This window comes from Pseudophryne corroboree, chromosome 10, assembly GCF_028390025.1.
Source record: "Pseudophryne corroboree isolate aPseCor3 chromosome 10, aPseCor3.hap2, whole genome shotgun sequence".
NCBI classification, from domain to species: Eukaryota; Metazoa; Chordata; class Amphibia; order Anura; family Myobatrachidae; genus Pseudophryne; species Pseudophryne corroboree.
In genome coordinates this window covers 302,756,903-302,828,991 of record NC_086453.1, presented here as the reverse complement: position 1 = coordinate 302,828,991, position 72,089 = coordinate 302,756,903, and the positions used below count along the sequence as shown (strand labels likewise).

Here is a 72,089-nt window from a genome sequence, read left to right as displayed (position 1 = left end):
GAAGGAATTTATATATACTGTATGTCAGTTTACCAGAGTCCAGTGTTCTGCATATAATGCATTTTATCTATAACTAAAAATAAGTGTATAACTAAAAACCATTGAATGGAGGGACAGAAAAGCATTCTGCATCTAGCAGCACATGACATACAGTATATTTGTGCAACAAATGCATCCATAAACTAGCATTTATAGTACAATCATTATCTGGCAATGGCCCTGATTCAGGGATGTATTCTATTGCCAATATTTATCCAGCAATTACCAGCCAACAGCCTGTCTCTTACCGTAGTCACCCACAGTAAGGATTCATCCGTAAGTGATTGACAGAGAGTGGCCATTTTGTGGGTGGTAACTGGGAGTGGCTGCAAAAACGTAGGCACATCATAAATGATTTTGGGACATGTCTCAGACTGACACTGCCATCCCGTATGATGATAAAATGGCGCATCAGATCTTTGCCTATTCTGAGTGACAATAGACTCAATGTTTTCATGCTTTGCATCCAATGCTGACTATGTGTACGCAGTTGCGGACAGCTGCGATGGGTCCGGTGGCCATCTCACTACCTTCCCAGGTGGCAGCATTGTCATATTATCGCACATCCACTGCGCATGGGATCACAGCGATGCATTAGCGTCCATCTCTGAATCATGAGTAGTGTCCAAAATGATGTTTCTATATGCAACTAGATAAATATATAAAAATCTGAAATAAAATAAACTTAGATTTTTTTTTTAATTAAGTGGAAACAAGTTTTGTTTGAAGAAAGTGCATTTGTGTAACTGTCCCTGGAAATTAGCGACACTTGGTAAATACTGTGTGAAAGTTGGAATTTGCAGGTTCCCTAACTCCCTAAGGTTTGTACTGTATTTCAGTAACCCTTTGCACCAGGATGTAGTTATGTGACCGGCGATCAGGAGACCGCCGGTCACAATAATGGTACCTACATCCCACCCCCTCACAATCCCTACAGTCGGCATGCTGACTAACAGGGACTATTTCCACGACACCCATAGAGCTTCCCACCACATGCTGTAGAGCCCAACTACTGCATACTTGCCTACTCTCCCGGATTCTGCGGGAGACACCCGGTTTCTCAGGTAGTCCCCCGCAGCCCCGGAAGAGTGGGTACTCCTCCCGCATTCTGCCCACTTCCTACACCCGGCAGAGGGGATGGGGCTTAATGACGCGATTATATGCTAATCGCATCATCGAAGCTCCGCACATATGCAAATACCGTCCACTAGAGGTATTTGCTTGTGTAGTGGGTGGGGCCTAATGACGTCATTGGCTCCCCCCCCCCCGCCTCCATCACCGCCCACCTGCTTCTCCTCTCCGAGTATCTCCAGGAGAGGAGAAAAGAAATGTAGGTAAGTATGCTGCATACTGTATATTGAATCTGCAACTATTCATTCTTATCTCAAGGGTTCCCAACAGCATACTGTGGAGAGGATGTGTTTGTTCTAAGCACTACACTCTGAAAGGTTGCCAGAGCACAGCAATTACCCTCATACAATAGATGCATTAATGTGTCAGAAAGGTACAAGTGTGTTTTTGTATCTTCAAGTAATGATGTGTATACAAAACAGTTTGAACGGTTATGTCCTCAGCTGCACAGTACAGGTAGCTTTTTGCACAATTAACCAATACCCGTATATATGAATTCAGCTTATACATTCACTAGGAACCATTGACATCGGGGAAATACTGTGCTAAACACGCAGAAAAGCACTGGTCGTGTCCATTGCACAGTAAGTGCTGAATACATTTTATTCTCGTATTTATTTATATTTAATAAGTCATAAAGCATTCTATGCCCTGGCAGATGGTTCATTTCTCATCTGATTCAAGTGACTTCAAGACGCTATTTTCAAGTGTGCTGAAAAATAACTCATTTGTATCCACCCTCTGCAATGTCCTCGCTATATACTGTCTTCATGATAAATAAATAAAGCTGATTTTATTGTGTAGACAGTGGGGAAGTGACTGGTCTTATATCTGCATAGTACTCCCTCAAGCAATGCATAGGTTATACAATAGAAGCAAAGTAGCTGAAAACTCACTAGAATGTAATATATGTAAAATAAAATAGCATTAGAGTTAGACTAAACTGAAGCCACAAAGCCATACATTTACAGAAAGCTGCTTCACAATACTCAAATCCTAATGGGAATCATGTGTTACCTGGTGATTTCTGTGGGTCCTGAATCCCTGGTTTCACCATCTCCTGGACCTGTGTATGAGAAGAATGAGAAGAATATACAGGGTTGGGCGTGAGACTCAATCTCTGATGTACAAACATGTGCTGATGATAATTGCCCTATATTTAATGTGACAGCAGCATTCCCCTACTAGTAACAGCACTGTATAATGAAGGACATAGCATAATTAATTTATATTTTGAAAGAAATGTATAATATAGTACGCATATATTATCAGTGATGGACTGACCCTATAACATGTGATAACCAACCACATGACATAAGTAAGAGAAAGATAAATATACAGGGCCATTCCTAGAGTGTGCGGGGCATGTTTCCTTGCTGATGGAGGATGTGGGGACAGCGAAGGAGCAATGGTTGAAATGATGGATCATTATCAATCAGCACTCTTCATGGTGCTACAGCTGTCTCCAGGATAATGTGAAGCCTCAGTGTGTCACACTGTGGAGGAGTGTGAAGGCACAATGGGCTTGTGGAGGACTTTAATGGCATATAAAAGGCATATGGAGGAGTTTGATGGCATATAAGGGGCATGTGGAGGAGTCAGATGGCATATAAGGGGTATGTGGAGGACTCTGATGGCATATAAAAGGCTTATGGAGTAGTCTGATGGCATACAAGGGGCATGTGGAGAAGTCTGATGGCAAGTAAGGGGCATATGTAGGAGTCTGATGGCATATAATGGGCATGTGGTTTGTGACAAAAAAAGACATGTAGAGTGGTCTGATGATCTATAAGGGCCATATGGAGAAGTCTGATAACATACGGGTAATGTGGAGGAGTCTAATGGCATATAAGTGGCATATGGAGGAGACTAATGGCATATAATTGCCATTTTGAATGGTCTGACGGTAGTAAAGGGTTTAGTTTTTTTCTGAAGGTTTGGTGATTAATCCTTTCATTATCAGCAACATTATTATTATTATTATTATTATTATTATTTTAAATATTGTAAGCTGAGATAGACAGATAGATAGACAGACAGACAGACAGACAGACAGACAGACAGACAGATAGATAGATAGACAGACAGACAGACAGACAGACAGACAGACAGACAGACAGACAGACAGACAGACAGATAGATAGATAGATAGATAGATAGATAGATAGATAGATAGATAGATAGATAGATAGATAGATAGAAACAGTAAGAAAGCTATTTATTCTCCCATATTCCTCCAGGACTGTGAGAGGATTGTGTTGTCTAAGGATTACTTTCAGAAAAGCTGTGTGACGATTATCCGGTGTGGTCTCTGTCTGCAATGGTCACCACATACAGAGGGAGAGCAATAAGTAAATATGTGTGTGGAGCTCATGGAGTTTGTGTTAGCATTTAGCAGAGGTTTCTGAGGAATGGAACATGCGGGAGCAATGTAAAGACGGAGTGTTTATCAGATTTAAAAGTAATTGCAGCCTAAACGGAGTAATTCTCATGGAGTTTAGAGGTTCCTGTGTAATTGAGGGTCTGGGGCAGGCCCAGTGTAATCACATATAAGCAGAGGTAATGAAATCCCACAGATACAATGTCAGGAAGACACCCAATATTTGGCTACCGAGAGACAAGATTTAATGTTAACAAAGTATTGATGTGACTTTGTTCTGGTCTGCTGTTTATATGTAAACTGCATAAACCACTGACACAGTGGCGTAACTACTGCCCCCGCAGTCCTCGCGGTGGCTTGGGGGCGAGGGGCTGCGGGGGCGCCACTGACTTAGAACAGATTGACATGCGGACGAGCGTCCGCATGTCAATCTGCGGTCTCCTCTCCCTCCCTGCTGTGTTGGAGGGACACGGAACGCACATCGCGCGTCTCTCCTGTGTCCCTCCCTGGCTCTCCCCCGGCCGGTCTAAGGAAGTGCCGTTCGTGAGCTCTGATTGGCTCACGAACCGGCACTTCCTTTATTAGACCAGCCGGGGGAGAGCCAGGAGGGTCACAGGAGAGACGCGCAATGCGCTCCGTGTCCCTCCAACACGGGGGGGGGGAGCAGGCACTTGGGGCATATACCTGGCACTGTGGGGGGCAGATCTGGCACTGGGGTCATATACCTGGCACTGTGGGGGGCAGATCTGGCACTGGGGTCATGTACCTGGCACTGTGGGGGGCAGATCTGGCACTGGGGTCATGTACCTGGCACTGTGGGGGGCAGATCTGGCACTGGGGGAATATACCTGGCACTGTGGGGGGAAGATCTGGCACTGGGGGCATATACCTGGCACTGTGGGGGGAATATCTGGCACTGGGGGCATATACCTGGCACTGTGGGGGGAAGATCTGGCACTGGGGGCATATACCTGGCACTGTGGGGGCAGATCTGGCACTGGGGGCATATACCTGGCACTGTGGGGGGAAGATCTGGCACTGGGGGCATATACCTGGCACTGTGGGGGGAAGATCTGGCACTGGGGGCATATACCTGGCACTGTGGGGGGAAGATCTGGCACTGGGGGCATATACCTGGCACTGTGGGGGGAAGATCTGGCACTGGAGGCATATACCTGGCACTGTGGGGGGAAGATCTGGCACTGGAGGCATATACCTGGCACTGTGGGGGAATATCTGGCACTGGGGGCATATACCTGGCACTGTGGGGGAATATTTGGCACTGGGGGGAGCAGGCACTGAGGGGGCATATGTGGCACTGTGGGGGAATATTTGGCACTGGGGGGAGCAGGCACTGAGGGGGCATATGTGGCACTGGGGGGGGGGGTATATGTGGCACTGGGGGCATGTACCTGGCACTTTGGGGGAATATCTGGCACTAGGGGCATATACCTGTCACTGTGGGGGAATATCTGGCACTGGGGGCATATGTGGCACTGGGAGCATGGCCCTAGCAACAAGCACTACCCCCTAGCAATGAGCATGACACCCAGTACATGAAACCCCTGGCAACGAGCATGACACCCTGAGCATGAAAACCCCTGGCACCGTGCATGGAACCAAGAGCATGAAACCCCTGGCAACGAGCAGGTAATTTAAAAGTAATTAGAAGCCTTACTGTAGAACTTAATGTGTAATGGGCATTACGGTGTGTGGCATAATGTATCACGGACATTGCGGTGTGTGTCATAATGTATCAGGCATTACGGTGTGTTGTATACTATATCACGGGCATTGTGGTATGTGGTATAATGTCTCAGGATCATTGTGGTGTGTGTCATACTGTGTCACAGACATTGTATGTGCTATAATGTATCAGGGGCATTGCAGTGTGTAGCATAATGTATAACGGGCATTGCGATTCCTGTCATAATGTGTCACAGGCATTACGGGGTGTGGCATAATGTGTCTGGGGCATTACAGTGTGTGCATATTGTGTCATGTGCATTATTGTGTGTGGAATAATGTCTAAGGGCCATTGCAGTATGTGGCATAATGTATACTGGGCATTACTATAAGGAGGAAAAATGACAAATAATGTAAGGGGCATGAATCAGGATTATTTTTCTTTCCTGTGGTGGCCAACGTCTGGGCGTGCAGGTTGCAAAACTGGGGTATAAGGTAGTCTTTTCCTGCAATGCCACGCCCTCCATGCAAAGCCACGCCCATTTCGACAAAGCCACACACCCTTTTTGCCGGCGCGCGCCTGCGGCGCTCGCATTTTTCTACCTTTGCTAGTGCCAATTATGGGGGGGGGGGGGGCGCCAAAGGATTTTTTGGCTTGGGGGAGAAAAATTTCTAGTTACGCCACTGCACTGACAGGAATATTGTCATCCTCTGCATCAGTATACTGGGCCTAATTCAGCATGGAACACTGCTCTGACAGTGTTTGCAAGTTGAAGCCCTGTGCAATGTGCACACGCAGAAGTCGCACTGCGCGAGTGCACACAGATGCGACAGCATCTCACACATGCAAACACCTCTGCCTGATTGACAGGCAGAGGCATTCACAGGGCGGGAGGGGGTGTTGCGTCTGCTTTTCGGAGGCGGCGTTGCGGAAGATACAACACAGGCGTGTCCAGACCGCTTGCGGGGTGGCCCATGTGCCTGCGGGATGTCACATGCAGCCGCTGTGACCCAAAACATGGTGGGTAGCTGCATGCCTTAGCAGCTAGACCGTCTTGCGATGCGCTCTCATGTTTGCAGGAGGGAGGCAGGACCCGGCATACGGGGATGACTTGACCTGTGCTGGGCGACCCACCAGCATGTCAGAGTAAAGGGTTGTTGGTGTGCAATTTTTTGCATATCTATAACCCTTGCTTAATTAGGCCCACTGTATGATAGGTGCCAAACATAACGTATTAAGGAAGGGTGATGTACTGTACAGTATCTGAACATCAATTAGCGGCTTCCGTGCCCTGTGCTCGCAGGCTTATACCCCTTTTCCACTAGCTAAATGTACCCGTGTTTTTGCACGGGGGCGCGCATCAACACGGGTTTTTACTAAGTGGAAACGGCTCAACACGGGTTGAGTGACCCTGGAATCCTACCCGGGTAGCTACCTGGGTTGAACACGGTAACACGGTAATGACCCGGGTAATTGTGCAGTGGAAACGGTCATTACCCGTGTTTTCAGACCCAAGTAACAAGTGACATCAATAGTTTTTACAGCGCTTACCCGGGTTAAGTGGAAACAGATCCGACCCGGGAATAACCTGTGTCGAAGTGCACTGGAAACGGCGGGGCTGACACGGGTTGTAGCTGGGTTAAACATCATGGATTGGACCTGGTACTCTGGTGGAAAAGGGGTATAACATTACACGTGTTTTGCAGGATATTTTCATGATGCACCGAAGCGCCCAATTCACTTGCAATGCACTGAGAAACAGCAAGTCACAAATGTCAAGCATTAATTATTATTCATTGGGAGGGGTGCCCCAAAGATACTGCACTGTGCCCTGCCATTTTTGCCTTAAAATAAGTATTTTTCCCTACTATTGTGTAGGCACATCGGTATGGGTAGATAACTAAAAAGCTTCTTTAATTAAGCACTGAAGCTGCCGCAAACATACATGGAATGAATTGCTGCGTGTCTTCATTTTATTCCACGTCTCACAGTTATGCCCCTTTGACCCCTCCCTCCCCCCCCCCCCCAAGTCCTTATGCCCTAGGCTGCCACCTAATCAGCCTAATGCAATACAGTATTGGTGAGGTTCCTATCAAGAGCACAATCAAGGTGTCCGTCCCTAAGGTGAGTACCTTTGAGATGGTCCCTACCCCTCCCAAAAATCCAGTCCGGCCCTGCTCAAGAATATATTTAATATCACTGTTTTTTGCTTGACTGGTTACAGCATAAATCCAAATGATTGCATGCAGCTCACACACTATCTTGTATAGTGGTAATAGGGTCATCTGAGGGCCTACAGTACGATGCAATAACTGCTGGTGGCCCCAGGGAACTAGTTTCAATGATTAGGGCTTATCAACAAGATCCTTACAGAAAATGCAATGCTATACAGACTTACATAAAGAGCGCCCCTATTAACTATCTATCGTTAACAGCCAGCATTCTCTCCTATGAGATAAGATTGATCAGATGTTATCTGCACCAGCCGGCTTGTTCTGTGTGTACACGCAGGATGTTATAAACTACCAGACACGCTTAATGGCAAAGGTGCGCTATTAAATATCTCCAAGGTACAAATAGAGTTTGTGTTTGTTGCATTGTATTCTGATTGATGGAGAGACACCAACTGCTGACAACTGTTTTGAAATTAGATTCTTTAGTAGACAGCTTTGAATTTACATGGAACCAGCTGTAAAGAGGGTTATGATATGAATCATATCTTTCCAAAACCAGAGTAAGAGTGATTAGTGCACGCAATGCTAACACTGCTATATCTGCAAGAAATGAGAGTGAGGGTAGCACTACAGTAGAAAATAAACTTTAAATGGAAGCAGAGGCGTAACTAGGGTTTTTGGAGCCCAGGGCAAGATGTAAAACGGCGCCCCCCCACAAAAAAAAAAAAAAAAACATAGCAAAAGAAGTATGTGCGCGCGCCTAAGGTGCGCTTGTCGAAAAATGGGCGTGGCCACGCTCCAGAAGGGGTGTGGCCACGCTCCAGAAGGGGTGCGGCCACTGAAAATGGCCCACAGTGCCAGTTACATTGCCCCACAGTGCCAGATACAATGCCCCACAGTGCCAGTTACATTGCCCCACAGTGCCAGATACAATGCCCCACAGTGCCAGTTACATTGCCCCACAGTGCCAGTTACATTGCCCCACAGTGCCAGTTACATTGCCCCACAGTGCCAGTTACATTGCCCCACAGTGCCAGATACAATGCCCCACAGTGCCGGATACATGCCCCACAGTGCCAGTTACATTGCCCCACAGTGCCAGATACAATGCCCCACAGTGCCAGATACATGCCCCACAGTGCCAGATACAATGCCCCACAGTGCCAGTTACATTGCCCCACAGTGCCAGATACAATGCCCCACAGTGCCAGTTACATTGCCCCACAGTGCCAGATACAATGCCCCACAGTGCCAGTTACATTGCCCCACAGTGCCAGATACAATGCCCCACAGTGCCAGTTACATTGCCCCACAGTGCCAGATACAATGCCCCACAGTGCCGGATACATGCCCCACAGTGCCAGTTACATTGCCCCACAGTGCCAGATACAATGCCCCACAGTGCCAGATACATGCCCCACAGTGCCAGATACAATGCCCCACAGTGCCAGTTACATTGCCCCACAGTGCCAGATACAATGCCCCACAGTGCCAGTTACATTGCCCCCCAGTGCCAGATACAATGCCCCACAGTGCCGGATACATGCCCCACGGTGCCAGTTACATTGCCCCACAGTGCCAGATACAATGCCCCACAGTGCCAGATACATGCCCCACAGTGCCAGATACAATGCCCCACAGTGCCAGATACAATGCCCCACAGTGCCAGTTACATTGCCCCACAGTGCCAGATACAATGCCCCACAGTGCCAGTTACATTGCCCCCCATTGCCAGATACAATGCCCCACAGTGCCGGATACATGCCCCATGGTGCCAGTTACATTGCCCCACAGTGCCGGATACAATGCCCCACAGTGCCAGATACATGCCCCACAGTGCCAGTTACATTGCCCCACAGTGCCAGATACAATGCCCCACAGTGCCAGATACATGCCCCACAGTGCCAGTTACATTGCCCCACAGTGCCAGTTACATTGCCCCATAGTGCCGGATACAATGCCCCACAGTGCCAGATACAAGCCCCACAGTGCCAGTTACATTGCCTCACAGTGCCAGTTACATTGCCCCACAGTGCCAGATACAATGCCCCACAGTGCCAGTTACATGCCCCACAGTGCCAGTTACATGCCCAACAGTGCCGGATACAATGCCCCACAGTGCCGGATACAATGCCCCACAGTGCCAGTTACATTCCCCACAGTGCCAGTTACATGCCCCACAGTGCCGGATACATTGCCCCACAGTGCCGGAAACAATGCCCCACAGTGCCAGATACATGCCCCACAGTGCCAGTTACATTGCCCCACAGTGCCAGTTACATTGCCCCACAGTGCCGGATACATGCCCCACAGTGCCAATTGCATTGCCCCCCAGTGCCAGATACAATGCCCCACAGTGCCGGTTACATTGCCCCCAGTGCCAGATACAATGCCCCACAGTGCCGTATACATGCCCCACAGTGCCAGTTACATTGCCCCACAGTGCAAGATACAATGCCCCACAGTGCCAGTTACATGCCCCACAGTGCCAGTTACATGCCCCACAGTGCCAGTTACATTTCCCCCCAGTGCCAGATACAATGCCACACAGTGCCGGATACATGCCCCACAGTGCCAGTTACATCACCCCACAGTGCCAGTTACATTGCCCCACACTGCCAGTTACATTGCCCCACAGTGCCGGATACAATGCCCCACAGTGCCAGATACATGCCCCACAGTGCCAGTTACATTGCCCCACAGTGCCAGTTACATTGCCCAACAGTGCCAGTTACAATGCCCCACAGTGCCAGTTACACTGCCCCACAGTGCCAGTTACATGCCCCACAGTGCCAATTACATGCCCCACAATGCCAGTTACATTGCCCCACAGTGCCAGTTACATGCCCCACAGTGCCAATTACATGCCCCACAATGCCAATTACATGCCCCACAATGCCAGTTACATTGCCCCACAGTGCCAGTTACATGCCCCACAGTGCCAGTTACATGCCCCACAGTGCCAGGCCCCACTCAGTGCCAGTTACACATGCCCCATTTGGTGCCAGATACATGCCCCACAGTGCCGCCAAGCCCGCCGCCCCCCCCCCCCCCCCCCCGTCACTCACCGCTTGCTCTCTGTGAGGGGAGGAGAGCGCAGCGCAGCGCCTCTCCTTCCCCTCACCGCTCCAGGTCTCCGACGGCTGTCTGGCGCCGGTTCGCTAGCCAATCAGAGCTCGCGGACCGGCAGCCAATCAGGAGCAGGTCCGCAAGCTCTGATTGGCTAGCGCCGGAGACCGGACACTAGTGCTGGCAGCGGCGGTGAGGGGAGGGAGAGACGATGCGCTCTCCTCCCCTCACATTTATTGTTGACGGGGGCGAGTGGGGCATGATGCCCTGGTCACCGGCGGCGCCCCCCCCCCCCCCTCCTGGGCCTGCCAAGGCGCCCAGGGCACGTGCCCCACTCGCCCTACCCTAGATACGCCTCTGAATGGAAGCTTTAAAAATATGTTTTGCTGTGGAGAAAATATGATGTGTAAACCTGATTTCTCATTGTGGATCTGTAAAAAGCAAAGTATTAGTCCCTCTTGTCCCTTACAGATATATTCATATCTTCCCTCACCATTAAGACAGTCTCAGTCTGGAACTGATATCATTAGAGCAGGGCCGTAACTAGGTGTGTGCGGAGGAAGCACCGCACATATCGCTGCAAAGCGGCAGCATACCTCCCAACACTGAATCCTGTTGAAGAGGGACATAAGCGCTGCATAGCCACACCCATTTTTGAACCTGAGGCTTGGCCTGAGAAATGGGATGTGGCTTCGCGGGGTTGCCGCAATCGCGAGCAACGCCCCCCATTTTCGGCACTGAGCTGCTGGCATGCCCCCTCTCCTACTGTCTTCAGTGAATAGACACTGTGCGCATGTAACCAATCAGCTGCTCTGTATATTTTTATAGTATGCAAATTATAAATGTTATGTCAATGCTGAATGGTTGCCATGGGCAACTTCTCCACTGGCTCACTTCCATTTTTATCACTGCTTAGTACATGTCCCCATTAATCCGTCATTACAAAAATACAGGGATAAATGTTGCAAGGGTGGTTGTAAAGCCTTTATTCAGTAATATTCCTGCTAGTGCTGTAACACCAGGGGCGTTTTAAGCGAGGAGAAGTCCCATGTGCAGCCTTCTGCATCAGGGGCCCCCCTCCTCCTCTCTGACCGAGGCACAAGGTTTACCTCTCCGGAGTCCCCCGGCGGTGCCATCCTTCCCTGCAGCAGATGCGCAGACCTCCCGGAACACCGTGCGGCTGCCATTTTCCCATAGATTATCCTAATGCAAATGTGTGAAAATCCAGAAAAATGACCGCTGTGCCACGTTTCTTGAGTTTTCAGCAGGCGCAATAGAGCATACTTGCCTACTCTCCCGGAAGCTGTGGGAGGCTCCCGTTTTTTTGGGTATCCCCCTGGAAGAGTAAGCAGGTCTCCCGCATCCTGCTTGCACCCTAGTGATGCAGGCAGGATGAAGAGATAAACTCCCATATACGCGAGTCCGTTGGGTGGGGAAGGGGTTAAAATTACGCAAAATATGATGTCATATCTGGCCCTGCCCCCCAAAGTCTCCTGCCGTGTCTCCTCTCCGGGCTTCTCCCGGAGAGGAGATATTTAAAGTCAGCAAGCATGCAATAGAGAGCATGCCTAGTGTTCAGACTCTATTGCACTGCTGAAAAGGGATGGCTCCGACGGGGGACTCCAGAGAGGTAAGTATTAAACATATAGGTGCAGTGTGTGCGGGGTGGGTTCCTCTGGACTCCGGGGACCGTGTGCCTCGCACACACTGCACCCATTACAGATACGCCAATGTGCAACACCCATGGTGGTGCTGTCTTGTTTCTGTCTGGACTCTACCTGTTCTTTTCAGGAGTCCCCACACCACAGCAAAGAGACAGGAAACTCCACTAGTTCCCAATACACTGATGACAGAATAGGTTGGGTGCCGATTGGTTTATTTAACTGGATCACTCCGTCATGCTCTGGCTTAAATAAAAGGTAAGCATATCATGACACAACACTATACCACTTACTTTATCACAGCGTAATGTTTCAGCCTATAAACATAGCTCAACACGATATTAAAACTTTACTTATTGCAATTACCAATTAATACATAATGTTACGACTTCAATAACAGTAGTGCAGATTATATCACAATGACAGAGTAAGGGGCCCATTTATCATTGATTGCATCTGCGATATTTGCGCCCAGGATCGCATTGCAGAATGCGATCACATTTGCCAGATGTATAATCCTGCACAGGCAGGGACAGGGGGTTTGTAAAGAGCCCGTCCATGTGATGTACACAACGGCCACTTCCAGAGAGGACCTCTAGTGTCTGTCTGACTATAGAGCTGGTTGCAGCAGCTCCAGCAGCGGGCGCCCACACTGCCCATGGCGCTTGCTGCAGCCGGAGAGCAGGATGTGGGTGGGCGGCGGGCACCTGCGGGGTGATTGCTACTGCAGCTGCACCTGCGGGCCTCAGCGCCGCGGGCGCCCACCCTGCTTGCCCGAGCCTAGATCCGCTCCTGGATGTGTAGCCCATAGGCTACTGTGGGCTACCACCACCATCTTCAGATGGCGGTAGATGCAGCGGGCCAATATGGGCAAGGTTTCATATTCTGGAAATTGATACATCTGGCAGTATCACCAGAAACCTATGGGGGATGTGGCTGCTAGCGAGAATGGAGGAGTTACATGGCCCGGAGTTTACATTTATGTAAGGCAAAGCAGCAGGATAGTATGGGTAAATGCAAGGTTATAGCCACCAGGGGATTTTTAAATGAAGTAAAGTGCAAATTATTATATTTTTTATATTTCTAGTTGCACTATTTTATACTTATGGTCTGGGGCAGATCTACTCATCGGCCCAGATAGCATTCACCAGGGGCGCTGGCCAACGGGGGAGGGGGTGCTACCCTGTAGTGCCACACACATCCAGGCTGCTGGCTGGCAGTGGTTGGTTTTGAATCTGTTCTGTAGGACACCGGTGTGGGCTGTGGAGCTGGCAGTGATGTAAGAGACCAGGGCAATACATAATGCATAGCTTAGGTTGCGGATGAACATAGGTAATGGGACATTGAACTGTGGGCCCGACACTCAGCACATTCACTATGGGGTGCAGGCCATAGGACTATTGTCCGGTGTCCATACCGAGGGGGGTGACCGTAGCTCCTGGGTACTAACACATAAACGGTCAATGGAAATGGCAGTGCCCATTATTGTCAGTACTCGTGCACTCAGTACTGGGCGATACTAACTGGCTGCAGCTTTATTCCAGGCACACATTGCGGATAATCCAGTTCATACACGTTCTTCCGCCTGCTGGCAGGAAGTGAATGCAGCACCTGTAATCTAACAGTGGTGCTTTGTTGTTTATATGGTAAAGGAAAGCTCTGTCCTTGGGGTATTCTATACATGGTAAAGTTTTGATTGTTTTTTCATATGTGGGGGTCAGTGTATTTTATTTTTGTTTTCTGTGGAGGCCAGTGTTATTTTTATTTTTTTTCTCTGTGGGGCCAGTGCGATTGTTCTTTATGTGGGGGCCAATGTGTGTGGTTTTTTTCCCCCGAGGGGACCAATGTGTGTGTTTTTGGGATTAATGGTGATGATCAGCCACAGAACCTGTGTAATTCATATGTGTCCCTGGGGTTACCTTGTGGATGGTGAACGATGTGGGAGAGAAATAGTATGTGCAGGGTTCCTTGTAAGTAATATAAGTATACAGGAAGTGAGTTATGCAGAATTAGGTAGACTTGTAAGTTAATGGATTGTAACTACTACATCAGCTTTCAACATGATTAAAAGACAAAAGACTAGTTCAAGGAAAGTCAAATATACAGACATACTGTAGGTGACAAAAAATATACCAAAGTGTACATATAGAAGAAAACAGAAAATGGAAAGATACCATTTGTCAGCGGTAGGAACTCTGCCAAAGGGCGTAGCTACCATAGGTGCGGGGAGTGGATCTGCTATGGGGCCCAGAGCTGAGAGGGGCCCACCTTCCCTATCACAGTCACATATGTTGCATACATTTTTCACCATGGGGTGGTCCATAGGAGCTCTGAAGGCCAGTACTGATCTTAACACAGACTGCTCAGCACACATCTCTCCCCCCAGCGCAATGTGTGTTGAGCGAGGGGGGGGGACACAGGGGACCGCTCACTTCACACAGCGCTGAAGTGAGTGACCCGCTAGATTGAGCATGTAGGCTCAATATAGCACCGGCGATAGCGATGCGTGGCCCTATCGCTGGGGGGGGCATACACACAACAGATCCGTGCTTAAAATCTAAGTAATCTAGTCAGATTGCTTAGATCATAAACATGGTTCTCTCCATGTGTACCCCCCTTTACAAACTTTTGCCATAGGACCTACAATTTATCTAGTTATGACCCTAGACCTGCTCATTGTAATGTGGTATAAAATGAACTGAAGGGATTTATAATGTTACATACTGTCACAACTGAGGGCTGGTGCTGACCAGGGGGAAGCCTCAGTTGTAGGGGCTGAGGTATATGTGTACCTGGGAGGCAGTACAGGGTTCTTAGACATGCAGGGAACCTTTAGAACAAATGCCCGAAGGCGTGACCAAGACAACGAAGGAAAGTTCAAAGGTTTATTAAACACAGTTCAGAGGAATACTGATGACTTGGTACAGGTAACAGGAATCACAGTTCAGATAAATACTTGGGATCGATGACGGAACACCGATGGTGACTTGGGATCGATGGCGGAACACCGATGGTGACTTGGGATCGATGGCGGAACACCGATGGTGACTTGGGATCGATGGCGGAACACCGATGGAGACTTGGGATCGATGGCGGAACACCGATGGAGACTTGGGATCGATGGCGGAACACCGATGGAGACTTGGGATCGATGGCGGAACACCGATGGTTACTGGGGATCGATGGCGGAACACCGATGGTTACTGGGGATCGATGGCGGAACACCGATGGTTACTGGGGATCGATGGCGGAACACCGATGGTTACTGGGGATCGATGGCGGAACACCGATGGTTACTGTGGATCGATGGCGGAACACCGATGGAGACTTGGGATCGATGGCGGAACACCGATGGAGACTTGGGATCGATGGCGGAACACCGATGGTTATTGGCAGGGCAGAGCACCGCTGGAAGCTAGAAGCTGGAAGCCGGTCTCAGGTAACTGCCAGTCACAGGGAGCAATGTAGACACTGCAGAGTCAGGCTGTACTGCAGAGAAAGTCCATGGAAGAACTGCACACTGGAATCACTGTAGACAATTGAAGCACTGACCTCTTTCCACCCCAGGAACAAGATATTTATACCAGCTGGGAAACAGGGATTGGCTGGCTGATTAACCAGAGACCAGAGTGCAGCTGCTGGGTAATCAGGCTGAGAGCAGAGTGCAGCCGATAGGCTGAAAGGTAACATGTGATTAGGAAAACATGGCTGCGCCCATGTTAGCTTTTGGAGGGAAAGATTGTTTGTAACTTGCATGTGAAACTTAACCCTGATGCTGCCAGAATCACAGTAAAGAGATTAGAGACAGAGATGCAGCGTGCTGCACACAGACAGTGCAGATGGAATCCAGGCTTGGAACACTGGGACAGTCTCAGGAGGCAATTGGAAGGTAAATACTGATAAGGAATTACCTGGATCGTGACAGCACCCCCTCCTTTAGGAGTGGCCCCAGGACACTTCTTATAAATTCTTTACCTGAACAAATGGAAGAATCTAGATTGAATCCTGATGAACTTGAACTGGCTGGAACCAGAGGAGACTGTACTGGACCTATGGACGAGACCAGATTGAGTCCAGACAAACTTGAACCGGCTGAGACCGGCGGAGACTTTGGGCCGACGGATAGGACAGGATTGAGTTTGGAGACCGTTGAATCAGCTGGAACTGAAAGAGTCAGAATCCGGTTAGAACCGGAATGAGTGGTATCAGAGTGTTCAGTTAGACCATCCTGGACCTGGTCCATGCTGGATGCCAACAGGGTGGTGTTCTCTGAAGACGGCAAACAGGAGTTCATAACTGCATCTGTAGCACAAAAATTTCCATCTGGGAACTTGGCTCTGGATACTTCCCTTGGGGCTGAAACTTTGGTGACCCCTCCTGGGGTTGACGAATCAGACACCTCTCTCAGGGTTGTTTTCTCCAGCACCCCTCCTGGGGCTGACAGATCAGAAACTCCTTTTCTCTATCGTCCTAAGTGGATGCTGGGGTTCCTGAAAGGACCATGGGGAATAGCGGCTCCGCAGGAGACAGGGCACAAAAGTAAAGCTTTTACAGGTCAGGTGGTGTGTACTGGCTCCTCCCCCTATGACCCTCCTCCAGACTCCAGTTAGATTTTTGTGCCCGGCCGAGAAGGGTGCAATTCTAGGTGGCTCTCATAAAGAGCTGCTTAGAGAGTTTAGCTTAGGTTTTTTGTTTTACAGTGATTCCTGCTGGCAACAGGATCACTGCAACGAGGGACAGAGGGGAGAAGAAGTGAACTCACCTGCGTGCAGGATGGATTGGCTTCTTGGCTACTGGACATGAAGCTCCAGAGGGACGATCACAGGTACAGCCTGGATGGTCACCGGAGCCACGCCGCCGGCCCCCTCACAGATGCTGAAGCAAGAAGAGGTCCAGAATCGGCGGCTGAAGACTCCTGCAGTCTTCTTAAGGTAGCGCACAGCACTGCAGCTGTGCGCCATTTTCCTCTCAGCACACTTCACACGGCAGTCACTGAGGGTGCAGGGCGCTGGGGGGGGGGGCGCCCTGGGAGGCAAATGAAAACCTTTAAAAAGGCTAAAAATACCTCACATATAGCCCCAGAGGCTATATGGAGATATTTACCCCTGCCTAAATGTACTAAATAGCGGGAGACGAGCCCGCCGGAAAAGGGGCGGGGCCTATCTCCTCAGCACACGGCGCCATTTTCTGTCACAGCTCCGCTGGTCAGGAAGGCTCCCAGGTCTCTCCCTGCACTGCACTACAGAAACAGGGTATAACAGAGAGGGGGGGCAAAATAAATGGCAATATATTAATATAAAAGCAGCTATAAGGGAGCACTTAATCATAAGGCTATCCCTGTCATATATAGCGCTTTTTGGTGTGTGCTGGCAGACTCTCCCTCTGTCTCCCCAAAGGGCTAGTGGGTCCTGTCTTCGTATAGAGCATTCCCTGTGTGTCTGCTGTGTGTCGGTACGTGTGTGTCGACATGTATGAGGACGTTATTGGTGTGGAGGCGGAGCAATTGCCAAATATGAGGATGTCACCTTCTAGGGGGTCGACACCAGAATGGATGCCTTTATTTGTGGAATTACGGGATAGCGTCAACTCGCTTAAGCAGTCGTTTGCCGACATGAGGCGGCCGGACACTCAATTAGTGCCTGTCCAGGCGCCTCAAACACCGTCAGGGGCTGTAAAACGCCCCTTGCCTCAGTCGGTCGACACAGACCCAGACACAGGCACTGATTCCGGTGGTGAAGGTGACGAATCTACCGTATTTTCCAGTAGGGCCACACGTTATATGATTTTGGCAATAAAGGAGATGTTACATTTAGCTGATACTACAGGTACCACTAAACAGGGTATTATGTGGGGTGTGAAAAAACTACCAGTAGTTTTTACCGAATCAGAAGAATTAAATGACGTGTGTGATGAAGCGTGGGGTGCCCCGATAAAAAACTGCTAATTTCAAAGAAGTTATTGGCTTTATACCCTTTCCCGCCAGAGGTTAGGGAGCGCTGGGAAACACCTCCTAGGGTGGACAAAGCGCTAACACGCTCATCAAAACAAGTGGCGTTACCCTCTCCTGAGACGGCCGCACTTAAAGATCCATCAGATAGGAGGATGGAAAATATCCAAAAAGGTATATACACACATGCAGGTGTTATACTACGACCAGCTATTGCGACTGCCTGGATGTGCAGTGCTGGGGTAGTTTGGTCAGAGTCCCTGATCGAAAATATTGATACCCTGGACAGGGACAATATTTTACTGTCGTTAGAACAAATAAAGGATGCATTTCTTTATATGCGTGATGCACAGAGAGATATCTGCACACTGGCATCACGGGTAAGTGCTATGTCCATTTCGGCCAGAAGAGCTTTATGGACACGACAGTGGACAGGCGATGCGTAGAGGAGTTATTTGGGGTCGGTCTATCGGATTTGGTGGCCACGGCTACGGCCGGGAAATCCACCTTTCTACCTCAAGTCACTCCCCAACTGAAAAAGGCACCGACCTTTCAACGCAGCCCTTTCGTTCCTTTAAAAATAAGAGAGCAAAGGGCTATTCATATCTGCCACGAGGCAGAGGACGAGGGAAGAGACAGCAACAGGCAGCTCCTTCCCAGGAACAGAAGCCCTCCCCGGCTTCTACAAAAGCCTCAGCATGACGCTGGGGCTTCGCAAGCGGACTCGGGGGCGGTAGGCGGTCGTCTCAAGAATTACAGCGCGCAGTGGGCTCACTCGCAGGTAAATCCCTGGATCCTGCAGATAATATCTCAGGGGTACAGGTTGAAATTAGAGACAGAGCCACCTCGCCGTTTCCTGAAGTCTGCTTTACCAACGTCCCCCTCAGAAAGGGAGACGGTTTTGGAAGCCATTCACAAGCTGTATTCTCAGCAGGTGATAGTCAAGGTACCTCTTCTACAACAAGGGAAGGGGTATTATTCCATTTTTTTTGTGGTACCGAAGCCGGATGGCTCGGTAAGGCCTATTCTAAATCTGAAGTCCTTGAACCTGTACATAAAGAAGTCCAAGTTCAAGATGGAGTCACTCAGAGCAGTGATAGCGAACCTGGAAGAAGGGGACTTTATGGTATCCTTGGACATCAAGGATGCGTATCTCCACGTTCCAATTACCCCTCACACCAGGGGTACCTCAGGTTCGTTGTACAAAACTGTCACTATCAGTTTCAGACGCTGCTGTTTGGTTTGTCCACGGCACCTCGGGTCTTTACAAAGGTAATGGCCGAGATAATATTTCTTCTTCGAAGAAAAGGCGTATTAATTATCCCATACTTGGACGATCTCCTAATAAGGGCAAGGTCCAGAGAACAGCTAGAGATGGGTTTAGCACTATCTCAAGAGGTGCTAAAGCAGCACGGATGGATTCTGAATATTCCAAAATCCCAATTAATGCCGACAACTCGTCTGCTGTTCCTGGGGATGATTCTGGACACAGTTCAGAAAAAGGTTTTTCTTCCCGAAGAAAAAGCCAAGGAGTTATCTGACCTGGTCAGGAACCTCCTAAAACCAGGAAAGGTGTCTGTACATCAATGCACAAGAGTCCTGGGAAAAAATGGTAGCTTCTTACGAAGCAATCCCTTTCGGCAGATTCCATGCAAAGGGATCTGTTGGACAAATGGTCAGGGTCGCATCTTCAGATGCACCTGCGGATAACCCTGTCGCCGAGGACAAGGGTATCCCTTCTGTGGTGGTTGCAGGAGGCTCATCTATTGGAGGGCCGCAGATTCGGCATGCAGGATTGGATCCTGGTGACCACGGAGGCCAGCCTGAGAGGCTGGGGAGCAGTCACACAGGGAAGAAATTTCCAGGGAGTGTGGTCGAGCCTGAAAAAGTCTCTTCACATAAGCATTCTGGAACTAAGAGCAATCTACAATGCTCTAAGCCAGGCGGAACCTCTGCTTCAAGGAAGACCGGTGTTGATCCAGTCGGACAACATCACGGCAGTCGCCCATGTAAACAGACAGGGCGGCACAAGAAGCAGGAGGGCAATGGCAGAAGCTGCCAGGATCCTTCGCTGGGCGGAGAATCACGTGATAGCACTGTCAGCAGTATTCATCCCGGGCGTGGACAACTGGGAAGCAGACTTCCTCAGCAGACACGACCTTCACCCGGGAGAGTGGGGACTTCATCCAGAAGTTTTCCACATGCTATTAAACCGTTGGGTAAAACCAATGGTGGACATGATGGCGTCTCGCCTCAACAAAACACTGGACAGGTATTGCGCCAGGTCAAGAGATCCGCAGGCAATAGCTGTGGACGCGCTGGTAACACCTTGGGTGTACCAGTCGGTATATGTGTTTCCTCCTCTGCCTCTCATACCAAAGGTATTGAGGATTATACGGCAAAGAGGAGTAAGACTAGTGGCTCCGGATTGGCCAAGAAGGACTTGGTACCCGGAACTTCAAGAGATGGTCACGGACGATCCGTGGCCTCTACTTCTGAGAAGGGACCTGCTTCAGCAGGGTACTTGTCTTTTTCAAGAATTACCGCGGCTGCGTTTGACGGCATGGCGTTTGAATGCCAGATCCTAAAAGGAAAAGGCATTCCAGAAGAAGTCATTCCTACCTTGATAAAGGCAAGGAAGGAAGTCACCGCGAAGCATTATCGCCGTATTTGGCGAAAATATGTTGCGTGGTGCGAGCAGCGGAGTGCTCCGATGGAGGAATTTCAACTGGGTCGTTTTCCTACATTTCCTGCAATCAGGATTGTCTATGGGTCTCAAATTGGGATCTATTAAGGTTCAAATTTCGGCCCTATCAATATTCTTCCAAAAAGAATTGGCCTCAGTCCCTGAGGTCCAGATTTTTATCAAAGGAGTACTGCATATACAGCCTCCTGTGGTGCCTAAGGTGGCACCGTGGGATCTAAATGTAGTTTTAGATTTCCTCAAATCCAATTGGTTTGAACCACTAAAGAATGTGGATTTGAAATATCTCACATGGAAAGTGACTATGTTACTGGCCCTGGCTTCGGCCGGGAGAGTATCTGTACTGGCGGCTTTGTTTTATAAAAGCCCTTATTTAATTTTCCATTCGACATAGGGCAGAGCTGCGGACGCGTCCGCATTTTCTCCCTAAGGTGGTATCAGCGTTTCACCTGAACCAGCCTATTGTAGTGCCTGCGGCTACAGACGACTTGAAGGACTCCAAGTTGTTGGACGTTGTCAGAGCCTTAAAAATATACATTTAAAGGACGGCTGGAGTCAGAAAATCTGACTCGCTGTTTATACTGTATGCACCCAACAAGTTGGGTGCACCTGCTTCTAAGCAGTCGATTGCTCGTTGGATTTGTAACAAAATTCAACTTGTACATTCTGTGGCAGGCCTGCCACAGCCTAAATCTGTTAAGGCCCATTCCGCAAGGAAGGTGGGCTCATCTTGGGCGGCTGCCCGAGGGGTCTCGGCATTACAACTCTGCCGAGCAGCTACGTGGTCAGGGGAGAACACGTTTGTAAATTTTTACAAATTTGATACCCTGGCAAAGGAGGACCTGGAGTTCTCTCATTCGGTGCTGCAGAGTCATCCGCACTCTCCTGCCCGTTTGGGAGCTTTGGTATAATCCCCATGGTCCTTTCAGGAACCCCAGCATCCACTTAGGACGATAGAGAAAATAAGAATTTACTTACCGATAATTCTATTTCTCGGAGTCCGTAGTGGATGCTGGGCGCCCATCCCAAGTGCGGATTATCTGCAATACTTGTACATAGTTATTGTTAACTAATTCGGGTTATTGTTTAGGAAGCCATCTTTCAGAGGCTCCTCTGTTATCATACTGTTAACTGGGTTTAGATCACAAGTTGTACGGTGTGATTGGTGTGGCTGGTATGAGTCTTACCCGGGATTCAAAATCCTCCCTTATTGTGTACGCTCGTCCGGGCACAGTACCTAACTGGAGTCTGGAGGAGGGTCATAGGGGGAGGAGCCAGTACACACCACCTGACCTGTAAAAGCTTTACTTTTGTGCCCTGTCTCCTGCGGAGCCGCTATTCCCCATGGTCCTTTCAGGAACCCCAGCATCCACTACGGACTCCGAGAAATAGAATTATCGGTAAGTAAATTCTTATTTTTCTCCTTTTTGAGAAGACTCATATGCCCCTACTAGAGCTTGAACATTGGATACCCGTCCTGGGGTTGCAGAAACGAACGCCCCAACTTGGGCTGTAGACACAGACGTCCCTTCTTGGTCTGTAGACACAGACGCCCCTTCTTGGGCTGTAGACACAGACGCCCCTTCTTGGGCTGTAGACACAGACGCCCCTTCTTGGGCTGTAGACACAGACACCCCTTCTTGGGCTGTAGACACAGACGCCCTTTCTTGGGCTGAGTAAAGAGCGTCATCATTCCAGAAAAGTTCAGACACTAGGATCTGGAACTGTACCAGACATTGACTGACTGTTTGTGTCCCCTGACGTAGCCGGAGGATATCAGAGGAGGCTGAGGGTTCGTCAAAGATGCGCCTGAAGGTTGCCACGAAATCTGTGTATGAAGAGAGCAGGGCATCAGAATTCTCCCATAGAGGTGATGCCCAATCGAGGGCGGAGCCACTGAGGAGGGAGATGATGTAAGCAACCTTGGTGCGGTCAGTTGGGAAACTGCAAGGCTGTAACTCGAAATATATCTCACACTGATTTAGGAAACCCCGACAGGCTTTTGGGGAACCATCAAACTTGGCAGGTGTCGGTAAATGGAGACAAGGAGCAGAAACAGGAGTGGTGGGTGGGGATACCACCAAAGGTACTGCAGTCAGCACACTGGACGCCCCTGAACCACGGAGGGTTACTTGTATTCCATCCAGCCAAGAGGAGAGGTCCTGGAGACAGAGAATCACATGGCCCCGTGTAGCCGCCTGACGTTCAAGGCAGGCTGCAAGTTCTTGCATCGGCCTAGTCGCTTGGGCCTGGTCTCCGGCCGGATCCATTAGGTCAGTGCTTACTGTCACAACTGAGGGCTGGTGCTGACCAGGGGGAAGCCTCAGTTGTAGGGGCTGAGGTATATGTGTACCTGGGAGGCAGTACAGGGTTCTTAGACATGCAGGGAACCTTTAGAACAAATGCCCGAAGGCGTGACCAAGACAACGAAGGAAAGTTCAAAGGTTTATTAAACACAGTTCAGAGGAATACTGATGACTTGGTACAGGTAACAGGAATCACAGTTCAGATAAATACTTGGGATCGATGACGGAACACCGATGGTGACTTGGGATCGATGGCGGAACACCGATGGTGACTTGGGATCGATGGCGGAACACCGATGGTGACTTGGGATCGATGGCGGAACACCGATGGTGACTTGGGATCGATGGCGGAACACCGATGGAGACTTGGGATCGATGGCGGAACACCGATGGAGACTTGGGATCGATGGCGGAACACCGATGGAGACTTGGGATCGATGGCGGAACACCGGTGGTTACTGGGGATCGATGGCGGAACACCGATGGTCACTGGGGATCGATGGCGGAACACCGATGGTTACTGGGGATCGATGGCGGAACACCGATGGAAACTTGGGATCGATGGTGGAACACCGATGGAGACTTGGAATCGATGGCGGAACACAGATGGTTATTGGCAGGGCAGAGCACCGCTGGAAGCTAGAAGCTGGAAGCCGGTCTCAGGTAACTGCCAGTCACAGGGAGCAATGTAGACACTGCAGAGTCAGGCTGTACTGCAGAGAAAGTCCATGGAAGAACTGCACACTGGAATCACTGTAGACAATTGAAGCACTGACCTCTTTCCACCCCAGGAACAAGATATTTATACCAGCTGGGAAACAGGGATTGGCTGGCTGATTAACCAGAGACCAGAGTGCAGCTGCTGGGTAATCAGGCTGAGAGCAGAGTGCAGCTGATAGGCTGAAAGGTAACATGTGATTAGGAAAACATGGCTGCGCCCATGTTAGCTTTTGGAGGGAAAGATTGTTTGTAACTTGCATGTGAAACTTAACCCTGATGCTGCCAGAATCACAGTAAAGAGATTAGAGACAGAGATGCAGCGTGCTGCACACAGACAGTGCAGATGGAATCCAGGCTTGGAACACTGGGACAGTCTCAGGAGGCAATTGGAAGGTAAATACTGATAAGGAATTACCTGGATCGTGACACATACATACTGGAGCGCTGTAATGCGGCACAATATGAAGTGGGGACACTATGGGGGATATTCAATTGTTTGAAAAGTCAGTAGGGTGTCTGTTTTTTCCTATCTAATAGACAGGAAAAAACAGACACTCAACCGACTTTTCAAACATTTGAATTCCCCCCTATATGTCATGATGTGAATTGGAGGTACTGTGTGGTAGAATGTGTACTTGAAGCCCTACAATGTAACATAATGTGACCTAGGACACTACTATGGTTCTTAAAATAAACTAGGGAACTACAGTACTATGGGGTGTAACATTAACAAAGGCTATACTATGGTTCAGAAAATGAACTCAGGATATATTCTAGGGCATAACATTAACAACTGCTGCGGAGAGGTGTCCCTCTAGAAGCATTGTGACAGGGGCCCACAAAGTTCTGGCTCTGCCTCTGACTCTGCATATACCATTTCTACCACCTCTCCTGTTCCTGCACCCCTCACCACCAAATGTGCCATGATAAAAAACACACCAGTCCTTACACATCAAGAGAAGACAGTTTTGCCTAAACACCAAATAAACCACTTTACCAGCCAGACATCACCACCTAATGCCTGTGGCTTCCACAACTGAACCTGCTGCAATGGCAAATCCCGTTAGTAGCATGCATATATGAGTCCTGGCTTGAATCGGTGTAAGCACGGTACATACCCCTACAATGGTGGTATTCTATAATCATGTACAGGCAATGCTGATATCGAGATATGGGGGGCACCTTTTATACTCATTTATAATTAATGTGTCATCATTGCTTGCATAGTCGGAGGGTAGGGCTCACCACTGATACAGGGGTCTATTCATGAAGCAGTGAAAAGTGTGGAGAAGTGAGCCAGTGGAGAAGTTGCCCATGGCAACCAATCAGCATTGAAGTAACATTTATAATCTGCACACTATTCAATTGTACGGAGCAGCTGATTGGTTGCCATGGGCAAATTCTCCACTGGCTCACTCAGCTGCGTTTCTAGAGAGGAGGAGGCCCGTGTGCAGGCTCCGGCTGGGCCCCCTTCTCTCTAGCCGGCAGAGCTGTGTAGGCTCTGGGCACTAGGGTCCCTAGGGGACCCTAGCGATGTCCCAGAGTCTACAGTGCATGCACAGATTTTCGGAAAAATGGCACGGCAGCTATTTTCCCAGTGATTTTCCTACTGCACATCTGCAAATCACCGGGAAAATGGCGCCATTTTCCCAGTGATTTTGTCAGCGCTGCTGCTGCGCCGTGGGACTCCGGTGGGTGAGTATTTCAATTAATGGGTGCAGGGTGTGCGGTGTGGGCCCCCCGGGGGGCCCGTGTGCACCGCACACACTGCAACCATTATAAATACGGCAGTGGGCTCACTTCTTCACTCTTTTCACTGCTTCATGAATAGACCCCACAGTGTGTTGTGGCATTGTGTAACTTAAAGAAGTGGACCCCAAAACATTTACCCTACCGCGGGCTATCGGGATGCCACCTACATTCCCATTTTAGCCATGATGCTGTGTCAGCTGGACCTGGCGCTCATTGGGTCTGACAGAGAAGAAATATTCTATCCCACATTGGTTTCTAATAGAACTGCAGCAGAAAATAAGAAATCTGAGCAATGCATTCTACCGTCATGCTCCATATATGATCATTTCAATTTTCAGGTTTATTTCCCCCATAAATACGTGAATTTGTAAACAGTTTTGGGATCATTTAGTTTACTGTATATGTAGCAGACATTGCATGACTATATAGAAATAATAAACGTGTCCTTCATTCGCACGTTTATCCGCACTGAATTTATATTACATTTTTCAGGTGTTAAAACCAGTTTCAATAAAGTGCTAAATTAAACTGACAATGGTGAAAACAAATTGTTACAAAGCATTTTCCAGCAGATCAATCATAGGTTTAGGATGTAGGATTCATCAACAGCGCGTTCAGATCTCTTACAAGGACACGTCTATACAAAACAGGCTACGGAGAGGAAAAGATGTGTTATCAAGCCTGAGAATCTCTGCTGTAATAAAGTCTAGATCTCTCAGACAATGTGAATTTATAACAATAGCAAATAGAACGGCTGGGATGAAAGAATCTATTGGCGCTTATCAGATGGACTTGTAGTTCTGTATCCTGGTCAAAGCGGGGAAAACCTGCATCATTGTGCTGCTACAGTAGGCTGGACATTTTAACAGTATAGAAAATACATTTTAGATTGATGTCATCGAAATTGTGTGTCATTTATTTAAAAAAATGGTATACTCTGCAATTATAATGTATACAATAAAGGAATAATAGAGTTTAGATTTTATTAACATAAATTAAGGCTGGTAGTCAGAACTTGCAAATTCTATTAGTTCCGCTATGATTTTCTGCTATAGTAGAAAACTGTGGGGCATATTTATTATCAGGTTTTAGACCCCAGAATTATAATTTGTTATAGCCGCTTATCGCGGCAATATGAAATGAAAGATCGCCCAAATGCCCATCCCTGCGGTGTGTTAGAAGTGAAGTGATCTCTAATGCGATGACTTCACTACTCCTACAGGAGCCAAGTGCTCTACTGCACATGTGGTGAGTGCCCGCTGCGGTACCTTCTGCAATCTGTAGCCCTAGGCTACATTGACTAACAACATCTAAACATGGTGTAAGCTACAGAAGACAAGCTCCATAAATATTTCATATTCCAGAGCTTGGTAACTGTAAAAAATAAGCAGTCCCCATAAGTTTCTGTTTTTGCAATCAAAAATGGGGGCTCGTAGCAGTCTCTAAAAGATACAATCAGAGGGTGCACCACAAATATTAATTAATAAATAGACTCCTATATATTCATTTAACAAAAAAAACTGCAGCCCCATAGAAGAGATATATATTTAGTATTGTCAAATGGTGTTTTAGTGAGGTATGGTATGGCGGTTTACTTGCAGAGTTTTATTGTTCCATGTGCTATACTCTCTTCCAAAGTACCACACAGCTCCGGGTTTTGGCAAGGGTCTATGAGAATAATGAAGTAGGCCGTGAGGGGGGGGGGGGGGGGCAACATCATGGATCAGCGCCACAGCGAGGATGGTGTAGCTGGTGCCATCGCCCAAGGCGCAATGCCCTGTAGGCACCACCACTGTCCCAGCCCATAATGCCACCTGCTGTATTACCCGAGTGCCTGCTAATTAGGTGATATGTGCAGGACTGTCTGGCTGTTTTCATTGCATGACATCCATGATGTTTTGTTCCAGAGTAAATAAAGACCACGAAGAGCCTAGAGCAGAGCTGGCCAAACCAGTCCTCAAGATCTACCAACAGTTCATATTTTCCAGACCACCTAGCTGGTGCACAGGTGTAGTCATTACTAATTAAGATGTGCTGCATTCATTCCTAACTGACAATTCTACAGATCTCCAGGAGGCCTGGAAAACATGAACTGTTGGTAGATCTCGAGGACAGGTTTGGCCAGCCCTGGCCTAGAGCCACAGAGAGGAAGCACAACAGGAGAAAGCAGTACAGCACCATCATTCCAATGTGTTTTAGCTTTGTAAATGGGTTCTGAGTTTCTTGCACAGAGAATAATTAGTTGCTGTAAAAAATAAAAAAAAAGACTGTGGGAGAGATTTATTAAAGTTTGGGGGGAGAGATAAAGTATATACAGATGTAGTACCACCCAATCAGCTCCTGACTGCTTGGTACTTTATCTCTCTCCGCTTTATCTCTCTACAATATTTGATAAATCTCTCCCTAATACATTTTGTAACTCCTTCTCCCAATATTTTTCTCTTTTTGCCAAATCAACACAGGAATTACAGAAATATTCCCGTGGTATAACAGTGACGTTCTTTTTTCAATACATTGTAAAGACTGGGTGCTGCCCAACATGTATTAGAATTATCAAAAGCTGAGGTGCCGAGAGGGGGTACTAATTATTATATTATATTATATTATATATAAAGGTGCTTAGCAGGGGGCATAGGCACTCGCAAATTCTACCCTGCACCCACCTCCAACCCCCTTCACAGCGCCGCACACAGTAAATATTTTGGTTTTGAGGGGTCACAACTCTGTCTCCCCATTTTTCGTCACCCCACCACCACCCCATACCTGGGCCCGTGGCCAGATTCAGGGGGTCTGCGTACGTGTACTGGCCATAGTGTGCATGCGCAAAGTGATTGACAGCGTTGGCCTTGGGGAAGGATGTCGTCGCTGCATTTTTTGGACGCGGTCCAGACCGTTTTCAGGGTGGCTGCGTGATGTCACATGCAGCCGCTCTGAGAAAACAAATGGTGCCAGACCACCTGCTAGTGCAGCCAGGCAGGGGTTAACCTATAATCGATGCGTTCACAATTAAATTGCGAGCACATTGTAGTGCGGCACCACGCACATGCTGGGTGGCCTGGTACTGTGCTGGGCGGCCCCCAGCATGTGAGTAGATGGAGGCAGGTCTTGCTGTCGAAGTAAGATCTGCGTCCATCTCTGAATAACCCCCTAATTTACTCATTTGTGATTTTACTGTTCCATAATTTAGCGCTATACTATGAGACTTACCTTGAAAACAAACTCAAAATGGATCTATAAAGAAACAGAATTTTCCATTTTATGATTCTCCATCTCTTATAATTATGGAATGAATTTTGTTTAATTTAGAGGTATGTCAAATCCTTTTTAAAAAGCAAGCCATGAAAACAACAGTTCTACTATATTACAATGACCATTGTACACTGGCATATCTATAATGGGAGCAGTATGTGCGGTGCATACAAGCCAGGGGTCTAGGGGGGCCACAACACACACCCTGTACCCGTGTTTAATGACATACCTCTTCAGAGCACAAATCACCCGGTTATATGCACCCGGTTATAGTGTCTAACCTACTCTAATCCTTCCCCATTACACTCAAAATGTTAGTTTCCTTTTATGTTTTATATACCAGGGAATAACATACTTCATTTCTGCACCACCTAAAATGACCTACTCCGGGTTTTAGTACCTAAAATTACCTAATTCTGGGGCATATGTATTAACCTGGAGAAGGCATAAAGAAGTGATAGTGATAAGTGCAAGGTGATAAAATCACCAGCCAATCAGCTCCAATATGTAAATTAACAGTTAGAAGCTGATTGGCTGGTGCATTTATCACCTTGCACTTATCACTGGTTTATCACTTCCTTATGCCTTCTCCAGATTAATACATCTGCCCCTCTGTTACTTAAGTTGAAACTATATCATTTTACGGGATGCGGTTAAGATTCTAGCTGTCAGGATCAGAACATCACCGCTAGAATCCCATCACCCGTCAGACACTGGAATCCCAACAGCATCAGGAGACTGATGCCGGAATCCCAACAGTTGGCATCCCAACCGTACGTATAGCGGACGGGTTAGGGCCGGGGAAGGGGGGGTTAGGTTTAGGCGCCACCCAGGGTAGGGGGTTATGGTTAGCATGCAAACCCAATTTTACTGTGGAAATGTGATGAATGAGTAGTTTTCATATGTAATCAATATATACAGATGTGTTATGGTACAGCCTTGCTGCGTAGCGTACACAACGAGACTGACGGCTCCTGAGATTCGTGGGTGCAAGTGTACACATGCACCTGCGATCCATTCGCTTCTATCGGAAAGCTGTGGCTGCAAATGGATCGCAGCCTTCCCCGGAATAGTGCATCGCGGGAACAAAGGCTTTAAGGAAGAAGCAGGACACATCTGTAATAAAGGCACAGTGTTTCAAATATAATGATATGTTGCATGGTTTTGTTTTGTTTTCATACAAAGTATAAATTCCTAAACTGAAATTTTGACACCTATAAAATCCTAAAACATGGATTAAAAAAAACAAATTTTAGTTTTTTAGATCCTAAAAATCAGGGGCCTAATTGTAATTATCAGGGAAAATCATAAGTAGGGATCAATATGCCTCTACTGTAAGTGTGTTGCTATTCATTTTGCAGGGTGAGTTCATGGGATGGGTTAACGGGTTGGTCAGCATACCGCCTGCGGGATCCTGGCAGCAGAATGCCGGCAGGGGATGGGCAAGCGCAACAGAGCACGCCACAGGTTCTATGGACACCCAGGAGTGGGAATAGACCCTGTGTGTCGGCATTCTGGCATGCGGCATTGTGATCGCTTGGGATTCCGGCGTCAGGATGGTGACCGTCGGGATTCCAAGTGCCAGTCACATGACCGCATCCCATTGCAACACTGTGATTTAAATGCATAGTGCATATTAACATGAGAATTACCTTAGAAAAAAAGTTACTGTAAAAGTATAGGCTGTTCCACTAAGAAGGTATTTTAAGAACCACTTTAAAAAAATAAAATTGGGATTGCTTAAAAATAGTGGTAGACCATAAAGTTTAAGTTATAACAACTTAGAAAGACTCTAAATATTTCATCAGTAATTGTCCCCAAGGTTCCAGACTGTTCACTGTTCACATCAAATATAAACGAGCATTGTTTAATGAATCCTTTGATGTACTGCACCAAGGTGGAACAAACGGTATCTCTATGGAACTGGATTATTCATTATTGAATGTAGCACCACATGTGGGAATGATCTAATAAACTGACATTTTGGTTCTTTTTGGCTGATGGAATTCATAGATGGATGAAAAGAAGAAACATAAAATATATCAATGATCACAACATTACACCAAGATTTACACAAAGTAAAACAAAAGATGCTAAAAAAATTACAATTTGATGAGTGTCAATTATTGGCATCCTACTATAAAAGAGACAGCAACATTACCTATAATCCGATTATAATTTTTTTTAAATTAAAGTGTTTTTTTTTTTTGTTCAGAATTCATTTGTTCAGCCATAGAAAAGCTGATTTAGAATTTTTTTATTTCTTTTTTTTTTCTGGGGGGGGGTGATACTGGAAGACTTGCACAGGTATAATAAATAATATACAGGTGAATCATTTACAGTAAACCCTTCTGCCAAGCCTGTTTGTTACCCACTGCTTCTGATCGGCAGCTACCAGTCTTGCCTATCAATGGAGCCGAATAGGAGGAAAGAAAGACATGAAGAGGAAGGGAGTGGAAGGTGAGGATGGTGAAGGAAGTGGACAGTGACTTGTGAGAGCAGATGGGAAAAATATAAGGTACAACAGATGGGATGGGTGGGTAATAAGAGACAGACACAGAGGGGTCATCAAGACAGGTACGATTACAAACAGACTCAGAGAGCTTTATAAATAAGTAAGAGTCAATGGGAGTGTTTCTGAAGATTTAAAAAGTGGGAGTGCCCCTCAAAAAGCATTTAATTCAATCCACACTTCCAAACATTAAAAACCTTTAGAGCCACATTTATCACCATCTGCATCTGATGATGTGGATGACAAGTGATTAAATAGGTCAAACTCGCATTGTGATAATTGAGTACATCTCATTGATTTATCAATTATCACATTCAGGGACAAGCTCTTTCTCTGCAAATGCCCTCTGCAGCATTATCGGGGTATTTTAAACTACCCCACTGAAAGAATGTTTTCATTAATCAAGAACTAGATCAGAGGCCCGACTGGAAATATTGATTAAACAATGTAATCAGAGAATTGAGATGTGAAACAAATTGTTAAAATCCAAGAATCAAAATGTGAGATTTAAAAATTCTAATGCAATTGCAAACTGATGCATGCAGTATATCACAGGCATCAGGAGTCTGGACAATACAATAGATTCAAATGGCCTTGCAAGAGATAGAAGACCATCAACAATGACCCCCCCAAAAAATCAGTATTAAACTATTATTATTATTATTATTATTATTATTATTATTTGTTATATGCTGCCAGTCACGCACACACAAGATAGGATGATAAGAAGCATGAGTGGGTAAAGGATCAACTTTGAGAGACAGAAACCATCAACAATGCAACCAAAAAATACAGCCCAAATTGAAAAAAGCGGAACACAATGTAATTGTCCCTGCCCCCACCCCCCATCCACCCTTATGTTGTATATTAAAAAGGGCATAAGGACATGTACAGTTTAACAAACCAAGCACTTCAGCTGCGGGAATCGCCACTTTTGTGGCTGAAGTGCTTGGTTTGTTTGAGCCTCTGCAAAAGACCACATCTTTGTGATTTGTTAAACCAAGATACCAATGGGCTTAAAGCCATTTGTCAAATTTTGTAACATGTCAGACTCATCATCATCATCCTCTTCACCATCTTCACTGTTGTTAATATCCTCATCTTTACCACAAAATATTAGCTGTTGTGATTGCAGCAAAGGTCTTCCTCATAGAATTTTAATCACTTTTAATGAACATAATTTTTTAGACTTTTTTTGGTAGTAGCTTCCAATGCCAATCACTCCCAAGCATGGTTGCCAAAATGTATTGATCCAATGTTAAGATTTTGCAAACCCTTCTGTCTTTGCGAAGTGAAAAAAGAACCTGATCTGAAAGTACTTAACAGAATAATTTAATGTAATCTTTTTCTTTAGCTTCACTAGCTGCTTTTCCAGTAGTTTAATTAAGGGAATCACCTGACTCAGGCACTGTCTGAACTCACTTCATTGGTTACCATTTAAAATGGATTCAGTAACTTGCAAAAATCTAAAGTTATTCTCTACTGTGCTGGTCTAAGGAAACTTTTCCCTATCTCATGCCCTGATATGTACGCTTGGAAAGCTTGTTGCTGTTCCTCCAGTCACTGAAGCATATAGAGGGTGGGATTCCACTTGGGTACTATCTCTTGCTTCAGTTGGTGGCATGGCAAAAAGAACTTTTCTTGCAGCCACTACATTCTTTTACATGCAGTTGCTGAATGACGAAAATGGGCAGAAATGTTTCAAGCCACAATCAGTATGTCCTTCATGCACAATTCATGTTTTAGGAAACTCTGAACCATCAAGTTTATTGCATGCAAAAAACATGGTACGTTTTGAAATTTGCTCATTTGTAATGCTCATACAATGTTACTTGCATTATCAGAAACGATAAATCCTGATGAGAGTCTTAAGGTCAGTGTCACAACTGAGGGCCTGAGCTGACGGGAGGCAGCCTCAGTTGTAGGGGCTGAGATGTAACGGAACCTGGGAGGTTGTATCAGACCCCTAGACATGTAAGTAACATGTAGAATAACTGCCCGAAGGCGTGACCACGACAACCAGGATAAAAGTCAATGATGTTTATTATGACAAACTCCGTAACACAGCAGCAGTAAAAGGAAACATAAAAGTCAACAGAGGATAAATACAATTCCTGGGTACTACAGGGTGGCAAGGGCCACAGGCACTGGTAGTGTGAGACAGTTCTTATAATCTTCTAGTTGGAAAGTCCTTACCAGGCCTGACTGTAGCAATGGAGAGAACCCAGGATCGTACCAGCTGATGTTCCAGGAAAGGCTGGGCTGCTGAAGGTAAAACGGCTGCTGTGGATACTGGCTGGAACCAGACTGTTGTTGGTACGGAGTGGATACTGGCTGGAACCAGTTAAATAATAAACGAACTTGAGAGCGATGAAATAATAATGAAGTTTGGAGTTTGAGAGCGGTGAAATAATAATTCCGGTGGAGAGTGGTAAACTGCAGAAAAGGACACCGGCCCTTTAAGAGAAGCTATACACTGCTGGAAGCTGGGCTGGAAGCAGGTGATTGTTTGAGAGCGGTGAAATAATAATACCGGTGGAGAGTGGTAAACTGCAGAAAGGACACCGGCCCTTTAAGAGAAGCTGTACACTGCTGGAAGCTGAGCTGGAAGCAGGTGATGTTGTAGCTGGAAACAGGTGAGTCCAGAATGGATCGGAGAGTCAGGCTACACCGCAGATGGAATGCTGGTGCGGGTCTCTATAGCAGAAGTCTGGAGACAGGAGCTGGAACCTGGAAGACAACCACAGGAGAGAGACAAACTGGAACTAGGTTAGACAACCAAAGCACTGACGCCTTCCTTGCTCAGGCACAGCTTACTTATACCTGCAGCAAGGAAGGGGTTGGCTAGGCAATTATGCAAATCAACAATACAGACAGCAGATTGGTGGAAATGCTCAGATGACAAAATCCAAGATGGCTGCGCCCATGCAGACACTTGGAGGGAAGTTTGGTTTGTAATCCATGTGAGAATTGAAACAGTAATGGCGACGCCGGCCACAGGAGACAGGAGACGCCAGACTGACAAGCGCACATTTAACCACGCGGGCACAGCGGAGGCCGCGGCTGATGAAATCACCACTCTGACATTCTGCATGTGGAAACTCAGGAGCAGCGGGATCCGGACCTGGAACGCTGAGCCAGCCTTAGGAGGCATCTGAAGGGTAAGTAATGGCGTCCAGATACCCGGATCGTGACAGCACACCCCCCCCCTTTAGGAGTGGCCCAAGGACACTTCTTAGGCTTTAAAGGAAACTTTGCGTGGAAATTTCGGACCAAGGCAGGAGCATGGACGTCTGAGGCATTGGTCCAAGAGCGTTCTTCAGGACCATAGCCCTTCCAGTCAATGAGGTATTGTAACTGACCGTAACGGAAACGTGAGTCCAAAATCTTGGCCACCTCGTACTCGACTCCCCGTTGAGTCTGAACTTTGGGAGCTGGAGGAAGTGCGGAATGAAACCGATTCAGGATCAGCGGTTTCAACAAAGAAACATGAAATGTCCTGGGTATTTTCAAGAAGGATGGTAACTGTAACCTGTAGGCAACAGGATTGATGACTTGTTCAATCTTGAAGGGTCCGATGTAGCGAGGTGCAAATTTCATGCTGGGAACTCTCAACCTCAAATTCTTCGTGGACTGCAACACACGATCACCCACCTTGAGAGCAGGAACCGCTCTACGCTTTCTATCGGCAAACTTCTTATACCTGAATGAGGCTTTAAGCAGGGCTGCGCGGACGTTCCTCCAGTTATTTGAAAACTGACGCAAGGTGACATCCACTGCTGGAACAGAAGTTGCGGGAAGCGGTTGGAATTCTGGAACTTTAGGGTGGAATCCATAATTAATGAAGAATGGTGTAGAAGAAGATGAGGAATGGTATTGATTGTTGTGGCTGAACTCGGCCCAAGGAAGGAGTTGAACCCAGTCATCTTGAGAGGAAGACACATATATACGGAGGAAGGCCTCCAAGTCCTGATTCACCCTCTCGGTTTGACCATTGGTCTGAGGATGGTAAGCCGTGGAAAACTTTAACTTGACTTGGAGGGCTTGACACAAACTTCGCCAAAATTTGGCTACAAATTGTACTCCCCGATCCGAGATGATCTCTTCAGGAAGACCGTGAAGTCGGAAGATCTCTTGTATAAACACTTGAGCCAACTTGGAAGCTGACGGAAGACCGGTGAGAGGGATGAAATGTGCCATCTTGGTGAACCGGTCAACTACCACCCAGATGGTATTAAACTTGTTGCAGATAGGTAGATCGGAAACAAAGTCCATCGACAAATGGGTCCAAGGTCGACGGGGAACAGATAATGGAACCAGTTGCCCCGCAGGCGACTGGCGGGAGACTTTGTGTTGGGCACACTTTGGGCAGGAGGCAATAAATTCCATAACGCCCTTCAGAGTTGGCCACCAGTAGGACCTAGAAATAAATTCAAGGGTTTTCTGAATGCCTGTATGTCCAGCAAAACGGGAAGCATGGGCCCAATGCATGAGCTTCTTCCTTAGAACTGGCTTAACAAAACTTTTCCCTGGTGGAGGCGTAGAGTCCATCCCTACCGTGGAGAATGCCAACGGATTAATAATAGGATGCTTGTCTGCAGACTCGGACTCATTTTCTTGCTCCCATGAGCGGGAAAGGGCATCGGCCTTACGATTCTGAGAACCCGGACAGAACTGGAGTTTAAAGTCAAACCTAGAGAAGAAAAGTGCCCATCTGGCCTGACGAGGATTCAGACATTGTGCGCCTTTGAGATATAAAAGATTTTTGTGGTCGGTAAGTATGGTGATTGAGTGGGAAGCTCCCTCCAACAGGTATCTCCACTCCTCCATAGCGAGCTTGATGGCTAGCAACTCCTGATCGCCAATGGCATAGTTGCGCTCAGCTGGGGAGAACTTCCGGGAGAAGAAACTGCAAGGATGTAGATGTCCATCTTTGGCCCTCTGGGATAACACTGCTCCTACTCCAACGGAGGAGGCATCTACCTCTAAGATAAAAGGAGAGTCGGTGTCGGGCTGTTTCAGAACTGGTGCAGAGATGAACCGTTGCTTCAGAAGGTGAAAGGCCTGTGTAGCTTCCTCGGACCACTTGGACGGATTAGCACCTTTCTTGGTTAATGCAGTGATAGGCGCCACAATGGTGGAAAAGTCTCGTATAAATTTTCTATAATAATTGGCGAACCCTAAGAACCTCTGGACCCCTTTGAGGCTTAAGGGTATAGGCCAATTCTGGATTGCTTGGAGTTTCTCAGGATCCATCTCTAGTCCGGAACCGGACACAATGTAACCTAGAAACGGAATGGTTTTAACTTCAAACACACACTTCTCCAATTTACAATAGAGGTGATTGACACGGAGACGGGAAAGAACCTCTTTTACCCAGAAACGATGATCTTCGAGATTATTAGCAAAGATGAGGATGTCGTCTAGATAAACCACGACATGGCGGTACAAGATGTCCCTGAAAATCTCATTCACGAAGTGCTGGAAGACTGCTGGAGCGTTGCTCAATCCGAAGGGCATGACGAGGTACTCATAATGTCCGTCACGGGTGTTAAAGGCGGTCTTCCACTCGTCACCCTCACGGATTCGGATGAGATTATAGGCACCCCTCAAGTCCAGCTTTGTGAAAATAGTTGCACCACTAACTCTATCAAAGAGCTCGGTAATCAGGGGTAAAGGGTATCGGTTCTTGACGGTAATGTCGTTCAGACCTCTGTAGTCGATGCACGGACGCAGACCACCGTCTTTCTTCTTAACGAAGAAGAAGCCTGCGCCGGCTGGAGAAGATGATGGTCGGATGAAACCCTTCGCCAGGTTCTCTTTGATGTACTCTTCCATGGAGTGTGTCTCAGGCAGAGACAACGGATAAGTTCGGCCTCGCGGTGGAACCTTCCCTGGAATGAGGTCGATTGGGCAGTCCCATTCTCTATGAGGAGGAAGGATATCAGCAGAGGCTTTACTGAACACGTCCGTGAAGTCTTGATATGGAGGAGGCGGAACATCAGATGACCTGGGGAAGGAAGAACAAACAGGAAGAACTTTGGTTAAACAAGTCTCAGCACAGGAGGAACCCCATGCCAGTATTTGCGTAGTCGTCCAGTCAATTGATGGGTTGTGGAGACGGAGCCATGGAAGGCCTAAAACCACTGGATGTGTGGCTCTTGGAATCACTAAAAAAGAAATATACTCAGAATGAAGAACTCCCACTCTCAGACGAACTGGAAGAGTCCTTAAGGAAATGACTGTGTCAAAAATCTTGCTGCCATCCACGGCAGTCAAAGAGATGGACGAGGACAGTCTCTCGGTGGGTAGGGACCACCGTTTAACATAAGCTTCGGTTATGAAATTCCCAGCTGCTCCGGAATCAAGGAGGGCAATGACGTTCCTGTAACGTTGAGCAATTTGGAGCGACACTGGGAGGTTACAGTCATGAGGAGATGGAGAGGAGATCATTACTCCTAGCCGGCCCTCTCCTTGGCGAGCTAGGATCTGGAGTTTCCCGGACGTTTGGGACAGGCATTGATAGTGTGCGACGGAGCTGCACAGTAGAGACAGAGAGACTCAGAGAGACGTCTTCGGCGCTCAGCGGGAGATAGACGGGAACGACTAATTTGCATAGGCTCATCCTTGGATGGAGATGGTTGATGAGGAGGAGGAGCAGAAGATTTAGGAGTAGATGATCTTCCTCGCTCAGTTGCTCTCTCTCTGAAACGTAGATCAACCTTCGTGCAAAGAGAAATTAGCCCATCCAACTTAGAGGGCAAGTCTCTGGTAGCTAACTCATCCTTGATGCGTTCTGATAAGCCATGCCAGAATGCAGCATACAGGGCCTCGTCGTTCCATGCCAGTTCGGATGCCAGGATTTTAAACTGTATAAGATACTGTCCCACAGTACGTGTTCCCTGGCGTAAACGGAGAATCTCAGATGAAGCAGATGTTATCCGGCCTGGCTCGTCGAAGATGCGCCTGAATGTAGCTACAAAGTCAGTATAGGAGGATAGCAGGGGATCAGACTTCTCCCATAAAGGTGATGCCCAGTCAAGGGCTGAGCCACTGAGAAGGGAGATGATATAGGCAATTTTGGTACGGTCACTGAAGAAATTGCCAGGTAGAAGCTCAAAGTGGATTTCACATTGATTGAGAAATCCCCTGCAGAACCTTGGAGATCCATCAAATTTTGCTGGCGTTGGAAGATGAAGATGTGGACTGGAAATGGGTAAGGTGGGTAGGGTTACAGCTGGTGTCACTGTAGTGGACGCACCGGACGTGCCAGGTCCACGGAGGGTCGTTTGAATCCCATCCAGCCGTGTAGAGAGATCCTGGAGACAGCGGATGATGTGGCCCTGTGCAGCCTCCTGATGTTCAAGTCGGGCTGCCAGTTCTTGCATCGGCCTGGCCGCTTGATCCTGGTCTCCGGCTGGATTCATTAGGTCAGTGCTTACTGTCACAACTGAGGGCCTGAGCTGACGGGAGGCAGCCTCAGTTGTAGGGGCTGAGATGTAACGGAACCTGGGAGGTTGTATCAGACCCCTAGACATGTAAGTAACATGTAGAATAACTGCCCGAAGGCGTGACCACGACAACCAGGATAAAAGTCAATGATGTTTATTATGACAAACTCCGTAACACAGCAGCAGTAAAAGGAAACATAAAAGTCAACAGAGGATAAATACAATTCCTGGGTACTACAGGGTGGCAAGGGCCACAGGCACTGGTAGTGTGAGACAGTTCTTATAATCTTCTAGTTGGAAAGTCCTTACCAGGCCTGACTGTAGCAATGGAGAGAACCCAGGATCGTACCAGCTGATGTTCCAGGAAAGGCTGGGCTGCTGAAGGTAAAACGGCTGCTGTGGATACTGGCTGGAACCAGACTGTTGTTGGTACGGAGTGGATACTGGCTGGAACCAGTTAAATAATAAACGAACTTGAGAGCGATGAAATAATAATGAAGTTTGGAGTTTGAGAGCGGTGAAATAATAATTCCGGTGGAGAGTGGTAAACTGCAGAAAAGAACACCGGCCCTTTAAGAGAAGCTATACACTGCTGGAAGCTGGGCTGGAAGCAGGTGATTGTTTGAGAGCGGTGAAATAATAATACCGGTGGAGAGTGGTAAACTGCAGAAAGGACACCGGCCCTTTAAGAGAAGCTGTACACTGCTGGAAGCTGAGCTGGAAGCAGGTGATGTTGTAGCTGGAAACAGGTGAGTCCAGAATGGATCGGAGAGTCAGGCTACACCGCAGATGGAATGCTGGTGCGGGTCTCTATAGCAGAAGTCTGGAGACAGGAGCTGGAACCTGGAAGACAACCACAGGAGAGAGACAAACTGGAACTAGGTTAGACAACCAAAGCACTGACGCCTTCCTTGCTCAGGCACAGCTTACTTATACCTGCAGCAAGGAAGGGGTTGGCTAGGCAATTATGCAAATCAACAATACAGACAGCAGATTGGTGGAAATGCTCAGATGACAAAATCCAAGATGGCTGCGCCCATGCAGACACTTGGAGGGAAGTTTGGTTTGTAATCCATGTGAGAATTGAAACAGTAATGGCGATGCCGGCCACAGGAGACAGGAGACGCCAGACTGACAAGCGCACATTTAACCACGCGGGCACAGCGGAGGCCGCGGCTGATGAAATCACCACTCTGACATTCTGCATGTGGAAACTCAGGAGCAGCGGGATCCGGACCTGGAACGCTGAGCCAGCCTTAGGAGGCATCTGAAGGGTAAGTAATGGCGTCCAGATACCCGGATCGTGACAGTCAGCCATTTTGCTATGACATCACTAAATTTTTCCAACAGATTTGTAGCAATATGCCTCTTATTAAAGCCAGTGATACAGAGAGTAGCCCGTCTGTAAATAAGTTGGCATTATGTGTTAGATATTGCTGCTGCTCCTAAAGGCGATTCACCCACCCATCGGGCTGTCACAGTCATGTAATCTTTAGTTTGACATGTTTCACTTGTCCACACATCTGTAGTTAAGTGTATAGTTGGTACAATGGGATCGGTATGAAATACCTCCAATCAAAATCCCGACGGTCGAAATCCCGACAGCAATTGAACGACGGACAAAATCCCGACATGGACAAAATACTGACACGGTCAAAATACCGACATGTAAAATGCCGACAGGTCAAAATACCGACATGCGGTTTTCATTGTTTTTGTGTGTATGTCGACATAGGCCGACATGGACACCATATAAGTGTACCGCGTCCCCTCGCATGGCTCGCTACGCTCACCATGCTTTGGGCAGGGTGCCTCGCTGCGCTCGGCACACTATTATATTCCCCCTCCAGGTCCACTGGGATGGTAAAGTATGAACAAATAAGTTTCAATGAAAAAAATCATGAAAAACTCATGTCAGCATTTTGACCTGTCGGTATTTTGACTTTGTCGGTATTTTAAATGTCGGTATTTTGTCCATATTGGGATTTTGACCATCGGTCAATTGCTGTTGGGGTTTCGACCATCGGGATTTTGATTGGAGGTAAATTGACTGCATCCCGGTACAATGGCCTTTTGTACTCAAAGAATAATTGTTATTTAACTTCCCAATACAGATGAGGAATTGCTATTCTGGTAAAGTAGAACAGAGATGCAATTTGGTAGTGGAGACACAAGACCTCAACTAATCGTCTAAAACCAGATGCTTTGATGGCAGAAAATGGACACATCCTAACATAGCTGTCATGGTGTAAGAGGTGCAGCTGCGCGTGTGGTGGTGCCTGCTGCCGTGCAGGTGTAGTCTCGGTACTCACCAGGCGCCACTCTCTCTCACCTTCAGGTATCGGAACCTTCAACGGACCTGGCAATCTTCAATCGGATCCGGACACGGCGATTCCCTCTCGGAGCTGACCGACGACCGAGCTGAGGAGAGAATAGTTTACCTTAAAGTGGGTATCAACCCTTCTTCTACTGGAAAAGGGGATACCCCAGGGGTGACCGCGACCTTCACCGGTTGGGTGAAAGGTCATCACTGGCACAAAGCCTCAGCCACCCAGCAAAGGGACAAACATACACGGATGCTACTCACCGTCACAAGTCTTGCACTCCGATCTTCTCCACTTACAGGTCCCTGTAAGGAGGCAAACAAACAAACAGCCGTGCAGGGCCAAGAACTACCCTAGTGTGCGTCAGCTACACTAGCTACATAAACAGAGCCCTCAAACTAGCTCGTGTGAGTGGTGCAACACAACTATGCACAACTTAAACAAACAGAAACTTTGCCCTGCATGGTAACAACACACATCACAATATCGGAATACAAGAACACACGTTACTGTCCCTTTAAATCCCTACCTGCTGCTGAAAGAGGGTGGGCGCCACACAGCCTGCCCACCTCCTGTACACTTCCCTTATGTGGGCCTCAGGCCTGCCTACCTAAATACCTCAGGGTAGCCTGGGCCTTGCGCCCCGCGCCACCTTTAGTCACCCCGGGGCAATTATCCACTGGGCCTAGCGCCCCCTATTTGCGCATGGACCCGAGGCCCGACTGTACCCACGGGCCTAATGCCCGCCTAACTCGTCCCTCGTGGGGTGACCTGGGCCTGGTGCCCAGGGTCACCTTATATTCCCTAACTGGCCAAAATACCCTAGGGCCTAATGCCCTCTAACGTCTCACAGGCCTATTGCCTGATGTGCCCCCGGGCCTAGTGCCCACCTACTGCGCTGGGAGAGGGTGGCTTGGGCCTAACGCCCGAACCCCCTAATTAATGTGTGGTCAGGTCTGGGTGCTTGGGCCACGGGCCGGGGGGGAACCCCGACTGCGCGTGGCCTTGGACCCAGAGAGCTCGACTCACTTGTGCCCACGGGCCGGGAGGGCCCGACTGTATGCCCACAGGCCGGAAGGGCCTGACTCTGCCCACGGGCCTAACGCCCGAATACCTGGTGGTCGAGGGAGGAAAAGGGGAGGGGGAAGGTTAGCCTCACTGAGGCCTCACCTAATCCGGAGGTCTCCGGCACCCTCTTCTGCCGCTGACCCGTCCTGGCCAGCGGCGCCTCCGTCTCTTCTCCACGTCCAGCCGCCGCTGGACATCTTCTTCAAGGGGCCTGGCGTATTCTGGCCTCTTCCGCGGCCTCAGGACCTCTTCACCGCTCTTCGGCGCGGCCTCCCCTCGTCTCCTCCTCGCGGCGTCTCCTCTCTTCGCGCTCCCGCGCGCGGTCTTAAGTTCAGGCTCCCGCCCGGCGTCTGACGTTAGATGCCGGGGGCGGGGCCTATGATGCGGTGAGCGCCGATTGGCTCGCCGCGCCCCTCTCCGATTGGCTGCCGCTCCGGGAGCCGCGATTGGCTCCCGGAGGGCGCCAACATTCAAATGCCCCCGCAGCCTCTGGTCCGGTGCAGGGAAAAGGGTAATCCCTGCACCGGACACCCGCCGCCGCCACGCACCCAGCGCTGGGGACTGTGCCCACAGGGCACATCTCTACAATGGCATCAGTAATCCGCTGTGCAACAGGATGGTGATGGTGACAAGTGGCATTATAAGGTAGTGAGGAAGGGGGGGGTGCGGCCCCCACGGGGGGGGGGGGGGGTTTGACACCAAAATGCCAGCCCCGCAGCAGTGACAGGAGCCGGGTGCTGCAGTGTGACAGTCTCCTGCAGCACTCGGCTCCTGTTTATATGAAATTTAAGCAATAATAATAATATCTTTTGAATGTGCCATCACTGTGTTCTCTTGCCTTATTCTCCTTTCTTTTATGCAGTTGCTCTGTATTCTCGGTGGAATATCATATAGGATAAAATAAAAACTAATTATATTCTCTCCACTTGTGATCTAAAATTTATGTTTTAATGTAAACTGTTTCTATTATTAAATATAACTTGGAAATGGATGCAATTAGGCTGGTACAGTATATCGGCTACAAACTCATCGACGTACACATGTATGAATAATAGTCATTATATAAATGGGGTTTAGTATGTTATGCCGGCACTTAGGACCCGGCGCCCAGCATCCCCGTGCCGGAGATCCCGACTGCCGCCATGCAGGCAGTGGGGTGAGCGCAAAAGAGCCCCTTGCGGGCACGGTTCTCCCTCCAGGGGTGTCGTATTCACCCCAAGAGGGAGAATAGTTGTCGGTATGCCAGCTGTCGGGATTCCGGCGTCGGTATGGTGAGCGCCGGGATCCCAACAGCAGGCATATCAAATGCCTCCCATATAAATGCGAGAATAGTTGACTCTTATGCACTATGATTCCTAGTATAGTGGATACAAAACTTGCCCTTTCAATTGATACAATAACTGCTTGTTACATACTGTGAGACAAACTTCTAAACCTGATACATTTGTATGTATTACACCACGGTTGTGTCTATGTAACCTTCGTGCTCAGGACCTGGAAGTGACAAAACGAGAGGGCAGGAGAGAACTTCCGCCCTTTCAGCAAATACTGTAAATGCTTTCTTCATTCTCCGTTCGTTTGGGGTAATTTTTATTTCTCTATGCAGCATTGGACGCTCGCCACGCTTCGGGTTCGGTGTTTCGCTCCGCTCGCCACACTTTACTATTCCAAATAGATTGTGACATGGTCCCAGGGGGTTATGGGAAAGGTCCTCTCCACGAAGGTAAACTAGATGCTACCATTACACCACAGGCACTGCTGTACTCTTTAGACAACCACTGGCACAAGACAGTTTAGAATAAACCCGTCTGAATCTGGAATTATTTCCGTATATATTATATTTCCCAGCACACTGCTGACCAGGTTTACAGCTGATATAATAGTGGCCCTCATTCCGAGTTGTTCGCTCGCAAGCTGCTTTTAGCAGCTTTGCACACGCTAAGCCGCCGCCTACTGGGAGTGAATCTTAGCTTATCAAAATTGCGAACGAAAGATTAGCAGAATTGCGTATAGACACTTCTTAGCAGTTTCTGAGTAGCTCCACACTTACTCGGCATCTGCGATCAGTTCAGTCAGTTTCGTTCCTGGTTTGACGTCACAAACACACCCAGCGTTCGGCCAGACACTCCTCCGTTTCTCCAGCCACTCCCGCGTTTTTCCCAGAAACGGTAGCGTTTTTTCGCACACACCCATAAAACGGCCAGTTTCCGCCCAGAAACACCCACTTCCTGTCAATCACATTACGATCACCAGAACGAAGAAAAAACCTCGTAATGCCATGAGTAAAATACCTAACTGCATAGCAAATTTACTTGGCGCAGTCGCACTGCGGACATTGCGCATGCGCTTTAGCGACTAATCGCTCCGTTGCGAGAAAAATATAACGAGCGAGCAACTCGGAATGACCCCCAGTGTCCTTTTAGAATAGTAAGATGGTATTTCTCTTAAGCAGGGTATCAATTGAATGTAATTCTATGCACATTTATATTATATTACTACTGTGCAATTACTGAGGTTGATACATATAGGCCCTCATTCCGAGTTGATCGGTCGCAAGGCGAATTTAGCAGAGTTACACACGCTAAGCCGCCGCCTACTGGGAGTGTATCTTAGCATCTTAAAATTGCGACCGATGTATTCGCAATATTGCGCTCACAAACTACTTAGCAGTTTTAGAGTAGCTCCAGACTTACTCTGCCTGTGCGATCAGTTCAGTGCTTGTCGTTCCTGGTTTGACGTCACAAACACACCCAGCGTTCGCCCAACCACTCCCCCGTTTCTCCGGCCACTCCTGCGTTTTTTCCGGAAACGGTAGCGTTTTCAGCCACACTCCCATAAAACGGCCTGTTTCCGCCCAGTAACACCCATTTCCTGTCAATCACATTACGATCGCCGGAGCGATGAAAAAGCCGTGAGTAAAAATACTATCTTCATAGCAAAGATACTTGGCGCAGTCGCAGTGCGAATATTGCGCATGCGCACTAAGCGGAATTTCACTGCGATGCGATGAAAAATACCGAGCGAACGACTCGGAATGAGGGCCATAATACCAACACTGCTTTATGAATAAAGCAGTGGTTTATTGTATTTTATATATGCCCAGATCATAACTGTTTGCAGGTGTGTAACTAACAATAAACGTTTTGTATATCTCCAGCACGTGTTCTCATATATATCTGATGCCTTTTTGCACTTGGGATACTTTAAAATTTAAATATTGTCTCATTAGGCTGCTACAGTATATCTAGCTAGAAACAATGAAATCCTGATATACACTTTATGATATTCCTCTCTCTATCGCTCCATACTCAGGTGGTAATAATAGAACTATATCAGCATGTCACAAATAACTTCTGACCAAAAGTGCTTGATATACCACTTCCACATCCCCATATATTTATGCAACATACACAGTGTAGGGAACAATCATATCACAATGTTCAGAGCTACAGGATATTAATATTCAATAGTACTGGCGGCACACGGCTACAGCAGAGCATAGGAACACTTGAACTCAATAAAAGAGTATAATAAACGACATATGAGAATACGAGACGGCACACGGCTTGTTTTTAATCTTTCTTTATTTTTGTACATAAACATTTTGTTTTGTTTTTCTATCACTTTTTTCTATTGTTGTTATTAAATTTTATACTTCGCTTAGCATGACCCTAATGTAGGGTCATTATGATACTACATGTGGAATACTAATAAAAGGATTAAGCTCCACGTGGGTATCGGACTCTTAGATATATGGAAAAAAACATTCTCTTAAAAATATAGAAATAAAGTAAACAATTTTAATAAAATATTACACATGTGATAGGGAAAGAGTGCACCCATCAGCAGACTGGTTCCTTTTTTCTTCTTCTTGCACTTTAATTTATTCATTGAACCAGGGGGTAGCCCCGGTGTACCAATTAACATGAAAATACTCATTACATAACAATGGGATATACACATTTTCTATAATTACTAATACTAAAAATATCATCTTAGTGCGGGATTTCCTATTCTTCATAATCATTGGTGAGGAACCGACATTACAGGAAAACTGTCTCCGGGGGCAGCCCAGCATCTCTGGAGATGCTGGGCACACCCCAAGAGTGATGATTGCAAGATCCTTGCAAGGCCGCGACCCCTCTTTATATGGACACGCCCACTTTATGTATGCCCCCTTTTCCCTGCAAGTGCACCTCCAGTGTTCGGGAGATCCAGAGTGCGCACTGGGTGTCACCACACACAGTGACGCCTCTGATGGTCACCACTGTTGTATTTATAATGGGTGCAGTCCATGCAGGACCCCAGGGTCCAGGGAGGCTCACAATGCACATCCTGAACCCATTTTCTTTAAATATTTACCCTCCAGAGTCCCACACTGGCAGCAGCAGCGTGGCAGAAATCACCAAGAAAATGGCATGGCAGACATTTTCCTGGAATTTTGTGCACGCGCAATAAGAAATTGAAAATGGTCAATGCACCATTTTCCCAGAGACCTGTGAATACGCCAGTGCCGTAACTAGGCATTTTAGCGCTGTGTGCAAGAAACGACATTGGCGCCCCCCCCATGCAAGATAGGGGCAGTGCGCGCCGTAGGTGCGCGAAAAATATATAGGGGCGTGGCTTCATGGGGAAGGGGCGTGGCCACAAAATAATAGCAATTCATACTACGGTGCACAGTAGTCTCCATTATTCAAATTACGCTGCACAGTAGCACCACTACACCAGGTAGAGCCCCTTTTATACATTACAGCAGACAGCGTCCCCCTTTTCACACATTACAGCAGACAGTCCCCCTTTTTACACATTGCGGCAGCCAGTCCCCCTTTTTACACATTGCGGCAGCCAGCCCCCCTTTTTACACATTGCGGCAGCCAGTCCCCCTTTTTGTTTTTACACATTGCAGCAGCCAAGCCCCCTTTTTACACATTGCGGCAGCCAGTACCCCTTTTTACACATTGCGGCAGCCAGGACCCCTTTTTACACATTGCGGCAGCCAGGACCCCTTTTTACACATTATGGCAGACAGTGTCCCCCAGAGAGAGAGAGAGAGAGAGATATACTTACCTTCTCCCCGCTGACAGGCTCCTCGTGCTGGCATCTCCCTCTGTGCAGTGTGCAGGCATCGGACAAGGAGGAGGAGGGAGGGGGACTGGAGCCGCAGCAGCGCTATATGTCATTGGTAGTAAGCTGCAGCATCCCCCTCTCCTTCCGTATTGGTTGCCTGGCGCTGCTGTGGATGCTGGGATGGAGGAACCGCATCCCAGCATCCACAGCAGCGCCGGGCAGCCTATACGGAAGGAGAGGGGGATGCTGCAGCGGCGCTTACTACCAATGAAATAGCGCTGCTGCGGCTCCAGTCCCCCTCCCTCCTCCTCCTTCTCAGCTGCCTCCGGCGCTTCTCTCTCCTCCAGCGCGGCTGCGGCGCACGGCGCGGACTTCAGAGGCGGCATGTAATGAGTCAATTTGACTCATTACATGCCGCTGGCCGTGCGCCCTCAGGGCAACTGCGCTGTGTGCCAAGCCCACTTGGCACACACGTAGTTACGGCCCTGGCATACGCACTCGATTCTGGGACAGTGCTAGGTTCCCTTAGTGAACCTAGTGCTTAGAGCAGGCATGTCAAACTCAATGGTCATCCAGCTGTTGTAAAACTACAAGTCCCAGCATACTTTACCAGCTGATCAGTTGAAGGTATTCTGCCAAAGCATGCTGGGACTTGTCGTTTCACAACAGCTGGAGGGCCACGAGTTTGACATGCCTGGCGCGGTCCATCAGTACAGGGGCCCCTCAGGGCTGTGTCCTCTCACCCCTGCTCTTCTCCCTGTACACAAATGACTGTACCTCAGAGGCGCAATCAGTAAGGATCATCAAATTTGCCGATGACACCACCGTCATCGGCCTCAAGGATGGGGACGAATCGGCCTATAGACGGGAAGTAGACCGGCTGGCCCAGTGGTGCATCCACAACAACCTTGACCTCAACCCCCTCAAAACTGTCGAGATGATAGTGGACTTCAGGAAGAAGTCATCTAGTGCACCTCCGCTAACGATTGCTGACAGTGTGGTATCGCTAGTGGACTCCTTCAAGTTTCTAGGGACCACAATCTCCAGGGACCTTAAATGGGGGTCCAACACTGACGCCACTGTTGGGAAAGCGCAGCAGAGGTTGTTCTTCCTCAGGCAACTAAGGAAGTTCAACATCCCACAGAAGCTCCTGCTCCTCTTCTACTCCGCGATTGTGGAGTCGGTACTGTGCTCCTCGATACTCGTATGGTACAGCTCCGCCAGCGCGAGGGACATATGCAGGCTCCAAAAGGTGGTCAGAACCGCAGAGAAGATCATCGGGGCCGACCTTCCCTCAGTCCAGGACCTGTACTTGTCCAGAGCTAAAAAGCGGGCAATGAAGATAGTAAAAGACCAGCTACACCCCGGCCACAGCATGTTTAACTTGCTTCCTTCAGGCAGGCGTTACAGGGCTGTCCCCGCCAGATCCACCAGAAGCCTCAAAAGTTTCTTTCCCCAAGCTGTCCGCCTGCTGAACTCCTGAACATTGACTGACTAGACGTACATGTAACTCACTTGTGTCCCTACGGTATACCTATCTGTGTAACTTTACTTGCCCCCCCCACACACACACACACACACCTGCTTACCTGTTACCTACTTGGCTGTTGTATAGCAAACCGAAGACAAATTCCTAGTATACGTAAGTATACCTGGCCAATAAAGCTGATTCTGATTAGAGTCTACAGCACTGACAGCTAGAGAGGAGGGTCCCACATGGACACTGCACTTGGGCCTCCTCCTCTCTTGAGGCATTCCTGAGGGTGACTGTCATACTTGGTTCCTCTTGCAAATGCTTGTTTCACAGTCATGAGGTGGTTGATGATGAGGGTGTTGGCGGTGGAGATTGCATGTTCTCGTCCAAACTGCTGGTAGCTGATGCTGAACTGCTTGTTATTATTTTACAGGATTTTGCTAAACGTTTTTTTCCTCTTATGATTTTTGCATCCAATAGGGATACCATGCACCCAGTAACACAACCCTTATATAAGCTGTGACTTGCTTAATAATAGCACACTAAGCAAATTAGAAAAGTAAGACAGTCAATTTATTTATTTATTTTTTACACAGTGGGAACAAGAAAAGGTCACCATTGCCGGAATTATTATGTAGCACAGATAGGGTGTAACACGCACCTAGTAACACCTAGTAACACAACACTAATATACTGTAGGCTGCATCTCAACATAACACACACACTTCTTAAATAAACTAATTAAATTAGAAAAACAGGAAAAAAAAGTTTTTCTAATTGTTGTTTTTTTTAATAACTGGAAAGCATTCAAATGCTGGGTTCTTGGGCTGAAGCTTAGACACAGCAGAGTATTGTTTCAACAGATAATCTAAAATCAACACTGTCTCTGCCCAGGCTCAAACACAGTTGACACACAATATTGCAGATTATTTTCCTTTAGGAAAACTAATAAAAGTGCAGGATAACTTTAGCCATCAAATAGCCTTTAGTTGCTTAACTTGTTTTTGCTGAGTGACAATGATGCCTGCAGCCAGTCATCCTTCCCAGGTACCTACTCCTATCTCTCCAGCTATCTATTTAAGAAACCAACTGTAAACACTAATCCCTAATGGCACCCTAATGGCATTTATTTTTATTTTTTTTACACAGTGCTCCAGCCCTGTCTCACAACCCCTCCATCCGCTCTCCAATGTGAAATGGCACCTGATCACAAATTAAGGACTTTTATGCAATCCAAATCACGCAAGTGCCGTCTCCAGGAAAATGATGCGTTAACTCATTCTGGGATCCGAGTTTGGCGGTAAGACCCGAGCCGGCACTTGGAAACACTCATCCCCAATGTTCGTGTTTGTTCGGTTTTTGTTACACCTAAGCCGCTCATCTCTAATTTTGCCTAGGGTAGTGCATGGATGAGTGCATCAAGATGGCTGCATGTGAAAATGTTCATCTTCTGACTCTGACTGGAAGTTCCCGGTGGGTCATGCTGAATGTGGGCTTATACCCAGTGGTGCAATCAAGGTGGTACGGGGTGGTATGGCATACCGTTAATAAATTTGTAACCGGTACGCCGTACCCCCTACCGCCGCCAAGACACAGTATGACCCATTTTCATGTCCAGGAGTGACGGAGACTGCTGCCAGATCCAGCACAAGCAGATCCTTCACACTCACAGCTGCCGGTGGGTGGAACAATAAAGTTTTGTTGAGACCCAGCGGCATGATGTCATTACGTCACGCCGCTGGACACTGTGAAGAGGAGCCGAGGAGCCACCCGCACAGAGCAGGCATGCCGCTGGAGGTAAGTATGGGCTGGGCTGGAGCTGAAAACAAGGAGGGGGCTGATGTTGGACACAGGGAGGCTGATAATACACACAGAGGGAGAGTCTGATGATAGACACAGAGGGGAAGCCTGATGATGGACACAGAGGGGGAGCCTGATGATAGAGGGGGAGCCTGATGATAGACACAGAGGGGAAGCCTGATGATGGACACAGAGGGGGAGCCTGATGATAGAGGGGGAGCCTGATGATAGACACAGAGGGGAAGCCTGATGATAGACACAGAGGTGGAGCCTGATGATGGACACATAGGTGGAGCCTGATGATGGACACAGAGGGGGAGCCTGATGATAGAGGGGGAGCCTGATGATAGACACAGAGGTGGAGCCTGATGATGGACACATAGGTGGAGCCTGATGATGGACACAGAGGGGGAGCCTGATGATGAACACCTGAGGTGGAGCCTGTCAATGCAGTCCATTGAAGCTGCGGTTTGCGCATGCGCAGTAACATAGCCGTTACTGCGCATGTGCCTGTCCCAGCATCTGTAAACTACATTATACAGATGCCGGAACCCCGGCGGGGGCAGGGACTATGGAGAAGGGACCTGGCAGCATGGCCAGCGGTAGCCCCCCTCCTCCACAGAGGTAGGAGCTGCTGCTGGTCCTATCTCTCCCCGCTGCCTACAATGGGGAAGGGGGGGCAGCAGGATCTGGCACACCCCCTGGGTATCAACCAGGCATCGGTAAAGAGATCCCACTTCCCACCCCCTCTCTGTGCCACAGGTATCAGAATCCTGGTGCTTGGAATGCCGGCAGTCAGAATACCGACAGCAGCATCCTGACGCACAGGATCCTGACACCTGGAAGGTAAGTAGACTAACCCTACCCCCCTAACCCTAACCCTCCCTTCCCGCAGCCTGATCCTATCTTCCCGCAGCCTTACCCTAACCACCACCCCCCACAGCCACCTCAACGCAGCCTACCCCTAACCCTCCCAGGTGGTGCCTAACCCTTCCTTCCTGCATACTAAACCTAACACCCCCACCCACCCCCGTGGCCTGACCCTAAGGAGCATGTTTGGGATGCACCTGGGACAGTATACAACATCCATTGCATGAATGCCAGATTTATTGTGAAGACAGATAGATAGATAGATAGATAGATAGATAGATAGATAGATAGATAGATAGATAGATAGATAGATAGATAGATAGATAGATAGATAATATTATATTGGTAGAGCTGTAGCATACTCTGGTGTGAGCTCGACCACATGAAGAGAGACAAATTGATTTTACTGGACTTAAGTATAGCTTTACTCAAACAAATCAATCTGCTTGTAAGGAAAGATGCTGTGGAGAGAACATACTGAATTTGGCAGCAGAAAGAGGATATGGATTCATTTACATTAGGCTGCCCTTTTTGTGACTATTTATATTTTTGGGAGCATATAATTATTTTACATTTAACAACAGGTGATACTTTATGTTTTTCTGATAAATTCTGAAATTCTTTTTCTGTATGAGTCCACACCACAGCTCCAGCGGTTACTGCTCAATGGATCTGGCTTCTTAATGCTCCATCTCAATCTTCCTTCCCCATTATTAGAGAGCATCATTACATGGGAGACAGGATGAATAGTGACCCAGCAAATGATGGGTCCAGATTACCAGCATAGATACATTTTACTGTTCACAAGTATTCTATGAGATGTGCAGGTTCAGATTTGCTCTGTTGTATTCGCCAAACTAGCGCAAGTTCGGATGCATCCAGCTTTATCAGATTGGCTATTCAAAACCCGAGAGAGCTGATAGATAATAAGTGCTTTTTTTTTGATATCTGAGTAAAACCGAGTAAATCCAACCCCGCTCATCTCTTATATTATCACAAGGATCACATTGCAATTACTAGTTTATTTATATAGATGTTGTATGAATCTTACTCTTCTTTCTTCTTACTCTTTCAGACCAGAGATTTCTGCGGACCCCCATGTTTGGGTTTTGCTTCTAATTCATCATTGTGTTTTGGTATTGTCAAAACCACCCTCAAGTGTTTTTGTTCAGTTTTGGATTCCTTTAAAACCGATCAAAATCAATAAATATTATTTTTTTTAAAAATCAATAAAACATCTAAAATCAGCACTAAGGGGTCTATTAATTAAATATTGGTGAGAGACAAAGTGGATGAACATAAAGTACTAACCAAACAGCTCCTGTCATTTTTCAAACATTGGGGCTTATGTACTAAGCCTTGGAGGGAGATCAACTGGATTGAGATAAGTACCAACCAATCAGCTCCTGTCACTTTTCAAACACAGCCTGTAACATGGCAGTTAGGAGCTGATTGGCTAGTACTTTATCTCCATTCACTTTATCTCGCTTTAAGTCTTAGTAAATAGACCCCTAAAGGTTTACTATATAAAACAGGACCCATGATGTAATCACCTGGTTACAAGCACCAGGTCCAGCTTTTAAGGGCACCACTTCACTGGTCAGCAACTTCTCCACTTTATATCTATAGTACTTGATAAACCTCCCCCTTAGAGACATTACTTGTATAAAATCTTCGTAAAGCCATCACTCCTACCAATCGTTGCATGAGCAAAGTCGGAATAAGTTTCTCTACTATAGATTGAAGAGTCTTGTTTGGTTTACCTGTTTACCATCTTTGTTCCCCATGATTCTTAATTCTCAAACATAGTGACTTCGACAAAGTTCCTCATGATTCTTCTTTACCATAAGGGCTGTACCGGCACTTACAAAAGTATAAATATGGTGAAAGTTACAAAATAAAAAGGGGCAATTTTTGTGTGACATTTATCACTCTGTAAGTGGCCCTACACACTTAGCAATTACACTGAAAGATATGAACGCTCTCGTTCATTAATGAATGAGATATCGTTCACATCTTTCAGTGTGTATGCACCAACGATGAATGATGCACAGTACCGCTCTCGTTCATCGTTGGTGCCAGCTCGTTTATACATGCATGCCAATATGGACAACCTCGTCCATATCAGCATGCAGGGCTATGGGGCCGGGTAACAGGGGAGTGAAGAAACTTCACTCTCCCTGTCACATCCCCCCCCCCTCTCCCCTGCCAGGGTGTCCATCGGCCGTAACGGCTGTCGGTCACCGTTCCCGGCAATCCGCAGGTGTGTAGGGCTCATAAGAGTCTATGGTCTATTCGTGAAGTAGTGAAAAGAGTGGAGAACTAAGCCAGTGGAGAAGTTGCCCATGGTGACCAATCAGATGCTCTATATAATTTTATAGTATGCAAATTATAAATGTTATGTGAATGCTGATTGGTTGCCATGGGCGACTTCTCCACTGGCTCACTTCTCCACTCTTTTCACTGCTTCATGAATAGACCCCCAATTTCCTTAATTTAGTTGGTTCAACTGCCAATATAAATATAAAGCATAACAGGTATTAACCTCACTGTACACTGACCCTCAGACCCAATATTCTGTATAATAACAATATAATACACACAGGGTAGCAGTTATAGTTAGGGTTTGTCCAGGTGACATTTTCTCTGATTGCATTAGACATGGAACATGAGGGGAGAAACTGTGCAGATTAGAGGCATCTATTGCTCTATTGATTCCAATGCTGTGTATGTGATTTAACATCTCAGCAGCAATTTATCCTTTTGCTGAACTATTGAATATTACACTGCATAGCTATTTACTGTAAAAAAATAAAAATAAAAAGTACTATTGTGGCACAAAAATCCACAAAAGTACTACTGTATAGTATGAATGTTAGTAACCTTGTATTTTTTTATACTAGTCGGGCTTTCCTGAATCTATATACAGTAAGGTCTATGCCCCAATTCAGGTTCTTGTAGAGAACTGCTCTCACTGTAAAGAATCCTTCGGCAGTTGTTAATGACATTTCTTCTTATGCCTCCGAAGATTGTACCCTGAGTGCATATGTGATACTGACCAAAGGTTTTCTTGTGCATTTATTTATACACAGTGTCCAAATTCCCCTTTCTCATTTTTATGTACGCCCAATTTAATTTGAGTACTAATTTTGCTTAAAAACACTTGTTTATAGAATTTATCCACTTTTTTAGAAGAATGCATATAACAACCATTTGACCCAATTTAAGTACCGCAAAGTTTTTTTTTTCTATGACCACTATAGACTGCTATACTCTTCCTATATTGGCTTTTTTCGAGGTACAGGCAGATTTCCTCATTTTCTCCTACACTTTCTCTGGTTTTAACGGCAAGAATTTTAGCAAGAATCCTGTTTTCACAAATCTGCAATAGGACAGACTGGACTGCTGGAGCGCGCAAACTCGCAATAAGCTGCTTTTCGCTGTCATTTTTTGGTGATGTCTGTGAAAAGTTCAATCACAGTAAATTACTGTGTTATCGCAGCTAATTTAATTCCCCCCTACCTGCTACGATTGTTCTCCCTCTCCTTCGAGAAGGGGGCATCCAGGGGTCAATCACTATAACTTCGGCTCATATCTAATGTCCCCCGTTGAAGTGTAGATTCTCCCATTGTGTGTGTGTATGTATATATATATATATATATATAGTTGAGAGTTAAAGAGCAATGTGGGTGAATCTATTTGTTCAAAATAGCCACTAGGGGGAACTCCAGAACTCCACACAGCAAATTAAATCCACACAGAGAATTTGGGATACTACAGTGGCTGAGCTCCTTTGAAGGGTAATTCTGTTTCTGTAGGCAGTTTATATGGCGTTACCCTCATGTAGAGTAGAGAGGGGGGGGGGGGGGAATTAGGCAACTGCTGGGTGGTATTTGAAAGACAAGATTCAGCCTGCAATAGTGCTCCCCCCACCAGGGTAAGATGGCCGCCATCTGTGGTCTTAGGAGAAGGAACTCACAGCAGGTGGCCTCCTCTGTGCCGCAGATTTATACTGTGTGTCACAGGTTGGTGAGCCAAGGAGGTCACCTGGTCGACACACCAGGGCTGGAGGGAGCCACTTCAGCTGAGGAAGGAGCAGGCGCTGCCCGGGTCTAACTTCTGTCTGTAATCCAGAGAGCTCTCTCAACTCCGGGTGTCCCTGCTGTCACAAGGCGGCGGGTGTGGAGGTTTCAGCAGGCTCCAGGAGAGCTGAGTTGAGGAGTGTAGATCCTGCAGCAGGGTCAGAGGTGGGATCAAGAGCCAGAGCCGGGGGGCAAGATGGTGGGTGTGGCAGCTCCAACCGTCACACCCTGGACAGCGATCCCCGCCGAGTCCGGGCACAGCTCTACCCGGTCCACAAGCGATATAGGAGGCACTCCAGGAGGCGACCGCAGGAACAGGACCACGCAGGATCCGCTCACGGGCACCGGCCAAGATCCCAGTGGCAGACGGGCCGGGCAAGTAAATCGAGGCCACGGCTTCTCAGCCTCACAGGCCCCAAGTCAGATTCTCCTCAGCAGGGACTCCGGGCGGCCAACGACTTGTGCCCACGGGTGCAGGTAGGCAGTGAGAGGGGAACAGGGGTGTAGATGGTGGCACTTCTTCCAGGGAAGGTAGAGTTTTAAGGCAATGCTGCAGGAGCTACAGCACTGCGTGTCCTCACGCTCTGCCAGCCAGACCACGCCCCCCAAAGTATTTCTTATAACTTTTAAAGCAATTGAAGTAAACACTTTCAACACTTGCTATGACTTCCTCATGCTTATCATAGACCAAGGTCTGTATGTCAATTACTTTAAAAGTTATACAAAAAACTTTGGGGCTAATAGTGAGTGAACCACTCTGTATTTACCTTGGTTATCAATTATGCTTTCATTTATAGCCAAATTACATTTCTTTAAAAAAAAATCAGAACTCTATCCTTTGTGTCAAAAGGTTTTGTTATCATTGGTTGAATCCCACCATAGATAGTAAAACAGAAACCTCTAGGGCAGTGATTCACAAACTTTTTTTGAATATGGCTGTATCTGCATACAAAATGCTACGTTACAGTGATTTCCATAAATACACTGTAATATAGTTGTCATATGCAGATACAGACGCTGTCACACACAGAATATAGGCATGCTGCATATCATTTTAATCAGAAGAAGCTGCTTGTGCCCCTAGGCATTTGTCTAGTTTGCCTATGCCTACGGCTGGCTCTGAGTAGAATAGACTGTACAATAGGGGTCATTCCGAGTTGATCGCTCGCAAGCAACTGTTAACTGCACTGCAATCAGATAGTCGCCACCTATGGGGGAGTGTATTTTCGCTTTGCAAGTGTGCAACGCTTTTGCAGCCGACGGCACAAAAAGTTTGTTGCAGTTTCTGAGTAGCTCTGGACTTACTCAGCCGCTGCGATCACTTCAGTCTTTTTGGTCCCGGAATTGACGTCAGACACCCGCCCTGCAAATGCTTGGACACGCCTGCGTTTTTCCAAACACTACCTGAAAATGGTCAGTTGACACCCATAAATGCCCTCTTTCTATCAGTCACCTTGCGATCGGCTGTGAGAATGGATTCTTCATTAAATCCATCGCCCAGCACTAATCCTCTGTGCACCCATACGACGCGCCTGCGCATTGCGGTACATACGCATGCGTAGTTTTGCCGAGTTATAACCTGATCGCAACGCTGCAAAAAGTTGCTAACAAGTGATCAACTCGGAATGACCCCCATTATACCATCCTCTATAACTGAGTAGAAGCAGTACAAAAAAAGATATTTCATTGTCTCTGCAATCTATCTCTGTAGCTAATACGCTATAAAATGAGATATTGTCACACAATTAATTCTTGCATATTTCTTTAAAATAATTCAGATACTGTAGTCATTTAATTTCAGCAGATAAGGTAAATCACACTTGTTAGTTTATAATGTATTTTATTTGTCTCTAGTCCAGGGGGTCCCAAACGTGATCCTCAAGGCACCCTAGTGGTCCAGGTGTTAAGGATAACCTTGTTTGGGCACATGTGGGTTAATTAGTACCACAGTAAAATTTGATTTAATCATCTGTGCTCAATCATGGCTGTCCCTAAAAACCCGGTCTATTAGGGTGCCTTGAGAACCCTCTGCTGTAGTCATTTCTTCATTCACTATGACAGTATCTAGAGATGTGCACCAGAAATTTTTCGGGTTTTGTGTTTTGGTTTTGGATTCGGTTCCGCGGCCGTGTTTTGGATTCGGACGCGTTTTGCCAAAACCTCCCTGAAATTTTTTTGTCGGATTCGGGTGTGTTTTGGATTCGGGTGTTTTTTTTACAAAAAACCCTCAAAAACAGCTTAAATCATAGAATTTGGGGGTCATTTTGATCCCATAGTATTATTAACCTCAATAACCATAAATTACACTCATTCTAAGTCTATTCTAAACACCTCACACCTCACAATATTATTTTTAGTCCTAAAATTTGCACCAAGGTCGCTGGATGGCTAAGCTAACCGACACAAGTGGCCGACACAAACACCTGGCCCATCTAGGAGTGGCACTGCAGTGTCAGACAGGATGGCACTTCAAAATAATTGTCCCCAAACAGCACATGATGCAAAGAAAAAAAGAGGCGCACCAAGGTCGCTGTGTGGGAACTGGACTGCGGGTGCTCCTTCCAGCACTTGCAGGGGGCGTGCAAATGGTGGAAGGCGCAAGCTCTTCCCGTCCAGTGTTGGGAAGGTCAGGCATCGCAACCGACACAATTGAACTCTCCTTGGGGATTTGTGATTTAGAAGAACGCACAGTTCTTTGCTGTGCTTTTGCCAGCTTAAGTGTTTTCATTTTTCTAGCGAGAGGATGAGTGCTTCCATCCTCATGTGAATCTGAACCACTAGCCATGAACATAGGCCAGGGCCTCAGCCGTTCCTTACCACTCCGTGTCGTAAATGGCATATTGGCAAGTTTACGCTTCTCTTCAGACGCTTTCAATTTAGATTTTTGGGTCATTTTACTGAACTTTTGTTTTTTGGATTTTACATGCTCTCTACTATGACATTGGGCATCGGCCTTGGCAGACGACGTTGATGGCATTTCATCGTCTCGGCCATGACTAGTGGCAGCAGCTTCAGCACGAGGTGGAAGTGGATCTTGATCTTTCCCTATTTTAACCTCCACATTTTTGTTCTCCATTTTTTAATGTGTGGAATTATATGCCAGTATCAATAGCAATGGCCTACTACTATATATACTGCGCACAACTGAAATGCACCACAGGTATGGATGGATAGTATACTTGACGACACAGAGGTAGGTAGAGCAGTGGCCTTCCGTACCGTACTGCTATATATACTGGTGGTCACTGTCAGCAAACTGCAAAACTAAAATGCACCACAGGTATAAAATCTAGATAGATAGTATACTTGACGACACAGAGGTAGGTAGAGCAGTGGCCTTCCGTACCGTACTGCTATATATACTGGTGGTCACTGTCAGCAAACTACAAAACTAAAATGCACCACAGGTATAGAATATAGATGGATAGTATACTTGACGACACAGAGGTAGGTAGAGCAGTGGCCTTCCGTACCATACTGCTATATATACTGGTGGTCACTGTCAGCAAACTGCAAAACTAAAATGCACCACAGGTATAGAATCTAGATGGATAGTATACTTGACGACACAGAGGTAGGTAGAGCAGTGGCCTTCCGTACCGTACTGCTATATATACTGGTGGTCACTGTCAGCAAACTGCAAAACTAAAATGCACCACAGGTATAGAATCTAGATGTATAGTATACTTGACGACACAGAGGTAGGTAGAGCAGTGGCCTTCCGTACCGTACTGCTATATATACTGGTGGTCACTGTCAGCAAACTGCAAAACTAAAATGCACCACAGGTATAGAATCTAGATGGATAGTATACTTGACGACACAGAGGTAGGTAGAGCAGTGGCCTTCCGTACCGTACTGCTATATATACTGGTGGTCACTGTCAGCAAACTGCAAAACTAAAATGCACCACAGGTATAGAATCTAGAAGGATAGTATACTTGACGACACAGAGTTAGGTAGAGCAGTGGCCTTCCGTACCGTACTGCTATATATACTGGTGGTCACTGTCAGCAAACTGCAAAACTAAAATGCACCACAGGTATAGAATCTAGATGGATAGTATACTTGACGACACAGAGGTAGGTAGAGCAGTGGCCTTCCGTACCGTACTGCTATATATACTGGTGGTCACTGTCAGCAAACTGCAAAACTAAAATGCACCACAGGTATAGAATCTAGATGGATAGTATACTTGAAGACACAGAGGTAGGTAGAGCAGTGGCCTTCCGTACCGTACTGCTATATATACTGGTGGTCACTGTCAGCAAACTGCAAAACTAAAATGCACCACAGATATAGAATCTAGATGGATAGTATACTTGACGACACAGAGGTAGGTAGAGCAGTGGCCTTCCGTACCGTACTGCTATATATACTGGCGGTCACTGTCAGCAAACTGCAAAACTAAAATGCACCACAGGTATAGAATCTAGATGGATAGTATACTTGACGACACAGAGGTAGGTAGAGCAGTGGCCTTCCGTACCGTACTGCTATATATACTGGTGGTCACTGTCAGCAAACTGCAAAACTAAAATGCACCACAGGTATAGAATCTAGATGGATAGTATACTTGACGACACAGAGGTAGGTAGAGCAGTGGCCTTCCGTACCGTACTGCTATATATACTGGTGGTCACTGTCAGCAAACTGCAAAACTAAAATGCACCACAGGTATAGAATCTAGATGGATAGTATACTTGACGACACAGAGGTAGGTAGAGCAGTGGCCTTCCGTACCGTACTGCTATATATACTGGTGGTCACTGTCAGCAAAACTCTGCACTGTACTCCTCCTATATAATACTGCTGGTCCCCAGTCCCCACAATAAAGCAGTGTGAGCACAGATATATGCAGCACACTGAGCACAGATATGGAGCGTTTTGCAGGCAGAGAACGTATAATACTGGTGGTCACTGGTCAGCAAAACTCTGCACTGTACTCCTCCTATATAATACTGCTGGTCCCCAGTCCCCACAATAAAGCCGTGTGAGCACAGATATATGCAGCACACTGAGCACAGATATGGAGCGTTTTTCAGGCAGAGAACGGATAAAACTGGTGGTCACTGATCAGCAAAACTCTGCACTGTACTCCTCCTATATAATACAGCTGCTCCCCAGTCCCCACAATTAGGCAATAAGCACAAATATTTGCAGCAACATTAATAAACGGAGAGGATGCCAGCCACGTCCTCTCCCTAACATTACCAATGCACGAGTGAAAATGGCGGCGACGCGCGGCTCCTTATATAGAATCCGAATCTCGCGAGAATCCGACAGCGGGATTATGACGTTCGGGCGCGCTCGGATTAACCGAGCAATACGGGAGAATCCGAGTATGCCTCGGACCCGTGTAAAATGGGTGAAGTTCGGGGGGGTTCAGTTTCCGAGGAACCGAACCCGCTCATCACTAACAGTATCCAAACATGATATTCTTCCTGAATCAGATATATAACACATAATGAAATAAATAGGTGCTTTGCATCTCCCGAGTAGAAATTAGGCAGAATTAGTAAGTGCCCAATCAGTGCCGTTTCCAGACCTCGTGGCACCCAGTGCAAACATTTCCTTTGCCACCCCCACAGCGAGCACAGAATGACAGAGGGGAAATACCTTCTGATGCTGTTAGGGCCACCTCTCTAACTTTTTATTTGCGTAAATAGTGTCATTTAATCTATATATATAAAATTGTATGTATGTATGTGTGTATGTTCCAGCATAACTCTGGAATGCCTGGAGCAATTTACACCAAACTTGGTATACATATGACTTACAATCTGGAAAAAAAATACTGTGGGGGTAAAACACCCCTAGCACCCCTAGAAGTGGGGGTGGGAAGGGGTGACATGTAAAAATCCATAGTGTTCAGGGTCACAGAGATGAATAGTGACACTCCCGATGCCATTTTCCCTGTGCACCTACTGGGTGACCTGGAATATGTGACCTGCTGGGCTGTCTGGAAACTGTGACAGTTATACCCCTTTTACACTCGCAGAAAAATCCCGGGATATTGCACGTGAACGCGCATCATCCCGGGATTCTTCTCAGTGTAAATGGGTACAGGGACAATTTCCCGGGACGAGCATCCCGGGATTTCATCCCAGGTCAAAAGCAGGGTTGAACCCGGGACCGTCCCGGGAAGCTGGGTAGTGTGAAAGGGCCCGTCCCGGGATTCACTACCCGGGACTGTTAAAAGGCCTCCGATTGGAGCTTTCATGGGCTCAGAAAAGATGATGTCATCATTCAGAGCCCTGGGGAGCGTCCTTGATGCGTGTGAGGAAGGCAGCATGGCGACCTGGACAGACCAGGAGGTGAGAGAGTTGCTGAGCATTAGGGGAGAGGAGGAAATTATGAGGCAGATCACAGGCACAGTCAAAGATGCAGTCATTTATAAAAACATCTCCAAGATGCTGCAAGCCAGGGGAATCATCCGCACACAGCAGCAAGTGTTAAACAAAATGAAAACTCTTAAAAAGCATTTCCTTAAGGTGCATGACAACAACAGGAAAAAGAGCGGTGTTGGCCGTATCGACTGGCAGTACTATGACATGTGCGCCAATATCTTTGGAAACACAGCTATATGCAGTCCGGTGAGTCTGTCTTCCAGTTCACAGTACACTGCTACAGAAGGCACTCCAGAAGAGACACAGACAAGCAGTGACGTCTGTCCATCATCACCGTTGTTAATTGACGACACACCTGAGGACAGCGACACATCATCCCAGCCGTCCATAAACACATCCAGAAACGACGACAGCATAACTGCAACCATTGAAGACGTCGTGGATGCTCAGACCAGTGACAGTGGGACTGTACAAAGTGCCGTCACCCCAACTTTACAGAAAAACAGTAAGTACATGTTTAGAAATTAACACTCATAGCACAAATCCACAATTGTTAATCATCCGGTTATGTGCGTAGTATGAGTGGCCAGTGTGGCGGCAGCGTGGCGAGCGCTAATGAGCCCCTTGCAGGATCACTGCGCTCAACACGCTGCTGGCACGGTGGCACACTTTGCATTTTCTGCCCCCACGCAGGGGGGCTTTGCATTTTAAAAAAAAGTTCAATGTTGCAGAGTAGCTAGTGTATAGGTGGATTAATGCCACAAACACATGTTTGCTAACGCTGCTATTTTTATATACGCTCATTTTGTATTTCTTCTCTTCACAGTTTACACCGTACCGCCTAGAAGGAAGAAATTGAACAGAGCGGAGCAAGTGGCTAAAGCCATGTCAAATGTCCTTGTCGACCAACTCCGAGAGATGGACGCTACAATGTCCGCACAGGAGGATGCAAGGCTCGACAGGTTTCTAGAGGCAGAACGCCAAATGCATGATGCATTCCTTTCCCAAGTCATGACAATGCAGGAACGCATGAGTAGAGAGCAGTATGACCGCCACAGGGAATTGCACCAAATGAACATGGCGTTCTATGAGCGTATGACCAATACCTCAAGAGCACCAAACCAACACCACAACTCACAATACCCCCCTGAGCAGGGTTTTTCATCATTTAATCCTGGTCCATACTATGCCCCAAATACTGCACCATCTAGTGCGCCAAGCCCAGAGTTTACTGTATTGCGCAATTTGCCGTGAAACACAGTGAATTGCTTTTTTTGGTTGTTATTTGTTGTTAAATAACCACAGTGTGGTCATTGTTTATGCACAACTGTTTGTGCCTTCCTTCATTTTTTTCTATGTTCTGTTTTGTATAGTGTCTACATTAAAGCACTTTTTATTTATTTTTTACACAGTGATAATATACTGCAGGGACACTGTGGTTTATGGTGTTGTATCTACAAACCTACCAGTGTTTTTTTTTTTTTTTATGCCAATAAAAACTTGTTTGCAAATCTAGGCATAACATTCCCATTTGTGCGTAAAGTAGACCATGTTTACAGTGTTTTCTACATTGTTTATGCATATATACACAGTTGCTGGCAATGTGTTTTTTTTTGGAAAAACATAAATAATGAACCCAAAGATCAAAGGTGGAATACAAAATAAAAACATTTTCATTCACCAAACATGTTGTGCTGATTCTTAAACACTATTGTACCAGTGCTGCAAGGTTGGACGTAATAGTGTGGCGTATTTGTTCTGCAGCGGAGTTTGAGGCAGTCCCAAACAAAGCACCTTCCACATGTGGGTTTATAACCTCAGGGTCCTGCACAGTCCACTCAGGAAGGAATAGCTCATTTTGCAGTTCACAGATGTTGTGCAGTATACAGCACGCAGCTACTACATTAGGCATATTCATAAGGTCCACATCATTGCGCTTCATCAAACAACGCCATCTTCCTTTTAACCTGCCAAAGGCGTTCTCAACCACCATCCTTGCTGAACTCAGGGTGTGAGTATAGGTTTGTTGCTCGGGGGTTAACTGGACCTGTTGGGTGTAGCCTTTCATAATCCAGGGGCGTAAAGGGTATGCAGCATCCCCGATGATGTGGACAGGGATCTCCACCCCATTCACAATCTTTGCACACTCTTTGGGGTACAGCCAGCCTCCCTGCTTCTCCTCTACGATGTTGTACAGGTCAGAATTGGCAAGAACTCGGGAGTCATGAGATCGGCCTGGCCAGCCAATAAACACATCTAGGAAACTAAAGAACAGTAAAATTGAAAACAATTAGAATGTAAAACTCACACATGCAACTCATCCCACCACCCCAAAAATAAACACTTACCAATATTTGTGGTCCACAACAGCCTGTAATATGATGGAGTGCCAGCCCTTCCTATTAAAATAGTCAGCATGGTTGTCACGTGGGGCAATAATGGGGATGTGTGTCCCATCAATCGCTCCTCCACACTGCGGATAGCCTCGCTTCACAAATCCAATGATGGTATCCTGTAAGCGCTGTCCTTGTGGTAGAGATATGAAGCGCTTGTATAAGGTAGATACAATTGCTTTAGTCACCTGGTGGACTATGACACAGCAGGTGGAGATTGCAACACCGAACAAGCATGAGACTGAGCGGTACTCTCCTGGGGTAGCATACCACCACAATGCAATAGCTAATCTCCTGCGTGCCTCGATGGGTCTCCTAAGCCTGGTGGTCTGCATGTCAAGTGCTGGGGTAAGTAATTCCAGGATGTAGTTAAAGGTTGCACGAGACACACGGAAGTTAGCCATCCACTCCTCATCCTGGTAAGCTTCCACGGTCCTCATAAAGGCTTCTCCGTGCCGGCGATCTCTGGACCAAAATGAGCGGTTAGGGCCCATACTCACGCTCAGTATGATACTCATCCTGGATGATATGAAGGCTCTCCTCCTGCGCAAATATTGGCGGCGACTAGCAGCCCTATCCAGCATAAATTGCGCCCTCCTCCTCCTCATAAAATATATGTGCAGTATACTGCACAGTGTGATAAGCTGCATCATGCTGTCAGTGGCTGTATGAAACATCTGCAAAGCAGAAAGAATCATGAGCTCAGGCATACACACTGGTACTCCGTCGGCCATGACTGCAGCAATGGTGTGAGCAGGCACCACCCCTCCCTTTGTTGACTAGTGTGACCTCATCAATGTGAGCCAGAAAAGGCCATTTCTAATGACACACATGTGCATTTGCAGGGATATCCCGGGATCAGTGTAAATGGGGCTGTCCCGGGTCGATCCCAGGTCTTAGTGCAGTGTGAAAGGGGTCAGTCCCGGGAAGGCATCCCGGGACGCATCCCGGGAAGCATCCCGGGAGTGACCCGGGAGTGCGAGTGTAAAAGTGGTATTATTTGCAGCCACCCACTAAGCAGTTATTTTTAAAATTTGACTCCTTACGTGGTGGAAAAGGGGGAAAATGTTCCACCTAGCAAACCTTTGCCTGAGAGAGGCCGAGCACATCAGCTAGTATTTAATAAATGTGTCAAATATAAGGAAATATACTGAATGAGTTATTGCAGATGGTAATAAAAAAAGTCACAACAAATGTAATATCACATGTGGAATAGCAAATTCAGTAATATGCTACATTCTGTAATATATTTTAAAAAAAAAGTTATTATTGCATTATTTCACATTAGTAAAATACATAATTAAATATAATACCATGATGCTAACAAAAATCTGCATTATAAGATCAGTAGATGTCAAAGAAATCTAGAAAAATTAGCAAAGAATTCCATTTAGGAATACCATTTTTTTTTTTAAACAGACAGGGGCCGTCATTCCGAGTTGATCGCACCAAGTAACTTTTTGCTGCTGGTGCGATCAACTAATCTCCGCCTATGGGGGAGTGTATTTTAGCATAGCAGGGCTGCGATCGCTTGTGCAGCCCTGCTATGCTAAAAAAAGTTTCACTCAAAACAAAAACCAGTGATAAATGTGATCGCAGTGGCGATCGCAAGAAGATGGAGAGGCGGGAGGCGTTGAGTTTCACTCAAAACAAGACTAGCCCTGCAGCGATGAAGGTCCAGATACTGACGTCAAACATCCGCCCTCCATTCGCCTGGACAAGCCTGCGTTCTTCTTACCACTCCACGAAAACGGCTGGAAACGGTGAGTATCCGCCCCGGAACGCCTCCAGCCTTTCCATCTTCTTGCGATCGCCACTGCGATCACATTTGTCACTGGCGGCGGCATTGCCCGGCGATGATCGTTGCCAGGCAATGACGCGCGTGTGCAATGCATCCGCCGTGCATGCCCATTTACGACCTGTTCGCACCGCAGCGAAGAACCGCTGCGTGCGAACGGGTCAAAATGACCCCCAGGGTGTAAGGAAGAGACTCATAGGGCCACATGTAATAGCGTCAGGTGCAGAATTTAGTGATAAGTTATTGATTAAAAACCTTGTGGTTAAATCCAAGGGCTGGCTGGCAACTCTCAGCATGGGAGGCAAACACAAGCAAGTGGACCCGGCTTTTCTACTATCACACATACTAGGGATGAGCGGGTTCGGTTCCTCGGAATCCGAACCCGCCCGAACTTCAGGTTTTTTTACACGGGTCCGAGCGACTCGGATCTTCAAGCCTTGCTCGGTTAACCCGAGCGCGCCCGAACGTCATCATCCCGCTGTCGGATTCTCGCGAGGCTCGGATTCTATCGCGAGACTCGGATTCTATATAAGGAGCCGCGCGTCGCCGCCATTTTCACACGTGCAATGAGATTGATAGGGAGAGGACGTGGCTGGCGTCCTCTCCGTTTAGAGTGACTAGAGTACTAGAGAGAGACACAAATTTTGGGGAGCATATAGGAGGAGTACTACTTGCTGCTGATAGTGTGACCAGTGACCAGTGCCACCAGTTTAATTAATCCGTTCTCTGCCTGATAAAAAACGATACACAGTGTGACACAGTCACACATACCATATCTGTGCTCAGCCCAGTGTGCTGCATCATATACTGTATATCATTATCTGACTGCTGAGTGCTCACTGCTCACACAGCTTAATTGTGGGGGAGACTGGGGAGCAGTTATAGCAGGAGTACATTTAAGTACAGTGCACACTTTTGCTGCCAGAGTGCCACTGCCAGTGTGACTGACCAGTGACCACTGACCACCAGTATTGTGATTGTCTGCTGACCACCAGTATATTGTGATTGTCTGCCTGAAAAAGTTAAACACTCGTCGTGTGGTGTTTTTATAAACGCATTCTGCAGACAGTGTCCAGCAGGTCCGTCATTACATAATATATACCTGTCCGGCTGCAGTACTAGTGTGATATATATATATTTTAATTTTATCTCATTATCATCCAGTCTATATTAGCAGCAGACACAGTACGGTAGTCCACGGCTGTAGCTACCTCTGTGTCGGCAGTCGCTCGTCCATCCATAATTGTATACCACCTACCCGTGGTTTTTTTTTTTCTATCTTCTTGATACTAGTAGCTTACTTTAGGAGTCTGCAGAGCTGACAGACAGTGTCCAGCAGGTCCGTCATTACATAATATATACCTGTCCGGCTGCAGTACTAGTGTGATATATATATATATTTTAATTTTATCTCATTATCATCCAGTCTATATTAGCAGCAGACACAGTACGGTAGTCCACGGCTGTAGCTACCTCTGTGTCGGCAGTCGCTCGTCCATCCATAATTGTATACCACCTACCCGTGGTTTTTTTTTTTTCTATCTTCTTGATACTAGTAGCTTACTTTAGGAGTCTGCAGTGCTGACAGACAGTGTCCAGCAGGTCCGTCATTACATAATATATACCTGTCCGGCTGCAGTACTAGTGTGATATATATATATATTTTAATTTTATCTCATTATCATCCAGTCTATATTAGCAGCAGACACAGTACGGTAGTCCACGGCTGTAGCTACCTCTGTGTCGGCAGTCGCTCGTCCATCCATAATTGTATACCACCTACCCGTGGTTTTTTTTTTTTTTCTATCTTCTTGATACTAGTAGCTTACTTTAGGAGTCTGCAGTGCTGACAGACAGTGTCCAGCAGGTCCGTCATTACATAATATATACCTGTCCGGCTGCAGTACTAGTGTGATATATATATATATATATTTTAATTTTATCTCATTATCATCCAGTCTATATTAGCAGCAGACACAGTACGGTAGTCCACGGCTGTAGCTACCTCTGTGTCGGCAGTCGCTCGTCCATCCATAATTGTATACCACCTACCCGTGGTTTTTTTTTTTTCTATCTTCTTGATACTAGTAGCTTACTTTAGGAGTCTGCAGTACTGACAGACAGTGTCCAGCAGGTCCGTCATTACATAATATATACCTGTCCGGCTGCAGTACTAGTGTGATATATATATATATATATATATATTTTAATTTTATCTCATTATCATCCAGTCTATATTAGCAGCAGACACAGTACGGTAGTCCACGGCTGTAGCTACCTCTGTGTCGGCAGTCGCTCGTCATCCATAAGTATACTAGTATCCATCCATCTCCATTGTTTACCTGAGGTGCCTTTTAGTTGTGCCTATTAAAATATGGAGAACAAAAATGTTGAGGTTCCAAAAATAGGGAAAGATCAAGATCGACTTCCACCTCGTGCTGAAGCTGCTGCCACTAGTCATGGCCGAGACGATGAAATGCCAGCAACGTCGTCTGCCAAGGCCGATGCCCAATGTCATAGTACAGAGCATGTAAAATCCAAAACACCAAATATCAGTAAAAAAAGGACTCAAAAATCTAAAATAAAATCGTCGGAGGAGAAGCGTAAACTTGCCAATATGCCATTTACCACACGGAGTGGCAAGGAACGGCTGAGGCCCTGGCCTATGTTCATGGCTAGTGGTTCAGCTTCACATGAGGATGGAAGCACTCAGCCTCTCGCTAGAAAAATGAAAAGACTCAAGCTGGCAAAAGCACAGCAAAGAACTGTGCGTTCTTCGAAATCCCAAATCCACAAGGAGAGTCCAATTGTGTCGGTTGCGATGCCTGACCTTCCCAACACTGGACGTGAAGAGCATGCGCCTTCCACCATTTGCACGCCCCCTGCAAGTGCTGGAAGGAGCACCCGCAGTCCAGTTCCTGATAGTCAGATTGAAGATGTCAGTGTTGAAGTACACCAGGATGAGGAGGATATGGGTGTTGCTGGCGCTGGGGAGGAAATTGACAAGGAGGATTCTGATGGTGAGGTGGTTTGTTTAAGTCAGGCACCCGGGGAGACACCTGTTGTCCGTGGGAGGAATATGGCCATTGACATGCCTGGTCAAAATACCAAAAAAATCAGCTCTTCGGTGTGGAAGTATTTCAACAGAAATGCGGACAACATTTGTCAAGCCGTGTGTTGCCTTTGTCAAGCTGTAATAAGTAGGGGTAAGGACGTTAACCACCTCGGAACATCCTCCCTTATACGTCACCTGCAGCGCATTCATAATAAGTCAGTGACAAGTTCAAAAACTTTGGGCGACAGCGGAAGCAGTCCACTGACCAGTAAATCCCTTCCTCTTTTAACCAAGCTCATGCAAACCACCCCACCAACTCCCTCAGTGTCAATTTCCTCCTTCCCCAGGAATGCCAATAGTCCTGCAGGCCATGTCACTGGCAATTCTGACGAGTCCTCTCCTGCCTGGGATTCCTCCGATGCATCCTTGCGTGTAACGCCTACTGCTGCTGGCGCTGCTGTTGTTGCTGCTGGGAGTCGATGGTCATCCCAGAGGGGAAGTCGGAAGACCACTTGTACTACTTCCAGTAAGCAATTGACTGTCCAACAGTCCTTTGCGAGGAAGATGAAATATCACAGCAGTCATCCTGTTGCAAAGCGGATAACTGAGGCCTTGACAACTATGTTGGTGTTAGACGTGCGTCCGGTATCCGCCGTTAGTTCACAGGGAACTAGACAATTTCTTGAGGTAGTGTGCCCCCGTTACCAAATACCATCTAGGTTCCACTTCTCTAGGCAGGCGATACCGAGAATGTACACGGACGTCAGAAAAAGACTCACCAGTGTCCTAAAAAATGCAGTTGTACCCAATGTCCACTTAACCACGGACATGTGGACAAGTGGAGCAGGGCAGGGTCAGGACTATATGACTGTGACAGCCCACTGGGTAGATGTATGGACTCCCGCCGCAAGAACAGCAGCGGCGGCACCAGTAGCAGCATCTCGCAAACGCCAACTCTTTCCTAGGCAGGCTACGCTTTGTATCACCGGTTTCCAGAATACGCACACAGCTGAAAACCTCTTACGGCAACTGAGGAAGATCATCGCGGAATGGCTTACCCCAATTGGACTCTCCTGTGGATTTGTGGCATCGGACAACGCCAGCAATATTGTGTGTGCATTAAATATGGGCAAATTCCAGCACGTCCCATGTTTTGCACATACCTTGAATTTGGTGGTGCAGAATTTTTTTAAAAACGAGAGGGGCGTGCAAGAGATGCTGTCGGTGGCCAGAAGAATTGCGGGACACTTTCGGCGTACAGGCACCACGTACAGAAGACTGGAGCACCACCAAAAACGCCTGAACCTGCCCTGCCATCATCTGAAGCAAGAAGTGGTAACGAGGTGGAATTCAACCCTATATATGCTTCAGAGGTTGGAGGAGCAGCAAAAGGCCATTCAAGCCTATACAATTGAGCACGATATAGGAGGTGGAATGCACCTGTCTCAAGCGCAGTGGAGAATGATTTCAACGTTGTGCAAGGTTCTGCTGCCCTTTGAACTTGCCACACGTGAAGTCAGTTCAGACACTGCCAGCCAGTCAGGTCATTCCCCTCATCAGGCTTTTGCAGAAGAAGCTGGAGACATTGAAGGAGGAGCTAACACGGAGCGATTCCGCTAGGCATGTGGGACTTGTGGATGGAGCCCTTAATTCGCTTAACAAGGATTCACGGGTGGTCAATCTGTTGAAATCAGATCACTACATTTTGGCCACCGTGCTCGATCCTAGATTTAAAACCTACCTTGGAACTCTCTTTCCGGCAGACACAAGTCTGCTGGGGTTCAAAGACCTGCTGGTGAGAAAATTGTCAAGTCAAGCGGAACGCGACCTGTCAACATCTCCTCCTTCACATTCTCCCGCAACTGGGGGTGCGAGGAAAAGGCTCAGAATTCCGAGCCCACCCGCTGGCGGTGATGCAGGGCAGTCTGGAGCGACTGCTGATGCTGACATCTGGTCCGGACTGAAGGACCTGCCAACGATTACGGACATGTCGTCTACTGTCACTGCATATGATTCTCTCCCCATTGAAAGAATGGTGGAGGATTATATGAGTGACCGCATCCAAGTAGGCACGTCAGACAGTCCGTACTTATACTGGCAGGAAAAAGAGGCAATTTGGAGGCCCTTGCACAAACTGGCTTTATTCTACCTAAGTTGCCCTCCCACAAGTGTGTACTCCGAAAGAGTGTTTAGTGCCGCCGCTCACCTTGTCAGCAATCGGCGTACGAGGTTACTTCCAGAAAATGTGGAGAAGATGATGTTCATTAAAATGAATTATAATCAATTCCTCCGTGGAGACATTGACCAGCAGCAATTGCCTCCACAAAGTACACAGGGAGCTGAGATGGTGGATTCCAGTGGGGACGAATTGATAATCTGTGAGGAGGGGGATGTACACGGTGATATATCGGAGGATGATGATGAGGTGGACATCTTGCCTCTGTAGAGCCAGTTTGTGCAAGGAGAGATTAATTGCTTCTTTTTTGGTGGGGGTCCAAACCAACCCGTCATTTCAGTCACAGTCGTGTGGCAGACCCTGTCACTGAAATGATGGGTTGGTTAAAGTGTGCATGTCCTGTTTATACAACATAAGGGTGGGTGGGAGGGCCCAAGGACAATTCCATCTTGCACCTCTTTTTTCTTTAATTTTTCTTTGCGTCATGTGCTGTTTGGGGAGTGTTTTTTGGAAGGGCCATCCTGCGTGACACTGCAGTGCCACTCCTAGATGGGCCAGGTGTTTGTGTCGGCCACTAGGGTCGCTTATCTTACTCACACAGCTACCTCATTACGCCTCTTTTTTTCTTTGCGTCATGTGCTGTTTGGGGAGTGTTTTTTGGAAGGGCCATCCTGCGTGACACTGCAGTGCCACTCCTAGATGGGCCAGGTGTTTGTGTCGGCCACTAGGGTCGCTTAGCTTACTCACACAGCTACCTCATTGCGCCTCTTTTTTTCTTTGCGTCATGTGCTGTTTGGGGAGTGTTTTTTGGAAGGGCCATCCTGCGTGACACTGCAGTGCCACTCCTAGA

At 47.2% G+C, this 72,089-nt stretch overlaps 1 long non-coding RNA gene across 1 annotated transcript; it reads left to right on the top strand.

The window, feature by feature from the left end:
* The first annotated feature begins 23,818 nt into the window (after positions 1–23,818).
* LOC134965563 (uncharacterized) lies at positions 23,819–52,540 on the top strand. Its single transcript, XR_010188437.1, has 3 exons — positions 23,819–24,211; positions 49,865–50,015; positions 52,461–52,540. It is a non-coding gene; the product is annotated as an uncharacterized LOC134965563 (long non-coding RNA).
* The last annotated feature ends 19,549 nt before the right edge of the window (positions 52,541–72,089 follow it).